The sequence below is a fragment of the Miscanthus floridulus genome, chromosome 16 (assembly GCF_019320115.1).
Source record: "Miscanthus floridulus cultivar M001 chromosome 16, ASM1932011v1, whole genome shotgun sequence".
Taxonomy (NCBI): Eukaryota; Viridiplantae; Streptophyta; class Magnoliopsida; order Poales; family Poaceae; genus Miscanthus; species Miscanthus floridulus.
The window spans coordinates 84,333,731-84,405,819 of NC_089595.1; the positions used below are offsets into that span (position 1 = coordinate 84,333,731).

Consider the following 72,089-nt stretch of genomic DNA (forward strand, 5'->3'; position numbering starts at 1 on the left):
TCTAGTTAGGTCATAGACTTATTATCCTGAGCACATACTTGTTTATGGGAGCAGGGAAGGCTCGTTGCTCTTTTGTCATGGGTTCTAGCTCTTTTCAGACCGACTGAATGGAGGCAGGGATGGTGGAGGTCTAAGCATCACACTGAGTCTGGACTCAAGTGTGGGGGCTTGGAGTCTAAGTTTGGATGGGGACCTGGATCCCTTGACGGGAGAGTGATGGGTTGGTCCTACTTATGCCTGGGGTACAAGCGGGGCGTGTGTTTCGGGGTACCTAGCTGGACACATTGATTCGTGAATCATCGGGTAATCTGGTACGACTTGTCTATAATCTAGCATCATAGTAAGAACTGAAAGATGAAAGATGGTGAAATAGATCTGATTGCTCAGCTCTTGCTAGAAAGTAGAACAGGTGCTTACTTAGAATGGCTAGATAATGAACTAATCGTGACTGCTATAAGAAACATACATAAGGATTCACTACTAGTAATGTTTTTTTATGAAAAAGAAAATCCAGCAACCCAAAGAGCTTATCATCTCCTTTGGAGTAAGGAAATTATTCCCACTAGTCGAATAAGTCTTGCGAGTACATTGTGTACTCAGAGTTTATTTACCCTATTGGAGGTGCATGCTTGAAGAGTAGCTGTTTGTGTGGAGGATTCTTCTGGTGGGCACAGACAGATCCTTGTATTCTACCGTTAGATGTTTATTGTAATTTCACTGTTTAAATTCCACACTCTAAACTTGGTACTATAATAATGTATTTTTAAGAACTCTGGTTGTATGAAAAGGACTAAGTATTTTAAACTCATTCTCATTATTGGATCCTGGAGGAAAAACATGGATTATTCTAGTTCTTTCTTGGGGTGTGCTCGACAGAATCTGTCCGATGTAGCTTGCTTTCGGGGTGCTTAGTGTCTGGTGGAAGACGAGCGCCTCCGAAGGTGTGGTATTTTGGACGGTTCTGCCACAGTGTTAGCACTCACTAGAATCTAAATGCATATGCAATGATTTAGAGCATCTAGTGGCACTTTAATAACCGCATTTCGATATGAGTTTCACCCCTCTTAATAGTACGGCTATCGATCCTAAATGTGATCACACTCGCTAAGTGTCTCGATCACCAAACCAAAAAGCTTCTATCAAGTTTCACCTTTGCCTTGAGCTTTTTCTTTTTCTCTTTCTTCTTTTCCAAGTCCAAGCACTTGATCATCACTATGGTCACACCATCATCATGATCTTCACCATTTGCTCCATACTTAGAATAGTGCTACATATCTCATGATCACTTTGATAAACTAGGTTAGCATTTAGGGCTTCATCAATTCACCAAAACCAAACTAGGGCTTTCAACTGCCTTCTCCACCGGAGCGCCGAGCTCTGCACTGGTGAACTCCCACGCCAATGAGCCTCCATTCTCCCAAGCAGTAAGGAGATGTTGCACTAAAAATGCATGATGCAAACGTATGTTTTAAGTGTTTCAGATGTATGTTGCAAGTGTTTCATATAGATGTTGCAAAAGTAGATCGGGATGTTGCACATGTTGCAATAGCTATACACATATGTTGCAAGTATTTGTTCAAAATGTTTCATCTGTTTCAGACGTATGTTGCAAGTGCTTTTATCTAGATATTGCAAAAGTAGATCTAGATGATGCATATACATGCATGTTGCAAGCGTATGTTTCAAGTGTTTTAGGTGTTTTTATATATATGTTGCAAATGTTTTATTTGGATTGTTTTCAATGCTACACACGTGTTTTCAAGTTTTTTTTGGTGTTTTATAAGTATTTCAGATGAATGTTGCAAGTGTTTCATCTGTTTTGGACGTATGTTGCAAGTGTTTCATATGGATGTTGCAAAACTAGATCTGGTGTTGCACATGTTATAATAGGACCCACATGGTGTTCCCGCGTGCAGGCGCGGGCATGCGGTGGTCAGATAAGCAGAGCGAGCGCGATATTAGGGCAAGAAGCAGCGTGGGGTCCACACCGTGGGGTGCACGAAAAGAGGCAGCGCGGGCTCCACTTCCTACATGCGCAACACCGTCCGACACTAGCGTTCTAGAACGGATGTCCGAGTGCTAACAAGTCTGTGCTTGCAATGAGATCTATGGTACAAGATACATGATAACATATTTTGAGACATATTTTATATAGTAAGAACTTATGTTTATGTATTAAATATAGCATATTGTGTTGATGGTGCAATTACACTTATAAGTTGACAAATTGCTTGTTTGAGGATGAGGACGGGGAATACCTAGCCCCGACACGGGGGTCGGGACGGGGAATAGGGGAATTTCTTGTGTCAGGACTCACGCGCAGATTGTTTTGCCAATACCCGTCATGGATAACACCGTTGCCATCCAATTTTCATCATGTTGACCATGTTTGCAGGGTTCTAGCTATTTATCCCCTTTTTGTTGCTTGCTGTGATTTAGGATCATTGCAGTGGGTGTGATTATAGTTCCCACTACTTTTACATATAGTTGTGATTATAAGGGTTATGATTATGGTTCTCTCCACTTTGCAACCTGTTGTGGTTAAAGGCCGCAACATACTAATGACCAAGTATCACGATAAGTAGAATCAAATCACTGGTGTTGGTTTTTTGTTTCATCATCGCCTCGCACAGCGTGTAAATCCATGCCTGGTCAAGAGAGATGTTTGAGCATCGATTAGAAGGACACACCGGGTAATGGCTCTGTTCGTTTTGCTGAAAAGCCATGGCTGAAAGTACTATTCGCTAATTTATTATGAAAGAAAAATATTGTTCGTTCGCTGAAATAGTACAGCCGAGAGGATAAATGAACAGGGCCAATGTTCTCGCACACTGTGTAAATCGATGCCCGGTGAGGAGAGAGAATGATCACTGATATTTTGCCACTCCAAATAAAACCCACTGTAGTATCCACCACTCCACACAGAAAGTGACGAAACCAAACCGTGTCGCGTGCAAGACTTCCAAAGCGGCCGCGTCCCGAGTCGGTTAATGCAATGCGCTCCGGTGCCGGGAATCACACGGAAATTTCCCCAAAACAGCCAAAATCGCACGGAATTTTCCCCGTGCTCAGAACCAGCCCCTCCTACTCCAGCTGGTTGAGCGCGACCAATACTTGACTCCACCTCCTCACTCTTAGTCTCCTTGGTTCCCCACCAGCTGCGCGCAGCCTCGATCTCCGACCGGCGGCGGCGATCGAGATGGCGGAGGCGGTGGTCGGCTGGCTGGTGTGCCCGATCATCAAGATCGTCGTCCAAAAGGCCGCCTCCGACAGGATCAAGTGGATGGGCGACGGCGTCTCCAAGGCGCTAGAGCGCCTCCGGAACACGCTGCTCCATCTCCAGACCGTGGCGAGCGCCGTCCACCTGCGGGGCTCCACGGACAGGTGCCGGAACCTCCGTGCGTGGCTGCAGCAGCTCATGGACGCCGTGTACGAAGCCCAAGACGTCCTCGACGACTTCGACGACTCGGTCCCACACCCTGAATCCTCCGTCGTCAGGTTTGGCAAGCGGATCTTGGGCGCCGACGAGCGCGTCAACAGGCTCAAGGACGTCGTCGAGAAGCTGGAGGCCATCCACGCTGGCTCTTCGATGCTGCTGTCAGCCACGGAGACCATCGCGTCGGCGTCAGTGTCGCGCCAACCGAGCGGCAGCAACCACACGGGCCCTATGCGCCCGGACGAGGACGCCGTGGTCGGGCGCGAGAAGGAGCTGCAAGAGATGGTGTCCTGGCTCGTCGACACGCCCGACGCCGACGCCAAACCCGTGTCCGTCCCCATCGCCGCGATCTGGGGCCATGGCGGGATGGGGAAGACCACGCTGGCGCAGCTCCTGTTCAAGGATCAGAAGGTAACCTCCGCCTTCGACCTCATGATCTGGGTCCGGCCTGACGCCAAGGACAACGAGTTTGAGCTCGCCAGGCAAATCCTGCAGTCCGCCAATGTCGACGTGCCAGACAGTATGAAGAGCTTCCACAGGCTACAAACTGACCTCCAGGAGAAAGTCTCGTCGCGCAAGTTCCTGCTGGTGATCGACGATGTCTGGAACAGGGAGGACATGGACATGAAGGGGATTGACTACCGTGAGATGTGGGCTAAGGTGCTGGCACCCCTCAGGCACGGGGAGTCAACGGGGAGCAAGATTGTGGTCACCACAAGGCAAAAGATAGTGGTGACAGCGCTTGAAGCACGCGAGTTCTACTTGGGCGACTTGCCGGACAATGATATCTGGTCTCTGTTCACAAGGTATGCCTTTGGTGACGACAACATTGATAAGTGGTCTCCCGAGCTGCAAGGCATTGGGAGGAAAATCGCTGAAAAGCTCAGGGGCTCACCATTGTTGGCGAAGGCCGTCGGACAGATGCTGGGAAGCAACCGCAGGGAAGACTATTGGAGGAACGTGCTTGGGAAGGATGGCTTCGATGATATTTCCAAAACATTAGAGTTGTGCTACCAGAATTTACCAGAGCACCTGCAACCATGCTTTGCAATCTGTAGCTTGTTCCCGAGGAACTGGAGGTTCAAGCGCGACAAGCTGGTGAAGATTTGGATGGCCCTTGATTTCATCCAGCCAACTAGTGGGAAGGCCCAATTGGAGGATGTGGGAAGCGAGTACTTTGATCAGCTTGTGGAGAGGTCATTTTTCCATAGGCAAAAGCTGGGGCGTCGGAGGTACTATTACATCCACGACCTGATGCATGATTTGGCCGAGAAGATTTCTCGATTCAATTGCGAGAGAGTTGAAGATGCAAAGAAAGAGATCCCCAAGACAATCCGGCACTTATCTGTGTCCGGTGATAGTGATACGGTGGCGCAGCTCAAGAGCCGATGTGACCTGAAAAGATTGCGCACACTACTGATTCTCAAGAACCCTTCCTCTTCGTTGGATCAACTGCCAGGAGATTTTTTCACAGAGCTGAAAGGCCTTCGAGTTCTTAGTTTGGAAGGCTGCAATATCATTCGTCTATCGGAGAGGATTGGAAACCTTAAATACCTCAGATACCTGGCACTTTGCAAATCAACCACCAAGCTTCCACAAGCACTGACAAAGCTCTATCATCTTCAAACCTTTAGTAGTCCTAAGGGGTCTGGCCTTGAGGTCCCGGAAGATATTGTAAACCTGACACGTCTGCGACATTTGGACATGGATACATCCAAAATCACTGGCATTGGGAAACTGGTTCACCTGCAGGGATCAGTTAAGTTCCATGTTAAAAATGAAAAGGGCCATACTTTAGGAGACTTGGATGGTATGAGCAGTCTGCGTAAAGAGCTTCATATAAAGAACCTTGATGTTGTAACAAAGCAAGAAGAAGCCTGCAAGGCTGGATTAAACAGGAAGGAGAATGTTAAGGTACTGGAATTAGAATGGAACTCGACTGGTAAGAGTGTTCCCTCTGTTGAGGCTGAAGTTTTGGATGGTCTTGTGCCACACCAATATGTTAAAAGGCTTATAATTAGAAGATATCATGGTAATAGATCACCAAACTGGCTGAGCACAAGCTTGAAGGAGAGCAACTTCTACTTCAAATACCTGCATTTGATCAACTGTAGAAAATGGGAGGTCCTGCCTCCTCTCGGGGAGCTTCCATGTCTCAAGGTTTTGCATTTGAAAGAAATGTGCTCAGTGAAAAAAATCGGCCGTGAATTTTATGGAACCAATCCAATTGCATTTCCATATTTGGAGGAACTTGAATTTGATGATATGCCTCAGTGGGTTGAGTGGACCCAAGCAGAGAAGAGCACTGATATGTTTCCTAAACTCCGCAAGTTGAAGCTTTTGAGCTGTCCTGAGTTGATTAAGGTGCCTCAGCTCCCTCTATTTGTGCGGAAGGTCTCAGTAAAAAATACAGGATTTGTTTCACAACTAAAACTATCCTCCTCTTCCTCGCCATCAAAAGCGCGCAAGTTTGCATTAGACACATGCTCTGCCACTGTCCTTACAAATGGCTTAATGCACAAGCAACAACTGGAATCAATTGCTATTTTGACTCTGAGGAACTGTCAAGATGTAAAGTTTGAAGAGCTTCATGTGTTGACTTCCTTAAAGAGGTTGCAAATATCTCATTCAAGCATAAATGATGAGCAGCTATGCACTTGTCTGAGGGGTTTACAAGCGCTTACCTTGCTGGAGATATCTAATTGCAACAACATCACATGCCTTCCACAGATGGAAAGTTCAGACTGCTTAACAAAACTTCATGAGCTACACATTCAGCAGTGCTCTGAATTTTCCTCTCTACACTCTATGCCAAGTTTTGCGGCACTAGAAAGTGTATTGATCGAAAATTGCTCCAAGATCACTGTGAAATCTTTCCCTACCAACTTCAACAGCAACACCACTCTGAGAAAACTGAGGATAATGAATTGTGCTGAGTTGGAGTCTTTGCCAAGTGGTTTCCCATCTTCTCTGCAAGTTCTTCATTTAATTGGGTGCAAACCAAATTTGATGAACCAACTACAACTCAAGGATGGACCAGAATGGGATAAAGTAGCTAGTATTCCCATAAAACAAATCCGTTGATTAGAAGCTTTTATGCAGATCAACAGGTATATCCTGTACCATTAGGAAGTTGTAGTTATTTGTCTCATCATTATTGAGAATGCCATCTTTCTTATGAAATAATATTTGTAATCAGTGAGAATGTGAGATGTAGAACTTCGCCCTCTGCAGTCATGAGTTGAGAATGCCATCTTTCTTATAAAATGATAATTGATACTCTCTCCTACCTGTAATATAGCGCACTCAAGCATTCAAAATTTGTACTCAAATATAGGGGGTTGTAGCCTTCTAGAGGATAAAAACCAGTTTTGCATTAAATTCTTTCCACTTATCAACCAATCACCATTAATCATGTTGATGATAGCATTTAATTAAGAAACAAAGTGACAACACATGCATCTTTTGTGTTCTCGCTTAATCTCTTCTATTATAATTTTTAGAATGCACTATATTAGAGGACAGATGGAGTAAATCAATGAGACATAGCATTGTGCCCTCTGGACTGACAATATGCACCTTCGGTTAACAAAAATTAGATAAGAAGCTGACGGTGCCTTCTGGATATATGCTGACAATATGCACCTTCCGTTCAAAAGGTTTTCAGAGAAGAAGCTGACTTCCGTCACAGTGATGCTAACAATTTGTGTCTGAATGAAATCCTATCGTGCAGGACAAAGGATGAAAGGATACCGAACGAAGCATAGTCCGACAGCTTGTTCTCAGATTGGAACTGTTGTTTAGTGTTTTGAAACTGTACTGTAATGCACTCGTGTCTGCGTACCCATATTGGCTCAAGTATCATTTCATTTATATTTCTGTCAAATATGGTGTTGTCACCTTCAGATTTGTAAAATCTCATATCATGAGATGACATTTTGCGTACAACTCGTACAAAACCGTGCATTTAAAACAGTCCCATCACCCGTGTATCGATGAACTTCCACATGTCAAACCAGCAGCATGTTCGCTTGCTCGTATACGATCGTGGATTATAAGCTGAAACAGTATTTTTTTCACACACCAAACCAACCAGTAGTAAATAATCCACGATCGTTTACGATGAAACGAACAGACTGCATAAGTTGGACTCTGATGCAGTTTCCTGAGCTGTGAAGACATTATATATCCCTCAGCAAAATCAAATTTGTTCTTTTACAACAAACAACAATATGGATTGTTCTTAACATTGTAAAAAAAAGCTACCTTCTAATCTCCTTTGCAAAACAAAAATGCATATACTGCTGCCTTGTTCGCTTCGCTGAAATTTGGCTTATGCTGTTGCTTAAGCTGATTTGCTGTGAGAGAAAAACAATGTACGTTCGCTGAAAAGTACTGCTTTAGTAGTGCTGTAGAACAGTCGCTAAAAATTTCATGTTTAATAACTACTACTAACCCCTGACTACAACACTGAAATGGACATATTCCCTCCGTCCTAAAATAGACGACACTTTAACTATGAATCTGAATTTATAGCTAAAGTGTCATCTATTTTAGGACAGAGGGAGTACCCCTAATTCTACACCCCTGACGACTCAAAAAAGGGACCCAACTATTACTCGGTATATATATTCCAAGCCCCATCTAAGGTTTGTTATAGAACCAAAAAAAAAAATTTAATTTCTTTAAAAGCAAGTTGCATTTGTTTCGGTTCATACTACCATTTCTACTGTATTCTACAGGGCAGTGAGTGCTATTAAACAGGAAATTTTTTAGGGCTCAATAGCTCCTTTGTAGCTCTTTTTTTTTTCCTAAACAGGCCTTATCTTTGCTATCAGACATTCAGACCCCTCACATTAAGGAGGCACTTGCTATCCACATTCCACAATGACCTATGGAAAACTGAATCCTATGCATAGGATCACAGAATAGAATCCACACGCCATCAAAGCGAAACTGCATCCGGAATGTAACCCAAAGTATCATATCTTTACTTCTTTTCTTGTGAGAAAGGAACAATAGTGAATGCGATCAGTTTACTAGTGAAAAATAAAAATGGTATACCTTACAAATGGGAAATAAAAAGGAAAAAAAACAAAAAACAAAAAATAACAGACTATACATGTTTGTCAGGATACAAAAACCGGCAAAACTGGAATATAGAGGGCTTAAAAGACTGCCAAGTGCCCAACATGGGATCAGCAAACAAACCAACAGGTAACAGTTTAAAGTTCTGAAGGATCAAGGATGTGAACAGCCAGATTCTTGATCCACCAAATTGGAGTTATTCTGACACAGACACCAAATCACAGAGACAGGTTGAGTTCAAACAAATTCTAGAGATTGAAGTTGTTGAGTTGCTCTTTCCTTGGAAAAAAAAATCTGCACTTCATGTCTGCTCCTGGAATTTGTTTGTAACGTTTGATTCTGAAAGCACACCAGAATGCTGGTTGTTAAATTAACCAAATAACCTTGCAGGTTAGTCCTTTATCCCATGACGCTGTCTCCTAAGAGGAATAGAGTTCAACTCTTATGTGTAGCCTTACACATCAACCAAGGCCTTAATTGACCTTACTCCACAGCATGTTTTGGATGTTTTATTGTAACAAGTTTACTAACACGGCCAAGATGATTATCATGGAACAACAATATAGGTATACCACGCACCTCAAGTTGTTTAAGCCTGTATATACTCTTGGGAAGTTTGTTCGTTATACCACTGAAAGCTAGGTAATGGAGATGAACCAACTGACTAATAGTTTCAGGTAATTCTGCAATATCAGATTCACTAAGATCCAGGACCCGCAAGTTCTTAAATTTGGCCAAAAGTTTCCTAGGAAAATGACTTGAGGATAATGATGGGCTTCTGAGAACTAACAATGTCCGCAGCCTTCCCAGCCTGTATTTGCTCTTCAGCTGTGGTAAATAATCAGTTGAGATAGACAGGTGACGAACTGTTGGTGGAATCACAACAGGAACATCCTCATTAATTTTCATGCAATCATGAGCAGAAAAATGCTGCGCCAAAGTGCGCATTAGGTCATCCAGTAAGTAATACGTTTGCTGGTCTTTATTTGCAGTCCCAAAGAAGGACCGTGATAGGAGATCATCGAAGTACCTTTGCCCTAAATCTTCCATCCCTTTCCCTTCATCTGTTGGTGGTTGAATGAAACCGAGAGCCATCCACATCTTGACCAAATCATAGCGATTAAACCTCCAGGTCGTTGGAAATATGCTGCAATACGCAAAGCAGCGTTGGAGGTGACTCGGCAAGTGTTGGTAACTGAGTTGGAGGGAGGAGATAATGATATTATCACTAATTTCTGTGTTCATCAGTGCTCTCCATTTCCTTGTGCTCCTGGTGCTACTTATCATTTGCCCAATAGCTTTAGCAGCTAAAGGTGATCCCTTAACATTTGCAACAATAGCTCCTATAATCTCTTGCAACTCAGGTGGAAAATCCATGGGTTGCCCACCCAAAGCAACTTCCTTCAACAGCAACCAACAATCACTGCTTCTTAACCTGTCAAGAGAAACCATATGACCCGCATTCAGAACCTCAGCTACTAGCTTCATCCGAGTGGTCACCAAGACCTTGCTCCCGATTGCCGCAGATCTAAGTGGCGCTAACACTTTCTTCCACATGCTCCTATTCTCTTTCTCGGTTTTACCCTCATCAATCCAAACATCATCAAGTACCAGGAGGAACCTCTTAGATGCAACCAATTTCTCAAGCTCCTCCTGCAAACTATCCAAACTGGCCAGACCATCATCACACAGTGTATCATCTGCACAACCAATGGACTGTAATATCTCCCTGGTGAGCTGGGCCTCATCTGATCTATCCCAGACGCAGACCCAAGCTCTCATATCGAACCGCGCTTCGATTCTCGCATCGTTGTACACGCACTGAGCAACCGTGGTCTTGCCGATGCCTCCATGGCCAACCACCGCAACAACCGGAGCAACCGAACGGCATGGTTCCTCGCAATCATCGACGAGCCTGGCGATTATGGAGTCGCACTCCTCCCCACGCCCGAATACCTTCCGCTCCGCGAGCACGGAGCCGGTTACCCGGTTCGGCGACCGCACACCGCATCCCGCCGCGGCGCTGGCCCTGCCGGGTCGCAGCCGCTCCGAATCGTCGCGGGCGCGGTCGAGCCTCTCCGCCAGTCGCCTCAGCTTCCATCCGGGGCCACGGAACGTGGCGTATACGCAGGCCAAGAGCGCGGGGCCGACCTGGCGCCGGCTGTGGAGCTCGTCTAGGATGTCATCGGCGTCGGCCACCGCGTCCCTGAGCTCGAAGAGCCAGGCGTGCAGGTCGGGCAGCTCGGGATCGCCGGGCGTGAGCCACCTCCAGCGCTCGAGCTCGCAGGCTACGGGCTGGATCCGGAGGAGCGCCGCCGCTAGGGCCCCCAGGGGGTTCCGGGGCCCGGCGGCGGCGCGGGAGAGGGCGCTGGCGCGATCGGCGAGCGCGGCGACGTCCTGCGACACGGGCCACGGCGCGGGGGCTGGCATCGGCGCGAATTGGAGTCTGGGCTGCGACGGATCCCGTGGGTTTGCGCCGGTGAGGCCGTCTCAGGGGTGAGGATCGGGGGATTGGGGGGAATTGGCGGATTCTCCCTTGGTCAGTCGTCGCTTTCGTGTGTCTTTGGTTGACCACGCGCTAGTCGGCTCAACAACGACTCAACGAGGTTTGCGAAGCCGCGGTGGGCCGAGTCGAGCGCGTTGGCCGTTGCGCCAAGCCACCGTGTGAGCGAGAACATACTCTTTAGATTTTGATAGGAACCTTAGCTAGTCATGCTTCATGCTTGACAACCTTGCTCGTAACTAAACGAGCTGTAGAGACAAAAAAAACAGGCCATCAACTTTGTCAGCCTAACGACTCTACGGTGGGTGTGCTTGTTTACTCAGATAAGATTTCGTAGAGTTGCATGTAAGCCTATCTCCAACAAGAAAGACCCATACCAAAGACCCATACCGGGATTTAGGTGACGCACAGTGAATGAGTCCCGCAACCACAACCTCTCTTCTCCAACAGCAAACGCAAAAATCCTCCCCTGCTCCCTCTCCTCCGGCACCGTAGTCCGACCGAGCGTCTCGACTCTCGAGCAATCCGCCAGCCATGGCATCCCCCTCTCCTCCGGCGCCGCAGTCCGACCGCGCCGCGCTCCTCAAGGTCTTCGACGAGGCGCGCACGGGTGTCCGCGGCCTCGTCGAGTCCGGCGTCTCCTCCGTCCCCGCGCTCTTCGTCCATCCGGACCCCTACGCCTCCACGCCCCTCGCGCCGCCGGGCGTCTCAATCCCCGTCATCGACCTCTCCCTCCCCGCCGCCGCCGTAGCCGAGGCCGCCCGCAGCTGGGGCTTCTTCCACCTCGTCAACCACCACCAGGCCCTCGGCAGCGTCCCCGAGGACTACCCCGCGCGGTCCCGACGGCGACCTGAGGACGACGGCACGCGCGGCCCCGGCCGCGCTCCTCCGCAGACCCGCCTCGCTACGCCGGCTGCACCTCGCCGCGGCCGCTCCTCTCCGCGCCGGCGGCTCCCCGCCGCGGTCCCACCTGGCCGTGCAGGCCGCGCCCGCCGCAGACCCGCCTCGCCCCGCTCCCTGCCTTGCCGTGGATCCGTCTGGAAGCGCCGGCGGCTCCCCGCCACAGGCTCGCCTCGCCGAGCCGGCCGCGTCTCGGCACGGGCCCACCACTTCAGGCATCAGAGATTTGCGTCGTCTCGGTCGAAGATGCTTTTTTGCGCTTCGCCTCGGATGGTAGCCAAAATTCCGTTGGACCGCGTTTCTTGCGACGCTAAACACTATGTAGGACGCATTTTGCGTTTGGGTTACGTTATTGGAGACCGTCTAAGTGGAGAGCTGGAGATCGATTGAGTGGACGAAGTGACCTAAAAAGAAAAGTGTTTAGTTAATTGTATGTATAGATGTAGTAACCTATATCTACAGATGTGGTAGCTCTGTAAAAATATTTATTAGTTATATGAGCTTATACATATACTATTCATTTTAGACTGGCATGTGGGCCAATGTCTTATCGACTGTATTCACCCCGCCATGTTCACGAGTGAAGCTCAAAATGGTCGCCCCGGCAGAGAGATGGAGCTGTATATTTGCATGCCAAGCTTCTTTTTAAGTTTATACGCATGAATGAAACCAAGATAGAGCAGAAATAGACAACCAGCACATGCCCAATTTGAATCTTAGTTTTTGGCATGACCGTACACTTTGAGAAACTACAATATGATTGAGACTTGTAACTAGAGTTAAAACTTGCTCTCTTATGTATCCTTGCAATGGTTGTCATAGCGTGTAAGCAGGGGCGAAGCGAGGGAGGGTCTCAGAGGGGCTGGACACCTAGAATTAAAAATGTTGCGTTCGTGCTTAAAAAAATATAGCAAAATTAAATAAAATTTGTTGGATGATTCAATATAGCAATTGGTACTTTTGTGCAGATTACTACAATAAGATCAATATGTGAGTCCCACATTAGAAATGCAAAACTCAAACAGGGCTAATGGCTGATAAGCTAGGCTGATAAGTTTAAGATAAAAAGTATTCGCCCTGTTTGATTGGCTTATAAGTCGTATTTTTTCAGCCAACGAACAGTATTTTTCTCTCACAATAAATCAGCCAACAGTACTTTCAGCCATGGCTTATTAGCCAAGCGAACAGGGCTTCTGACCCACCTATTTTTATCTGACCCACCTATTTTTACTAATAAATGATTAATTAAGCTAAGATTTGTATTATCTGACCCATTTCTATTGGATAAAAACAACTTTACCTATATCTTACTTAAATGAAATGGTTAAGAGTTTGAATATGGATAACGAGTACCCACCAATAAATATAGACGTAGATGTTGGTGCGCGTGTGCCGAGTCAATGACACGGCCGGCTAGTATGAACCTTTACCTAGGAAATAAATATGCTGCCGGCAATATATATTCTGTGCTAGAGGAACGTCGTAGCAATATCAGCAGCAGCAAGTGCATCAGTATTTTCAGTTCTGTTGATTCCTTTATTTTTCGCACTGTCACGTTTGCCCGACTCATTCAGTACGTATATATATTTGATTTACTGCGAGTGTGATTTCTACCGCACGTCATAGAAAAGTTTTTGTTTTATAAGTTAAAGAGTACTACCATGTTGAGCTAGTATGATTATTTGTACAGTACAATTCAAGTATAACCATATATCTAAACCATTTAATGTATGAGCTTCCATTCAAATAACGTTATTGGATCTTGAGCAATACTTAAGCAAGCTGTACTCAAAGTGTGCTCATACGAATGCCACGTATAATAACAAAAAAATGCCCTTAACAATCATGTCACTGTCATTTTTTCTTCTGAACACACTACTGGTACTATGATACTACCTGATAAATCAATGGTCAGAGTCAAATCGTTTGACTGCCTGCCGTGCACGCAGGACCAGGCTTTTTGGACCAGAGAATAGTTTCCAACTGGCAAAGTGCTCCTTCATAAAACACTGACCTCTGCATACGAGATGGTGAAAGTTGCTCTCAAGAGCGCGTGCCCTCACGCATGCAGCCGTTAGATCCTTCATCTTGTGATACGTGACACTTTCAACCGTCGCATGCTTGGGAGCGTGTGCTCTAGAGGGCATAATTTCCACGTCCATGGTAAAGTTATTTTAGGGCATGTTTGGTTTCAAATAAATCATCTACTTACAAGTTAAAAAGTAAAATAAGTGATTGATTTTGTCAAACACCACCAATTTATAAGTCACTCCTGCTTATAAGAAATAAGCTGGTTCACCCCTACTTAAAACTTATAAGCCACATTTTTCCACATGGGGTCCACACCTTTCACTTAATAGGCATGAGCTTATAAGTCATCTATAACCAAACATGCATAACTTATAAGTCATTGATTTCAGTCACCTAACTTAATAAGTCATCTGAGTTATGGAAACAAAACAGGGCCCTACATTACACCTGTACGTCGTCGTCGTGGGTAGTCCTGCACCTGGCTGCATAGGCATCTCGCAGGGAGGCGGAAATTCTGCCCTCAAGGCCTCAAGGGCACGTGCTCCGAGGCATGCGACCGTTGGATTTCGTTTTCACTTCACCGTCTCTCACATGACTCGCTCGTCTTCCACTTTTGCTTCACTCTTTTCTCTCTCCCAAACATGCCTCTCTCTCTCTCTCCCAATTCCGATCCAGTTCGACGCGCTGCCACTCAACCGAGCCTACACCGGCGCGCTGCCGTGTCCTAGAAGCGACCAAAACAAGCGCTGCGCCGCATCGGCGATAGGAGAGGCAAGTACGACGGAGCAAACATGCAGCTAGGCTCTTGCTTTTGGCTATAACAGACCAGGTTTTCTCTGGGTCACAATCCGCTGCTCCCTACGTCCTGTCTTTCTCATTTCCTGAGAAATAACTTTAACAAAATATATATTAAAAAATATTATTATTTATGATACATAATTAGTATCATTAGAAAGATCTTTGAATCTAGTTTTTTAACAAATTTATTTAGAGATACAAATGTTGCACATATTTTGTACAAATTGAGTCAAAATCGTGGCACGGACACCGAAAACGATAGATAAATTGGGACGGAGGGAGTAGCTCTTAATTTTAATTTTCTTGGAGCGTTGGTATTTTTGAACTTTTTATGTGAAATGCTAGATCTGGTTCGTGAGAAAGCAAAATGTGTGCTTTTCTTTACAGTGGCCAAGACATCAATCTGGTTTTGAGTAGGTTTAGTACTCAAATATTGTTCCATAACTTGTCCCTCCAATAATATATGGTTTTCCTACAGTTTTAGGTTCTATGGAACCCTCTGGTGTTCCATATCTGTATATTAGCCTTTTTTTTTCTTTCCTTTTTATCTTTCTGATATATTTTTTGTTTACAGATATCCCCGATATGCTTAAGCATTTAATCTACTTTCGTTTATTTTCATAGACCTCGGATCTACTGGTTATACATTTAATTAAAGAACAGGTCAACTAGTACTTCGTCTTTAAAGCACATCATATTTATAGGAGTCATTTAATCGTGTTTTTTTCCAAATAAACTTTTATAAAAATGTTAATGGACGGCTTTATTTTGTGATATACAACTGGTCCACTTTCAATATTCCTGATATGCATACTTAGTTAGCATTTGGCTGGTACACTTCATCTTTTTTGCTTTTATTTACATACTGCTTTTAGCTTCTTGATGTGCAGCACCTTGTAGTCATGTTCGCTGGTTAGTTTCTGGACTGGTTTGGGCTGGCTGGTGCTGGTTTGCTGTGAGAGAAAAACACTATTGGCTGGCTGGTTTGGACCGACTGAAACCAACAAGCGAACAGGCTCATTCTTTTTACTAGTAGGTGTTTCATCATGTTTCACCTTGTTATTTGTTAGTTTCTTCCTGAAGGTTTTTATCTGCAGTACCTTGTTTCACCTTGTTTCTTGTTAGCTACTTGTTAGTTGCTTTCTAAATTAATTTGAAAACCTTAACTGACGTTTTAAAATTTTCTTGTATGACTTTTTCACTTCGCAGTACCGATTATGTTTCTTTAGTAGTGTTTTTAGTACTTCACTTTTAATATCACTGCACTTCTTCACGAACCTGTTGCTTGTCGTAAACGATCGTAAATTTTTAGCCGGAATAGTATTTTTTTCTCACACAAACCAGTCAGCAGTACTTCTTCACGAACCAGCAACGATATGAACCAGCCAACCGAACAGGCTGTAGGTTTTTTCCGTCGATGACACTGAAATGAATTTGGATCCATTTCATAAGCCTTTATGAGTGCAATGTACCTGTTAGTTTAAAATTGTCCTAACTAAAATTCAGTTTGATATTGTCTAGTATTCCGCAGCTAGCTTAGTACTAACTATACAAAAATTGTCCTAAAACAAGTAACAATGTTTTCCTGGTGTTGGAGAGACAGAGGTCTAATTAAAATTCAGTTTGATATTGTCTGTAATTTAGTTTGATATTGTCCAATCCACAACCATGACAGGCGATAGAGAAGGCTTGCACCAATCTGCCCAACATCTGTTCCAATGTGGAGACAACTGGCCAGGCAAGCTAATAGGCAAACGTTCCTTGTGAATTTGAATTGAACTAGACCATGACAGACAAGGCAAAGAGCTGCCAGCTATGCATTTAAAAAAATTGAATGCAATTAGGGGGAGAAAATCCCCACCTGAGGTTGAGATGTTTCATTCAAAAGGGATAGTAAAAGCTATCCGGCCAATGGTTTCCCAACATGCAAATTAGGCACTACTTATTTAATGAAACTCGATTGTGTTAATAATATATTTTCAACAGTAAATTTATGAGCAGTATATATGTATGCTCACCAGTTTTGGCGAGGACTACTCTGGTGATGAATCTGATGCTGTTCCTGAGAACCAGTCATTTGAGCATCAAATAGCTGGCGAATACTCTTCGTGGGAAGATGATACATGTCCAAGGTTAGTGTTTTAAGAATATTTCATGGAATACTTGGTCCTGCAACTTTGATTTTGCCATTGATTAGTTTACTTTATTGCACAATATCATGTGAAAATATTTTGGATTTATGCTTCCTGAGGCTTAGATTTTTCATTTTCAGTTCTTTGGATTAAATTGTTGAAAAATGAGGTGGCAAACATTGTGTTATCTCACTGTCAGTGCCTCAGTGCCATTGTGTTCCATATCTCAAATAAATCTCAAATAAATGTATTCAAGCCTATTGGGCAGTGTTAGTAACTTAATCGCTCCACAAATAAAAAGTACTAATATTTAAAACAAAGCTTCACACAATGCATGAGGATATGTTAGTTGCTGGTTTGGAAGAGGACAACAACAATCAATATTATGGCAATAAATCGGATACTGTGGGTGTGAACCAACCAATACAGAACAATGAACCAACCAATACAACAATCAATACGCCAAGCACATCTTGTGCTAGTGCTCTGTTGCATTATGCCTCTAGAAGTGTAAGGTGCCTCTGCTTACCTTACTATGTGGATAGATTTATGTTTGTGCTCCATTGTTCGTTGGTTATAACTGTTTTTGCATCAACTGGCAATGATGTATGGCTTTTTATCTTTTCCCCAAAATGTTCGATTTTTATTTTGGGTACCATAATGGCATTTTTCGTTTGCAAAAGCTGATGGCAGCTTGTACATCTTTTGTCACGTGTTTGTCAAAATTGCTTTAGAGTTTTTGTTTTTCACTAAGTATATTGAATGTATTCTCGGCCTTGCAGGTTCAGAGGGCATCAGATTAATATAATATTAAAAGAAAGAGAAGTCACATGTAATGGACAAACTGTGTGCGATGGTATCCTCATAACTTCTGAGAGTTGACAGCAACATAGTCTCAGTTTATTTAGCTTATTGGCATCGGCAAGCGATGATGGCACAGTGAAATTGTGGGAGCTAAGAGGGAATGTGATTGAGTTTTCTTCTATTAACTGTAATACAACAACAACAACATAGCCTTTCAGTCATGGTTGCTACTCGTGTTATTTGCACTGAAAAGTTCGTAGTAGGAGATATAAACTGGCGAGAGAGGGACAGGTCCCAAGTCTCTGATGGAAAGGTTGAAAGAACGCTGAGAGCTTGCTTGCTGCTTAGCTATGTGTGATGAGATGCGTGGTGTCTTGAATCGATCAGTCCCTTTAGAGGGGTGCCCTCCCTTCTCTTTTATAGACCAAGGGAAAGCAGGGATTATAAATGGGAGAAATAAGAAAAACCAGAGGCGAAGGTCCTTCGAAGGTGTCAGGTCTTCTTTTTCCTATGAGCAAGCCCTCCTGACACGGTAGACGGTGCCAGGGACAGCTCTATGCTGGGTGCATGTCCACTGATCCTGATAGGATCGTGCTCTGGCTTTGTCAGCAAGTGGTCACGTCCCATCCCTCCCCGGCGGGCGGCGCGACGGACCAGGGCGCTGAACCGTGACCCTACGGGGAGCAGACGGCATAGTGACCCCACGCCCGTTACTATAGATGATGTGAGTTTTCTCCTGGACCGTAGTGGTTGTCGTATACTTCCGTCAGGATCCATGCCCGAGGGCAAATGCCAGCGCCTATAACACTGTAAGATAAATGTCGGTGCCCACAACACTATTCGGGCTTCTGACATGCCCGGAAGGGCTTAAAGCGTATGTCCTGTCATATCCTGACGGTACTTTCCTGCAGTCCTGCAGGGTATGTGTAGGGTTATGAGGATGCTACGCTAGCCGAAAACAAAAAAATTCGACCTCATAAACCAGGATCTACTGCTAGTTATAGATCACGGGATTACCACTAGATGCGCAGGTGCAGCGGAAGCGACTCGATGTAGTCGTACACGTCGTAGCAGTGTCGTGCAGTTGCAAGGTCGTCCGTACGTCCGTCCCCTTCGTGCGGTTCGTCCTTGTGCTCCAGATGCAGCACCTCCGAGGTATCCACACGTACAGGGAGGAAGCGTCGCGCCTCCGGACTGCTAGGTCCACGAGGAGCAGCAGGCGCGGGCGTAGGATGGGCGGCGGCGGCTGCCAAAAAGGCGTGGATACCTAGCCCCGTTGCCCACCCCACTTATTTATAGGCGTCCCTAATGAGCTCCCGAGTTGGAGGCCCATTAGTAACCCTAAGCCTTGTCTAACTCGGATCCAATCCGAATTAGGCTTCCAGCCCCTTAAGCGTGCGACCCTATGGGTTCACGCACACATAGACATGGCCCGAGTACTCCTACTCAGCCATTAATTGATAGCGGCCTCTAGCAAGGCATGTCAACTCCTATGCGTACGTAAAGATCATATCAGACGAACCACCACAAAACCACATACTTGTTATTCCCTTGCCTCATGATATTTGGTCCAACTCATAGGTTAACACTTAACCCAAGCACGGCCATGCATTTCTTGATCTAATCATTAGAGTGATCCAGTGATATCTCTCTCATATAGAGAGGGGGAAATTCCATCTTGATTGTCTATGTCTCATATCATGTTTCCCGACAAACCCGAAAAACCACCTTTATAACTACCCTGTTACGGAGTAGCATTTGATAGTCCCTGAGTAGGTCGTTTCACATCTTGAATACATACAACAATCTCAGGTCTAAGGACATAATGTACATGATGTGAATAGAGATAATAACAACATCTCACGTTGGGTCAGTCCAGCCCCATGTCATACATGTGCCCACATTATTAGTTTGACATCTCCATATCTATGACTTGTGAAACATAGTCATCAACTAATAATGTGCTGATCCATTATTCATGTGTGTCCTCACACGAACTCTGACTAGGGACAACATTAGAATAACCATACAAGTAAAAGAGTTTCACAAACAATTTACATAATTGCTAATCGATACAGGTTGTCTTTAATGGAAATTCAATGAACTCATAATATATCATGGATACAAGGCAATATATTCATCTCTATGATTATCTCTAGGGCATACTCCCAACAATCTCCCACTTGCACTAGAGTTAATCTCGAAGATATCTAATACCCATAGCTCTCATGTTCGCCTCATGCTTAGGCTGTGGAAGAGCCTTTGTCAAAGGATCTGCAACATTCAAATATGTGTGTATCTTGCACATCTTGATCTCATCTCGTCTAATGAACTCTCGAATGAGGTGAAATTTTCGCAATACATGTTTGTTCTTTTGGTGATTCCTTGGCTCCTTAGCCTGCGCAATTGCCCCATTGTTGTCACAATGTAGATTCAATGGGCTGGACGCATTCGAAAACACACCAAGTTCAATGAGGAACCTCCTCATCCAAACACCTTCCTTCACAGCTCCAGAAGCTGCAATGTACTCGGCCTCTGCTGTAGAATCGGTCACCGTCTCCTGCTTGGAACTTTTCCAACTTACATCACCACCATTTATTGTGAACACAAAACCTGATTGAGACTGTGAATCATCCGTGTCAGTTTGGAAGCTAGCATCGGTGTAACCATTTACAACAAGCTCCTCCTCACCTCCATAGATTAGGAACACATCTTTAGTCCTTCTCAAGTACTTTAGAATGTTTTTAACAAGTGTCCAGTGACTCTCTCCTAGATCAGCTTGGTATCTGCTCGCAACACTTAGAGCATATGAGACATCTGGGCGAGTACATATCATGGCGTACATGATGGAACCAACTGCCGAGGCGTATGGAACCTTACTCATGCGCTTCCGCTCATCAGCTATCGAAGGACACTGTTTATCGCTAAAGCGCATACCATGTGACATAGGCAAGAACCCTTTCTTGGATTGTTCCATGTCGAATCGTTTCAACACCTTGTCAATGTACATATCTTGGCTTAATCCTATAAACCTCTTCGATCTATCTCTATAGATCTTGATGCCCAAAATGTATGCTGCTTCTCCTAAATCCTTCATAGAAAAAATATTGTTCAGTGAAGTCTTTACAGATTGCAACATAGGAATGTCATTCCCAATCAATAATATGTCATCCACATACAAGATCAGAAATACAACAGCGCTCCCACTTTCCTTCTTGTAAACACAAGGTTCTTCTTCATTCTGACGGAAACCAAACCCTTTGACCACTTCATCAAAACGAATGTTCCAACTCCGAGATGCTTGCTTTAACCCATAAATGGATTTCTAAAGCTTGCAAATTTTTCCAGCATTGTTTAGATCAACAAAACCTTCGGGCTGTATCATATACACGTCCTCATCCAAATTTCCATTTAGAAAGGCTGTTTTGAGATCCATCTGCCATATCTCATAATCGAAATAAGCAGCTATTGCTAGAATGATCTGGATAGATTTAAGCATCGCTACCGGCGAGAAAGTCTCGTCGTAGTCAATTCCTTGAACTTGCCGAAAACCCTTAGCAACAAGTTGAGCTTTATAGATGTGAACGTTTCCATCCATATCCTTTTTCTTTTTATAGATCCATTTGCACTCTATGGGTCTAACCCCATCAGGTGGGTCAACCAAGTTCCAAACTTGATTGTTTCCCATGGAATCTATCTCGGATCTCATGGCACTTTGCCATTTCTCGGAATCTGGGTCCATCATTGCTTCCGCATAAGTCGTAGGTTCGTCATCGTCTAACAATAACAAATCCCCACGCAACTCATGGATTCTTGCTGACCTTCATGGTTGTGGCGGTGTTTCTATTGCCACGGGTATCTCAACTTGTTCTGCTACATTAGCATCACTCGTAGAGTCCTTCCCAACTGGCTCATCTTGAACTTCTTCAAGATACACCTTCTGTCCACTTTTCTCTCTTTTGAGAAACTCTTTCTCTAAGAAAACACCGTTCCGAGCAACAAACACTTTGCCCTCTAATCGGTTGTAGAAGTAATACCCTAAAGTTTCCTTCGGATATCCCACAAAAAAGCATTTGTCTGACTTGGGTGTTAGTTTATCTATCATAAGTCGTTTGACATAAACTTCACAACCCCAAATTTTTAGAAAAGACAAATTGGGACTCTTACCAGTCCACATCTCATGTGGTGTCTTAACTACAGACTTAGACGGTACCCTATTCAATGTGAAAGCGGCTGTTTCTAGAGCGTATCCCCAAAATGATAACGGTAGGTCTGACTGGCTCATCATAGACCAAACCATGTCCAACAAAGTCCAATTACGTCGCTCGGACACGCCATTTCTCTGAGGCATTCCAGGTGGCGTAAGTTATGGAACAATTCCGCAACTCTTTAGATGATTGCTAAACTCGTGGCTCAAATATTCGCCTCCACGATCAGATCGCAAAGCCTTAATTTTCTTGTCACGTTGATTCTCTACTTCACTCTGAAACTCCTTGAACTTTTCAAATGTCTTAGACTTATGTCTCATTAAGTAGACATAGCCATATCTACTAAAGTCATCAGTGAAGGTTATGAAGTATTGGAATCCGCCTCTTGCTGTCGTACTCATTGGTCTGCACACATCAGTATGTATGAGTTCCAGCAAGTCTGCCGCCCTCTCAGGAAAACCTGTGAAAGGCGTCTTGGTCATCTTGCCCAGCAGGCAAGCCTCACATGTCTCGTATGATTCAAAATCAAACAAAGTTAAAAGCCCATCAGAATGGAGCCTCTTCATGCGATTCTCACTTATATGACCTAAACGATAATGCCACATATAGGTAGGACTTAACTCATTAAGCCAAGGCCTTTTAGCACTTATATTATAGACAGGAGCATCTTCAAGATTTAAAATAAATAACCCAATCACAATGGATGCAGAAGCCACAAACATGCCATTTTTAGAGATCACACAAACATTGTCTTTACTCGCAAATGAATAATCATCCTTCATCAAACATGAAGGTGACACAATGTTTCGACTTAAACTAGGAACAAAATAACAATTATTCAACTCCATAATAAATCCTAACGGGAGGTGGAGTTGCATCGTCCCGACGTTCAACGCAGCAACTCTTGCATTATTGGCCACATGAAAATCAACTTCTCCCTTTTCCATGCTTCTACTTCTTATCATTCCTTGCATCGTATTGCAAATATGAGCAACTGATCCAGTATCAAATACCCAAGAATTAATATAAGAATTAGCAAGGAAAATATCCATAACATAAACAACAAGTGTACAAGTTGCGGGAGTACCTTTACTGCCACGATCCTTTATGGATTCCAGGTACAGCTTGCAGTTCCTCTTCCAGTGACCTTTCCCATGACAATGAAAGCACTCAGCGTCAACAGGTGGTCCAGCCTTGGGCACAGGTGGGTTTGGCTTAGAGATCTCATCTTTAGCCTTGCCCTTTTTCTTCTTCCAAGAATTGCCCTTCTTCTTAAACTTAGGCTTGTTTTGGACCGCCATCACATGGCTACTGCCAGCACCTTTCTTGATATTAGCCTCTGCTATTTTAAGCATGCCACATAATTCATTCAAGCCCTTCTCTTCCCCATGCATATGGTAGTTCGCGATGAAATTTCCATAGCTGGGCAAAAGAGACGCGAGAATAAAATCAGTAGCTAATTCAGGGCCAATTGGGAAGCCCAACTTCTCCAACCTCTGAGTGTAACCAACAATTTTGATCACATGTGGCCCAACTGTTGTGCCCTCTGCTAGCTTGGTTTCAGCAAAAGCCTTTGAGACATTGAACCTTTCAGTCCTGGCTTGAGTCTGGAACATGTCATTGAGCGCCACGATCATATCGTGCGCTGCATGGTTATTGTCAAACTGCAACTGCAGATCTGGTTCCGTACAAGCAAACATAAGGCAACTCACTTCAAGATCAGCATCACATGCTCTCTTATAGGCATTTTTCTCTACAGCAGGTGCATTATCAGCAGGCTCTCCTGGTAATGGGGTGTCTAGAATTTCTTCCTTTTTCTCAGCCCTGAGAACAATTCTCAAGTTGCGGATCCAATCCGCATAGTTTGTTCCATTCAACTTATCTTTCTTAAGAATTGAACGCAAAGTAAATGGTTGATTGGTAGGCGCCATTTATCTACAACAAAAGTAATGCAAAATACTAAGACAATGTATCAAAGACAGAGTAAACAATATTAAACCTTTAATAGAATCTACTCCCACTAAAATCAATATCCCTCTCTTGAAACTTAGTGATTCAAGACCCACAACTAACAAGTCTACTAGTGAGCTTTAGCATCACCGCTAGAAGACATGGTAGATTGGTAAGCAACTCTTTGCTAATCATATCACATATGACTCTTGTTGTTGGGTAGCATCTCTATGCTTTGGTGCCCAACTACTCATGCTCCAAGGTCCCTAACCGTTAGGATGATCTTGTCCAAGTAACCAACCCTTATGCTGTAAGTATCTGATACGAACCTGTCGAGTCAAGGAAAACCAGTGGCACCCTAATTTCATAGACCCACCACTGATTGTACAAGACACATGATAGTGCAAGGTTTGGGGAAGCATTTTAACTTAAACATTGCCGAGGGATCGTTCTACTTCACCATCGCATGTAGACAAAAACATTATTGCACGTGAAAGTAGAACATAGTAAGAATGGCATTAACACAGATATGACATGGTATAGCCCATTGTTCCTTTGGGGATCTCCATCTCCATCGAACTGTTCCTCATGATGATCTCCATCTCCATGATCCATGTATGCCATCCTTCAGTGATGAGTCCACCAAGACTAGCTATCACTAACGCAAGGCAGTAAAGAAAATTACATAGTCACGGATAGGATCATCACAGTTTGGCACGCAGGCTATTACATCAAATTGACAATATCTTTGTGGCTCCAGCCATATTGTCATACTCACAACATGCAAGCCATGAATTAATTACTTACATGCATCACATACACATAAGGGCTATACAAGTCATAAATTCCTACAAAACAGAGTTAACCGATTCCGATGTCCAATCTTAAAACGCCGAAAACACTATCTTCCCGGCTGTTTTTAGCAAATCTAATTTCAGCAAAACCACCTTTTGCGGTGACAATTGGATGTAAAATTTTTTTCTCTACAATTTTCGTTTAGAGTTCGTCTCAATCTGAGGTCGTATGCAAAAGTTATGGCTGTTTTACCGAACAGTACTTTTTCTTGCACCCGGCGCCCGGCAGTAGATCCAATCTATCACCGTTGCGCATCACATGCGCTCGGTACTTTACCTAGGTTCGATTCGATCAATCTAATTGATCTCCATCTTGCCATGACTGGATTTACATGTATCACTTAACTCGAATGGCGAAATTCCGACCGGTACGAGTAGATCGTTACAAGACCAACACGGTAAAATCACGAACCATGATCAGAGACTCATCTACAACCGTGCATATCTCCATATGCACTCATCCGAACCTATAACAACATAGTAACCTGGCTCTGATACCACTATAGGGTTATGAGGATGCTACGCTAGCAGAAAACAAAAAAATTCGACCTCATAAACCAGGATCTACTGCTAGTTATAGATCACAGGATTACCACTAGACGTGCAGGTGCAACGGAAGCAACTCGATGTAGTCGTACACGTCATAGCAGTGCCATGTAGTTGCAAGGTCGTCCGTACGTCCGTCCCCTTCATGCGGTTCGTCCTTGTGCTCTAGATGCAGCACCTCCGAGGTATCCACACGTACAGGGAGGAAGCGTCGCGCCTCCGGACTGCTAGGTCCACGAGGAGCAGCAGGTGTGGGCGTAGGATGGGCGGCGGCGGCTGCCAAAAAGGCATGGATACCTAGCCCCGTTGCCCACCCCACTTATTTATAGGCGTCCCTAATGAGCTCCCAAGTTGGAGGCCCATTAGTAACCCTAAGCCTTATCTAACTCAGATCAAATCTGAATTAGGCTTCCAGCCCCTTAAGCGTGCGACCCTATGGGTTCACGCACACATAGACATGACCTGAGTACTCCTACTCGGCCATTAGTTGATAGCGGCCTCTAGCAAGGCATGTCAACTCCTATGCGTACGCAAAGATCATATCAGACGAACCACCACAAAACCACATACTTGTTATTCCCTTGCCTCATGATATTTGGTCCAACTCATAGGTTAACACTTAACCCAAGCACGGCCATGCATTTCTTGATCTAATCATTAGAGTGATCCAGTGATATCTCTCTCATATAGAGAGGGGCAAATTCCATCTTGAATGTCTATGTCTCATAGCATGTTTTCCGACAAACCCAAAAAACCACCTTTATAACTACCCTGTTACGGAGTAGCGTTTGATAGTCCCTGAGTAGGTCGTTTCATATCTTGAATACATACAACAATCTCAGGTATAAGGACATAACGTACATGATGTGAATAGAGATAATAACAACATCTCACGTTGGGTCAGTCCAGCCCCATGTCATACATGTGCCCACATTATTAGTTTGACATCTCCATGTCTATGACTTGTGAAACATAGTCATCAACTAATAATGTGTTGATCCATTATTCATGTGTGTCCTCACACGAACTCTGACCAGGGACAATATTAGAACAACCATACAAGTAAAAGAGTTTCACAAACAATTCACATAATTGCTAATCGATACAGGTTGTCTTAAATGGAAATTCAATGAACTCATAATATATCATGGATACAAGGCAATATAGCCATCTCTATGATTATCTCTAGGGCATACTCCCAACAGTATGGTCCTCGGTATTGCGGTTGACTTGAGTGCCCCGTCTTATCCGTGTGCGTAGTTCTAAAGGAGCAGCCCCCAGACGTCGAGCGAGGTGGAGCCTACCCTCGGACGTCGGGCGAGGCGGAGCCAGCCCCCAAACATCGGGCGAGGTGGAGCCACCCCCCAGACATCGAGCGAGGCGGAGCCAGCCCCCAGGGGTTGGGCGAGGCGAAGCTAGCCCCCAGACATTAGGCGAGGTGGAGCCAGTCCTGGGGGTTGGGTGAAGCAGAGTCCGCCCTCAGACGTCGGGCGAGGCGGAGTCTGCCCTCAGACGTTGGGTAAGGCAGAGCCAACCTTTGGGGGTCAGACGAGACGGAGTTAACCCTTGGTCGTTGGGCAAGAGGTGGAGCCTGCCCCTGGACATCGGGCGAGGCGGAACCAGCCCCTAGATGTCGGGCGAGGCAGAGCCAGTCTCAGGGGTTGGGCGAGGCAGAGTCCGCCCTTAGACATCGGGTGAGATAGAGTCAACCCTTAGACGTCGGGTGAGGCGGAGCCAACCTTTGGGGGTCGAACGAGACAGAGTTAACCCTCGGTCGTTGGGCAAGAGGTGTAGTCACGTTCTTGCCAGTTCGAAAGCATCAACATTTGATGGTTATTAGCTCCTCCTCCTTGGGTACCCCAGTATTTGGTCCCCAACAGTAGCCCCTGAGTCCCTAGGTGATCGGATAGAATACCTGGAGGGTGATTTAACTTGCCAGAGGGTGCGTGCGAGCACACCCGACGGGTGTAGCCCCCGAGCCCCCGGGTGATTCGGATCAAATCGCCTGGGGGTGATTCGATTTGCCAGAGTGTGTGCGCGAGCGCACCCATCGGGTGTAGCCCCTGAGTGATTCAGATAGAGTCGCCTAGGGGGTGATTTGGACCCTTTGCGGGTATGGCTGTGAGATTTAATGGTTTGTCAGCCGGATAGCTTAAATGGGACCCTGGTATCCCGTTCGTGGGGATCTATCCAGGGTCAGCCTAACTGAGACTCGATCATGGACCGAGACTCCTGTGAAGCTCATGCGTCAGAGTTTTGGCCACTTGCGGGCCCATCCTTTGTCATAAGGGTGCCTTGGGACGGTCGTAAAAACCGTTGATGGGCTAGCCCTTCGATCTCCTAGGCCCAGGCGGGCTGGAGAAAAATGCTTTTTGACCCGTATCACCTTTGCTGGCAAAGTGCCCTAGTCCGTTAGGTGAGGCGAAACATCCGATGTGTCTTTTGAGGGAAAGGATAGGGATTACGGGCGCATATCCCACGATGTGACGTGGTGGTCGATCATGGCAGGCGTAGAGATCTAGGCGAACGGTTGCCTTTCTTGCATCCATTGCCCCTATAAAACCAAAGGGTTCACCCCCAGGGTTTCATACTTTGCCTCCTTGCCTTCGCATCTACAACCTCCACCGCCAATCGCCCAAGCTCCCCGTATCCATATCTCTACCACCGTCAAGTTCACATCCACCCACCCCAATCATTCAATGGAGCCATGGTGCAAATCTGATATCACCCTCCAACGCCTGGAGGGCCTCGTCCGCCGTAGTGTTCTCTACGCGCGGACCGCCCCCGAGGAGTGGCGGTTGCCCGGCGATGAGGACGTGTCGTCGCCGCCCGATGGCTACATCGTGTCCTTTGCCCACTTCCACGAGCAGGGATTCACCACCCCCACCCACAAGTTCCTTCGAGGGTTGCTGCATTACTACAAGGTGGAGCTGCAGCACCTTAATCCTAATGGAGTCCAGCACATTGCGGTGTTCATCGCCCTTTGTGAGGGGTTCCTGGGGATTAGTCCCCACTTTGACCTATGGTGGTACTTCTTTGCCATCACCCTCCTGAAGAAGCAGGAGAAGAAGTAGGAGCTGAATGTGCTGACGGGATGTGCCAGCATCTAGCTTTGCAACAACCGCATCAACGAGTATCCGTCGATGCGTCTGTTGACCTCCAACAAGGGGTGGCATTCACATTGGTTCTACATCAAGAGCGACACAGCCGCCCCCTTGCTAGAGTTCACCAGGCGCCTCATCAAAGAGGTCCTAGAATCGTGGAGGAGGTGGGGTGTCCCAGAGAAAGATAAGAAGAAGATTAAGGACCATCTCGCTGCTGTCCAAATTTTGAAGGAGAGGGGCACAAAGGGGTCGGGGATCATCGACTCCTATCACGCGCGGAGGGTGGCGCTGCTGATGAGGTGCACGCTTCCTCTGCACATGATGGCACCCGGGGCGTCACTCGACGGGACGATGCTCACCGAGGGAGCACTCTCCCCCTCCAAAGGGGCGCAGCGCATCAAGGAGGCGATGGAGCCACCGCGGGATGATGCCGACGCTATCCTTGATTTTGTATATCCGGTGCTGGGGCATCCCCAATGCGGCCAGAACTGGGATACGTTGTTTTCATAAGTTTTCTTTCCTCATGCCTCTTTTTTAATCGAACTCCTGACCTCTTAACGCTGATATTGAGATTGGGGGACCAACCGAAGAAGCTTGTCCTTATGGATCTTCTGGCTCCGCTGCCGAAGGATCCGGCCATGATGGTGGCCAATCGTGCCATGGCTGAGCGGTAGCAGAAGGTGAAGGAGGACGAGAGGAGGAAGAAGCAGTAGAAGCTGTGTGTGCGGGAGCATAGAGAGGAAACCGATAGTGATGAAGATGACGATGAGGAAGAAGAAGAAGAAGAAGAGATAGTTGCCGACACCGAGTGGGGTGACCTGGAGAGCAAGGATACACTAATAGGTGTCCCCTCATCCATGCAGGGACCATTCCTGTTTCATGCGGGAGGAAGTGAGTCCGTGAGGATGGCGGAGGCAGGCCAAATTGTCAGCCCGTCCTCAAAACAAGTAGGGGCGGGCGGACCAGCCACCGCGCTCGAGGTGTCAGTGGAGGGGAGCGGCCCTGCCACCATGCCTCAAGAGTCAGCTAGGGCAGGTGGGTCTACCACCGTGCCTGAGGTGCTAGTGGGGGTGGGTGGATCTATCGCCGCACCCGAGGTGCCGAGGTAGGGGGATGGCTCTATCGCTGCACCCCCGAGTGCAAGGGAGGTGAGCCCCTCGGCCCAGGAGCAGGGGGCGTGCTCCAAATGGCACCGTCCTAAGGAGGCGGAGCAAGGACCTGGGGGTTCATCCCCCAAACGTATCCTGCGCCCAACGACGCTGATGTAAGTCATTGACTTCTCTGTTTTTCTCTATTTTCAGCGTGACTCACGCCTTCTGTTTCTTGTAGCATCCTAAGATGGGGCCACTCTTTGGCGCTGGTGCCCAAGAAGAGTGTCGCCCTCCAGGCGAGACATCGACCGTCGCCCAACGTCGCTCTTGCTTTGGGCAGGAGCAGAGCCAGTGTCACAGCCTCATCAGCCGGTCAGGCGCCACCAGCGGTGGTGCCCGTGCCCTTGGTGGGACAAATGGTCATCGGGGCTAAGGGAATGCCCTCGGAGGTCGCCGAGCAAACAGCGACGGAAGCAATTCCACTACCGATGTCAAAGCGGACGGAGCTGTTGCTCGCACTCATGGCGCCGACTGCTTGGGCATGCCGCTAGTCGAGGGCCCTCCAACATAGATGGAGGTGGCAGTGATTGTGACGAGCCAGGCGTAGCCGGACGCAACCATTGTGGTGCCTGAGGAAGCGGCGTGATCCGTGCTGGCGGCAGCCCTGGTGATGGCGCTCGGCGTGGGCCGAATGGAGGGGGACATGGTCGAAGGGTCCCCAAGCGTCGTGCGGTGGTAGAGAGGACCAGCGGGGGGTCACCCTTGGCCCTGACATTGGGGGGCAGCCGCTCACCCACGCGGGGTGATTCGCTGCTCCAGTGGATGGATCCGCAAGACCCAATGTCGATACTCTTCTCACTCGACGATGCTACTGAGAACATAGAGCGGGAGAGTCTCAACAAAGGGATCTCGGCCATGCTGGAAGTCCTGAACTAGGCCAGGGGAATCCTGCACGATGTCGTCATTCCTACTGGCCGGGTATACACGTAACCTTTCCTCTCGCTTTCTTCTTTCTTCATGTATTTTTGTGTTTTGACATTGATCTTCTTTTCAGTCCCTTATCACTTGTAGCCGGGAGAAATCATGGTTCCTCCATGAGCAGAAGGAGAAATGGGACCACCTCGCTGAAGAGGCCTGGCTACGTGGGGATGTGAGCACCCAGCTTGCTATCGCCCAACATCGGGTGGCCGAGCTGACTCCCCTAGCCAAGAAGGCGGCCGGGCTTCGACAATGGGAGGCCAAGGCCTGTCAGGACACAGAGGATGCCAAGAAGGCATTCAAGGATCTGTCGGTGAGGGCACAACAGGATGAGGAGGAGGGCGCCGGAGTCCAAAAGGAGCAGGATGAGCTACTCTAGAGGGACGCCGAGGCCCGCCAGCGGGTCCTCGACCTCCTGGCCGAGGTGGAGAAGGAGCGAGAGCTTAAGCTAGGAGCCAAGGAGAGGTCCATGGCTTTGCAGCAGAGGATGAGCCTAGACACTGAGGTGATGGCCTAGCTGCACATGGAGCGAGATGAGCTACGCTAGATTGCGGTGAGACTCCACTCAGAGCGCAGCACGGCCCACGGGGAGTGCGACTAGGCCATCCAAGAGCGCGATGAGGTGCAGTAAGGGGCCAGCTCCCTCCATGCCAATCTTGGAACCACGGTAGCCCGAAGGCTGGAGGCCAAGAGCGTCTCTGCCGGGCTGGTCACGGAGCTTGTCGAGGCATGGAGGATCCTTCAGGCAGAGAGCGATGAGCATGATCTCCTGCGCGCTGCCGTTGGGGTGGTCTTTGATGACCTAGGGGTGGCGCGCCAGGGGGAACTAGCTCTCTTGCGGTCTATGCTACCATGGATATCATGGCGCGGGTGCGCCATCTCAAGAGGGAAGGTCTTCGCTCTGGGATTACCCAAGCCTTCACCATCACACGCTCCCACTACGCCGACAGTATCGACTTGGAGACAATGAGCCTTGGCTTCGTGCCTGGCTACGAAGCCTCCAAGCTAGATGAAATAGAGAAGGAAGTGGCTCCTATCGTGTGGAACCTAGCAGACAAAGTTGAAGAGATAGTTCTGCCTCAGAGGGGATAGTTAGTTGATTAGGTTGGATAAGCATTCTTGTAACCTATGAACAAGTGCCGATCCTTATATATCATGAAAACAATTTCATAACTTTGTTTTATTTGATTGAACTTGCTTTTCTTCCCTTTTTATGTGCGAAAGAAAGGCTCACGTATTCCGACCCCTCCGTTTGTTAAGACTGTAAGGCTCGAGGCATAAGAGGAAAAAAACTTCGAATCATGCTGGTCAGCAAAGATACCATAGCCACCGAGGCGTAGGTTTTTTTGCAATTCAACCAGGCATGCTTAGTTTATTCATTTCCACAAACTTTGCTGCTAGGCTTAACGTGAGGAAGAGGTATGACACAACGACTGTTTTTAGAAAAGGTGTATTTCTACCCTTATCAGCCCCTGAATGAGATCCGGCCCTTTGTCGTTGCTAGGGTCGGATGCCACTGAAAATCGAGGGGAGGATGGCGAGACTTAGGAGAATGCATCTCTTGTATTCGCTCATACCCTCTCCCTAGGGTCTTAGCTATCTTTCCATGACCGTACGTTCAGTCTCCTTGCAAGTCCGATCTTCCTCGAGCCCCTGCGAGTGGTGGGGATTCGGTCAAGGGTCAGCTCGTTTTTGTGACTGTCTTCCCATCCACAGTTTTTGCAACCGGAGGGGATGAGTTAATGCCACTTACCTTGATGGCGCGAGTGACGTGCTCGGTGAGCTCGCTAGCGGACATGTTCGAATAAAAATCATGTTCCATCACTTGTGACGGGATCAGCAAAACCCTCGGGGGGCATTCCGTTGCTCCTTAACCTGCCTTCCAATAGATTCCCCCTCAATGGGGATTCTATGGCCTCGGCTAGAGGCTAGGATCGAACAGGAAGGTTTAGATGGCCTTGTCCACTTCTTAGCGGGACAGGCATAGGCCACTAGGGCTCATCTATGTTTTCCCCCCTGGCTCTTTGTTCAACATGAGGTGACCTTGGGTCTTCCATGAGCTGGCCTTTGAACCTTGGTCTTTTGATCTAGGATCAGGCGGCTTGAGCCCCCGAGCCCCGTGGGGTTTGGTAGGGGTGGGCCGTGATTCGTGTGTCACCCTGTCCTCAGTTTCCGCAACTAGAGGGGCCGAGCTAATGACACTTGCCTCGATGGCTCAAGTGTCACGCTTAGTGAGCGCATGGACGGGCATGTTTGAGTGGAATCCGGGTCCGTTATTCGCTGATGGGGTCAGTAGAGCCCTCATGTGGCATTCCACTACTTCTTAACCCGCCCTCGGCAGATGCCCAAGCCATTCGATAGGCTCGAATGGGCCGTTGTCCTCTCCTCAATGGAGATTCTATGGGTTTGGCTCGAGGTTAGAATCAAATGAGAAAGGTCGAGATGCCCCTGTCCGCTTCTGAGCGGGGCCGGACAAGGCCGCTGGGGCTCATCTCGGTTTTTCTCCCCTGGCTCTATTTGACGCGAGGTGGCCTCAAGCCCTTCGTGGGCCAGCCTTCGAACCTCGGTTGATCACCGTTCATATTGAATGAGATGACTACCACTTCGTGATGTGATGCGAAGCATTGTGATGCGGTAATTGCATGTGCGATGCTTTAATGTATGAATGATCATAGTTTAAGAAAAAATGGGTGTCGGTAATGTTACCTCGATGGCACGAGTGATGGGTTCTAGGAGCTACTTACCAGATATATTCGTGTGGGGTTCGGGTCTGACATTTGGCATAACCTACATGAGCCTCCTGTTCTTCCATATCTGCATGTAGGTAGCGGCCCAAGCCATTAGATCGATTTGGGCAACCTAACAGCCTCTCCTTGATAGAGATTATGTAGGTAGGCCCCTCCAAATCCTTCACATGAATGTGGAGGTTAAGGTTTGGAGTGCGAAGACAAAGACTTCGATCATGCTGGTGAACAAAAACACCGTAGCCACCGAGGCGTAGGGTCCTAATGGTTTGACCAGTTTTACTCAAAGTTTATGCCCGCACACCGCGCCTCCAATTTGTAAACGTAAGGAGGGGTTGGGCAAAGAGAAATGTCTAGCGAGTAGAAGCTCTTGTCATCCCTCGAGCGATGTCTGACCCCCTACTATTGCTGGGTTTGAGGCTCAGCAGTGAATTTAATATGTAATGCAAGTAAGTAAGGGTGCTTATCTCTCGATGGTGGTTTTGAGCCGTTCGATTGACTAATTTCTCGACAGTAGCCAAGCTATCCGGTCGACTTGTGTTTCCTATTGAGACAAGATTTTCCTGCGGGAGTAGAGGACGAGAGTATCCCGCACAAGAATTTAGTTGGGTAGATAAGCCAAGCGGCTAACTTGTGCAAAAATGTACAAGTTCTCAAATTTCGTTACAACAAACAACTTTTCCGCTCTTCTCCCCCTTTTTTCTATAGAAGGGTTTAGCATGTTCCGACCCTTTCCGTTGTTAAGGCCATAAAAGCTTAGAGTGTGGGCGAGCCAGTTCTGATCATGCTGGTGAGCAAAGGTGCCATAGCTGCTGGGGTGTAGGTTTCTCGTAGTCCAACCAGTTATACTCAGAGTTTATTCCCAAAAACCTAGCTCCTAGGCATTAGCGTGAGAAAGGGAGGCTGGCATAGAGAATGTTTGCAGGATAAATACACCCATATCAGCCCCCAGGTGAGACCCAACCCCCTGCCCTTGTAGGGGTTGGATGTCACAAAAAAGATCAGGGATTTCAATAACAAAACTCATAAGAGAAAGTATGCGTTTATTTAGGGGTAAAAGCGATGTAGCTGCTCGATGCCAGGCATTGGTGAAGACCTCGCCGTTGATGTTTTTTAGCTTGTAGATGCCTGGCTGGAGCACCTCTGTGATGACGTACGGTCCCTCCCACGGTGGGGAGAGCTTGTGGCAGTCCTTATTGCTCTGGATGAGGCGAAGGACTAGGTCCCTGACATTGAAGGCCTTGCCTCATACTCATCGGTTGTGGTACCACTGCAACACCTGCTAGTACTTGGCTGAGCGAGGAGGGTGATGTCATGAGCTTCGTCTAGCTGGTCCATGGCGTCCTTGTGGGATACCTCGGCTTCTTATTCATCGTATGCCCTGATCCTTGGCCCTCCATAGTCGAGGTTGGTTGGGAGGATGGCCTCGGAACCGTAGACCATGAAGAAGGGTGTGTAGCCAGTGGCTCAACTAGGGGTTGTCCTCAAGCTCTAGAGTACTGAAGGAAGTTCGGCGACCCAGCGTGCACCAAATTTGTTCAACCGGTTGAAGATCCTAGGTTTGAGGCCTTGCAGGACCATGCCGTTCATGCGTTCCAACTGCCTGTTCGTTCGGGGGTGTGCTACGGAGGCCTAGTCAACGCGGATGTGATGTTCATCGCAAAATCAGAGGAACTTCTTCCTAGTGAACTATGTGCCATTATTCATTATGATGGAGTTTAGGACTCCAAAGCGATGGACGATGTCGAGGAAGAACAACACGACCTGCTCGGATTTGATCGCGAAGATCGGCTGAGCTTCTATCCATTTGGTAAACTTGTCAATGGTTACAAGCAAGTGGGTGTAGCCCCCGGACACCTTTTTGAGTGGTCCAACTAGATCAAGTCCCTAGACTACGAACGGCCAGGTGATGGGGATCGTCTGGAGTGCTTGGGCCAGTAGGTGAGTCTACCGAGCGTAGTACTGGCACCCTTTGTAGGTGCGTATGATTTGCTCGGCATCGGCTACCACGGTAGGCCTATAGAAGCCCTGGTGGAACACATTTCTGACTAGGGTTCTGGGTGCAGCATGGTGATCGCAGACCCCACCATGGATATCGCTCAACAAATGCTTCCCCTATTCGAAGGGGATGCAGCGCTGTAGGATCCCGATGTGGCCTCGCTTGTAGAGTTTGCCCTCCACAAGAACAAAGGACTTAGCACGACATGGGAGCCATTGGGCCTCCATCCTATCCGTCAGTAGTGTGTCACGGAGGAGGTAGTCAAGGTAGATCGTTCTCCAGTCGACCAGAGGGTCAAGCTTTGTCGCTGGTTCCTCTTCGAGCTCCATGACTTTAGAGTCGGATGTAGCCGATGGTTGTCCAGCCCTCGAGCCAGGATTGGATGGACCATCATTGCCATATTCTGACTCCTCATAGTGAACTAAGGGCTTGTGATGGTCACTAGAGGAGACGCCCGTTGGTACCAGCTCATGGCCAGACACAGCTTTCGCAAGCGCGTCAGCCGCTTCATTGAGGCACCTTGGGATGTGATTGAGTTCTTGGCCATCGAACTTGTCCTCCAACCGGTGGACTTGTCAGTAGTACATGACCATCTTGGCATCATGGCAACTTGACTCCTTCATGACTTGGTCGACGACTAGCTAGGAATCCCCTCAAATGTCAAGGCGTCGGACGCCCAGCTCGATGGCAATGCGCAGGCCTTTGACGAGCACCTCATATTCGGCCACATTGTTGGATGAGGGGAAATGGAGATGGACCATGTACCTTAGGTGTACCCTGAGGGATGACACGAAGACCAGACCTGCGCCGGTGCCCCTCTTCATTAGTGATCCATCGAAGTACATCGTCTAGTACTCTTGATCGACGACTGCTGGTGGAATTTGGACCTCGGTCCATTCCACGATGAAATCAGCCAACACCTAGGACTTGATGGCTGTCTAGGAGGCATACGCATTGCCCTGACCCATCAGCTCGAGTGCCCATTTCATGGTTCTTCCCATGGCATCCTGGTTTTGGATGACCTCGCCGAGGGGAAGGACGTCATGACCATCACTGGATGTGACTCGAAGTAGTGGCGTAGCTTCCTCCTGGTGATGAGGATAGTGTACAGAAGTTTTTGGATTTGGGGGTAGCGGGTCTTTGAGTCGGATAGGACCTTGCTGATGAAGTACATAGGGCACTATACTTTGAGGGCGTGCCCCTCTTCTTCCAGCTCCACCACTAGGGTGGCGCTGACCACTTGTGTGGTGGTTGCGATGTAGAGCAGAAGTGGTTCTCCCTCGATAGGAGGAACCAACATAGGGGCCTTCGTTTAGAGCTGCTTAACCATGTCAAGTGCTTCCTGGGCCTCAGATGTCCATTCAAAGTGATCGGCCTTCTTTAGAAGTCGATAAAGGGGGAGACCTCATTTGCTGTGGCGTGAGATGAAATGGCTAAGCGTGGTGAGGCATCCCATAACTCACTATACCCCCTTTACATTCTGAATCGGGCCCATCCTTGTGATAGCCAGGATCTTCTCTGTGTTGGCTTCGATGCCACGCTTAGAGATGATGAAACCAAGCAGCATGTCCCTCGGGACCCCGAAAATGCACTGCTTGGGATTGAGTTTGATGTCGTTTGCTCAGAGTTTTACAAAGGTCTGCTCAAGATTGGCTATGAGGTGGTCAGCCTATCTAGATTTGACCACGATGTCATCCATGTAGGCCTCAATGGTTCGCCCGATGAGGTCCCCGAAGCACTTGAGCATGCAGTGCTGGTATGTGGCCCCCGCGTTCTTTAGACCGAATGGCATTGTGACGTAGCAGAATGATCCGAAGGGGGTGATGAAAGATGTCATGAGCTGGCCAGACTCTTTCATCGCAATTTGATGGTACCCAAAGTATGCATCAAGGAAGCAGAGGGTTTCACACCCCGAGGTAGAGTCAACTATCTAGTCTATGCGTGGCAAAGGAAATAGATCCTTTGGGCATGCCTTGTTGAGACCCATATAGTCAACACACATCCTCCATTTCCCACTCTTCTTTCATACAAGAACAGGATTAGCTAACCACTCTAGGTGGTACACTTCCTTGATGAATCCAGCCGCCAAAAGCTTTGCGATCTCCTCGATGATGATCCTGTGTTTCCCCTCATTGAAGCGATGCATGCGTTGTTTCACTAGCTTGGAGCCTAGGTGGATCTTCAAGGTGTGCTCAGTGACTTCCCTCGGAATGCCTGGCATGTCTGAGGGTTTCCATGCGTAGATGTCTCTGTTGGCGCAGAGGAGGCCGATGAACATGCTTTCCTATTCAGAGGAGAGCATGGTACCAATGTGCACCGTTTTTCCCTTGGTGCTCCCGAGGTCTATGATGACTTCTTTAGAGCCCTCCATAGGCTCGAAAGACCTAGTCGACTTCTTGGGGTCGGGCACTTCTTCGGTGTCCTCCTTCTTGATGGCGGTGAGCTCTCCGAAGGCGACGATTGCTGTGGCATGATCGCAACACTCGACCTCGCACTCATAGGCACGCTGGAAGGAGGTGCCGACGGTGATGACCCCGCCAGGGCCCGGTATCTTTAGCTTTAGGTAGGTATAGTTGGGGACGGCCATGAACTTCATGTAGCATGGACGTCCCAGGATGGCGTGGTAGGTTTCGGGGAACCCGACCACCTCGAAGGTAACAGGGAGATCGATCTGCCCATGTGGCATGGCCTACTTTTTGGGCATAATGCCGTGTAATAGAGCTCTGATTGGGCGAATGTGTGTCCAGTCGACGCCCATTTCATCGAGTGTCTTGGCATACATGATGTTGAGGCCGCTGCCTCTATCCATCAGTACTTTGGTGAGCCACTTTGTTCCGACAATCGAGTTGACCACGAGCAGATATCTCCCTAGATATGGGACGCTCTCTGGGTGGTCGGTCCAATTGAAGGTTATGGCGGACTTTGACCATCGGAGGAAGGCGGGTGTGGCCGGTTTGATCATATAGACCTCATGGCGTGTGACCTTCTGATGGCGTTTCGAGTCATAGGCCGCCGATCCTCCGAAGATCATGAGGCAACCGTCTGGTGTCTTAAAGCCACCGTCCTTCCCCTCGATGTCATTCGTGGTGGGGTCAAGGTCCTTCCCATGCTCCCTTTTGTTGGAGCCTCCGGACAAGAACCGCCTCATTAGGCTATAGTCCTTGTACAGATGCTTTACCGAGAAGGCATGGTTCGGGTATGGCCCTTTGAGTAATTTTTTGAAATGGTTTGGAGTGCCCCCCGCGGGCTTCCGACCACCCTTATGGTCAACAGTGGCCACGAGCGAGCCCTCGAGCCATTGCTTCTTGTTCTTCCTTTTGGCAGAACGATTGGAGGTGCCTTCGCCAGCGCCCTCGTCCTGTCTTGCCTTGCCATCGAGATGATCGAAGATCATTCCAACCACTTCTTCTCCTGAGGCGTGGCTGGTGGTGATGTCCAAGAGTTCCTTGGTGGTTCATGGGCCCTTACATCCTAGCTTATGAACCAAAGACTTGTAGGTAGTCCCAGACAGGAAAGCTCCTATAACGTCGGCGTCGGCGATGTTAGGTAGTTTGTTGCGCTATCGGGAGAAGTGCCAGATGTACCCATGGAGGGTTTCACTGGCCTTCTATTGGTAGTTTTTGAGGTCCCATGGGTTCCCATGGCGCTTATATGTGCCCTGGAAGTTCCCCACAAAGATCTCTTTCAGGTCCGCCCAACTCTAGATTCTGTTGGATGGTAGGTGTTCCAACCACACTTGTGCCGAATCGGACAAGAATAGTGGAAGGTTGCGGATAATGAAGTCATCATTATCCACACCATCGGCTTGGTAGGCAAGCCGGGTTTGTTTCCCCAGAGTACTTTGAGATGTTGGTTGGTGGCCAGTACCTTGGCGAGAAGGCAGCGTTGAGGATGTGTCCGCCGAAGGCCTGAGGGCCCGGTAGGCTAGGGCTCAGGCTTCGGTCCTCGCCGCTGTCGTAGCGTCTGCCATGATGAGGATGATAGCCACGGCTGGCTCCCTCTCTTGGATCATCGTGGGTATGCCTACTAGCATCGAGAGTGCTATGTGCATCGTGGTTATAGCCGAGACGCTGATGTACCGGGACCACGGCGCACCGCCTACTGCCCTGTGTTGCCTGGTGGACCGATGCATCCCTGTCGGGACGCCCGAAGAGCATGTGTTGGCTAGCATCGATCTCACGTCGTCAAGACAACGAGCTCTCTACCTGCTGCACCACCACATGCTCGAGCAGCGTGTGAATCTCGTGGTGGGCCTGACGATCCTCGGGCATCGTGGCCTCTAGAAGGCCATGGAGCAAGGCTACCATGGCGGTGATGTTCTGGCTTGCCTAGGTGAAGCGATGGAGGGCTTCATCATCTACGATGATCCTCTGGTTCACGTCGTGGGCCATGGCACATGAGCGCCCACAGTCTCCGTGGCACTCTATCTCCTAGTGGAGCTCCGCGCATTCCTGCTCGAGCTGGAGTCGCGCTTCCTCGATCTCTTGATATTGGGCTTTCAGCTGCTCCACTGGCATCCATGGCGAGGCCGCTCGCTCCCTCTCGACCTCATTGCTGAGGTCATTTGTTGGAGTAGCCTCCCCCTCATGGATGCTTCCAACATGCCCCTCGAGGGTACCCGCCATGAAGCATTCACGAGAGGGGTGATGGCTTCCCCTACTAGAGTCAGAGCCAGAGGGTGACCCTGGCTCCTTTACTAGGAGGTTGTGGAAGGATTCCACGATGTGTTCGATCACCCCTATGAACTCATTGTTCATGGGGGATGGGATCATGTGTTGTGCCACAAGTTGGCTAACGGTTGCCACGGCGTTGTGGAGTCCAGACGGAAGCACTATCGGGGCGCTCCGTGTGGGGTGTTCCAGAGAGAGGGTGAGGCAGTGTAGGTCCTCCATGGATGGCTAGGGTCCTAGGGAGACGCCGAGCTGGTGCTCAAGCCTCCTGTAGTTGAGGCCGATGGAGGGGAAAGGTTGGAGGCGGCGTGAGCCAATGCAAATTCTCCTCCCACCATGACGATGAAGTCCAGGTCATCGAAGCGCACGTGTGCACCCGGGACCCAGCTGATTCCATAGCTAGCCATCCATGGCCTAATGTTAATGTCGGAACATGCAAAGGTCCCCTACCTGGTGCGCCAAATGTTGGTGTTTCGAGTAAACACCAACGAGTAAATTTGTATTATTGCGCGTTTGGCCTGGATGATGTGCTAAAAAGACACAAGGTTTATACTAGTTTGGGCAAAATGTCCCTATATCCAGTTCATGGTTGCTCCTCATGTTATTTGCACTAAAAACTTCATAGTGGGGGGGGGGGGGTACAAACTAGCAAGAGAGGGACATGTCCCAAGTCTCTGATGGAAAGGTTGAAAGGGCGCTGAGAGCTTGGTTGCTGCTCAGCTATGTGTGATGAGATGCGTGTTGTCTTAAATCAATCGGTCCCTTTAGAGGGGTGCCCTTCCTTCCCTTTTATAGACCAAGGGGGAGCAAGGATTACAGATGGGAGAAATAAGAAAAACCAGAGGCGAAGGTCCTTCGAAGGTGCCGTGTCTTCTTTTTCCTCTGAGTGAGCCCTCCTGACATGGTAGACGATGCCAGGGACAGCTCCATGCTGGGTGCATGTCCATTGATCCTGATAGGGCCGTGCTCTGGCTTTGTCAGCAAGTGGTCACATCCCATGCCTCCCTAGCGGGTGGCGCGACGGACTAGGGCGCTGAACCGCAACCCTACGGGGAGTAGATGGCTCAGTGACCCCACGCCCGTTACTATAGATAATGTGAGTTTCCTCTAGGACTGTAGTGGTTGTCGTATACTTCTGTCGAGATCCATGCTCGAGGGCAAATGCCGGCACCCATAACACTGTAAGACAAATGTTGGCACCCACAACACTGTTCGAGCTTCTAACATGCTCGGAAGGGCTTAAAGCGCCTATCCTATCATATCCTGATGGTACTTTCCAACAGGCCTGTAGGGTATGGTGCTCGGTATTGCGGTTGACTTGAGTGCCATGTCTTATCTACATGTGTAGTTATGAAGGAGCAGCCCCCAGATGTCGGGCGAGGTGGAGCCAGCCCCTGGGTGTCGAGCGAGGTGGAGCCAGCCCTCGGACATCGGGCGAGGCAGAGCCAGCCCCCGGACGTCGGACGAGTTGGAGCCTGCCCCCGAGGGTCGGGCGAGGCGGAGCCAGTCATGGGGGTTGGGCGAAGCGGAGTTCACCCCTGGACGCCGGGCGAGGCATGTAACACCCTAGGTGTTTGTCACCAGTTAAGCAATGGGTTTAAACTCAACCATGACATGTTAAGTGGTGATGGAGATGTTAGGTCAAACATATGAAAATGAGCCACCACTTAAACTTGGACCATGCACCATTGCTTACATGCTGCCCTTTCTAAAAAGTATGCTTGGGTAATGCTGGATGTACTTGTTTCATGTGTCTCGCATCAATATCCATCTATATTGATCCATGGAAAAGTTTTGTGAAGTTTGGAATCAAGAAGTCACATGAAATGACAAGTTATGTCCTTGCCTGAATTGTTTTATAAAGTCAATGGAATTCTAGATCATCAACCAAACCTTGAAAACTTGCCCAAATGACTCTAATTGAACTCTATAACAAAAGTCATGAAGGGTTCATGTTGAGCGGAGGACAAGAAAATACCTCAATCGGTCTAAAACTCGGATTTAAGCTTTACCGTGATGCTACTTTGACATATGTTGACCAATCACTTACAGTGCTTGCATGGAGTTGCACCTTAAATAAAAGTTGAAGTTTAAGTAGAGTAGAACAAACTTTGTTTTTGGACCAAGAGCCAGATCAATTTGGAACTAAGGCGAATAGAGGCTCAAACGTTGAATCAGCAACTGTTTTCGGTACTTAGAATTTTTCTAAGTCTGGAATTCATCGTCGACTCGTTGTCGACATTGGCATTCCGTGTTCTCCAAATTTCGTTAAGCAACTTGACTTGACCCCAAAATAAAAGTTGGAGCTAAGTTCATGGAAAAGAGCATGTAAAAAGATGGCACAAGTTTGACCTCGTTTTTACCCTCAATTTGAATTCTTACTCATCGCTGTCAATACGCCGACACCATCAAGTTAGGGCTTAATTTACTTCTAATCCATTGCTCAAATGGCCATGGCCCGTTAATGAAATTCGTAGGTCATCATGTGGGCAACAAACTTGCTTAAGGGCCCATGACTCAGTTCGGACCAGAACAAGCCCAATAACGTGATCCAACCGGTCCGCTCTAGCACCTGCCAGCCGCTCGGTAGAATGCCCCAAAGGGGGAGCGCATGGCAGCCATGCAGAGCTCATGCCCCACCATTGCCGATGCGTGCCCAAGCCTCCGTGTGCTCGTGTTTCTCCTCTTTCGGATGCAGCAGACCGTTGCGGTCACTCTCTCACTCGCCTCTCCCTCCACATCCCTTTCCTCGCTCCCCGGTGGTTGCACGCGCGCGCTGAGCACGACCGCGTCCGCCATGGCCAGCTGGCTGAGCTCGCCACATCATGTCTCCACCACCCCGAGCTTCCTCGTGTCCATCCGCGTGCACCACCGGGTCCACCGCCCTCTCCTTGGCCTCTCGAGTCCCTTCCCGGCCCTTCTTCGCCGCCGTAGCGCACTACCACCGGTGCCGTGGCCGCTGCGGACGCCTGTGCACACGGCTAGGCCAACCTGGCCCGCCTCCAGCCAAACTGAGCGGTCACACGCTGGTGCGCAGGCCCATGGGCGCTCCCCCGCAACTTCTCCGACGCCGGCGACGACCACAGCTGCCGGAAGCGCGAGCGCCGGCGAGTTGCCCTGTTCCGGCCAGGTGAAGAAGAAGGGGAACCACGCGCGCGAATATGATGTTCCCCAGGGGGTTAAGTGAAGGACATGTGACTCGTTTGAATAGTGCTTAAAAGGACCGGTCCGCAAGTGTTTAATTTGTGTTTTCCGCAGGGACCCTGATGCAAGATTTACATTCCTTTTCTTTTGATTTTGGCAGATTTGGATGATCATCTTTGAAAATTCGTAGTAAATTGTAGAAAATTCAAAATAGCAAATGAGGACTTTTTGGAATCCTTGTGAAGTTATCTATGCAGTAGATCTATAATATGGCATGCTTTAGTTTAAATATTTTGCTATAAAAATAGATTTATGCAGTTAGGTTTTTTATACTAGTTGTGTCTTGTCTTTTTCATAACTGCAGTTGTTGTGCTCAAATAATTGTGAAATTTTTGTGGAGTTCTACTAAGATTATTCTTGATGTCTGGTAAAAAGTTCAATATTTTAGGCTTGATAGTTTAAGATCTATAAAAATAACAAATTACCTGTATTGCTTTGCTCCTATTCTGAATAGTCATGTATGTTTGAATTAATTGGCTCAGTTAAGTTATGAATCATGGCTTGATGAAAATACATGAGTTTTAGTACTTTTCTTAAGCTTTTTAAAAAGCTAAATATCATGATTTTTGGTTAAGTAGATCTTGAGTTATAGTTGCTTAAATCTCAGTGGCTGTTTCTGCCCAAACTCAGAGAGGGTTTCCTTGTTCGCACTGTGGGACCTTCTTAATAGTAGAATTAGCTTTAGGTGTTTACAACAAAGTTGTTTAGAATTTGCTAATATTTCTAAAAAGTCTAGAACCACATTTATTGGACATATATAACTTCATTTATAGCTGTTTAAAGTGGCATGTCAGTTTCTGTCCATGTTTTAGACAGAGATGCATTTATTGGATTAATTGGCCTTGTTATCTGTAGAATAATCTTAAGATGATAATAAGAAAGTTGTAGATAACGAACTTAAACATCTTGTGTTAAATTTTCATGGCATTTGGCCAAATGTTTTGTGAGTTATTACTGTTCTAAGTTGGTCTTCAGAAATTGTAGTTCTCTGAAATTTCTGGACCAGACTTGATAAGTGTGACTGTTTGACCCTTTTAACTTGGGAATAATGCTGGGATGATTAAATATGAATTGTAGACAATTTCATAAGATTTCCATATTGTCATGTTGCATATCTTTTGGATTAGTACAACTCTAGTTATAAGCTTGTGAAGTTGCATGGCAGAATCTGTCCAAGTCTGGACAGAGGTGCTCAATTGTGCTTGATTGACCTTGTTAATGGTGGAATCACCTTGTGATGATAATAAACATGTTTTAGATAATTTAATAAGCTTTCTATAAAGCTAAGGTTCATGCTTGTTTGATGTCTGTAACTCCAGTTATGCCATTTTAAAACTACTACTACTTTTCTGTCCTAGTTCTATGCAGATCTAAAACATTGGCATGTTTGACCTAGTTAGCTGTGGAATAAGCTTTTGGTGATAATAACAATGTTCTAGGAAATTTCATTATGTTTCCAGAAAGTCTAGGATCACCTTCTTTGGATGTTTGGATCTCCAGTTATGGGTGAAACAGGTGTTATTTGTGCTGCTGTCCAAATTCTGTGTTGTGCTTTATAAGTTGATTGCTTTCATCTTGCATTGCCTTATGTGTTGCTAAGTGTAACTCATGCCTTTCATGGTGTTAAATTAAGTTACCTGAGATCTTAAATTGTGATAGATGTTTTCAATGGAATAGATTAACTCAAGTTATCTGGTGTACCATGCTTGATATGCTCACTATCTTTCTATAATAGATTATGTGATGCGTCTCGTATTGTCGTTCTTTTATTCATGCACTTGCATCTTGCATCTCATCTAGGTACGCTAGATGAACCACAGGAAGGACGTGATGTTGGAGCCGAACCCGAAGATAGTGTATGGTGGACCTATCCCAAAGATGGAAGGACTAGACAAGTGTTAGGATGAGAGATGCTCACCAAGCGAGTGTCGTCTAACAAACACTAATCTAGTGTTGGATCCCAGGCAAGCCCCGGAGCATTCTAAGTCTCCCATGTTTTTACAAATATCTTGAGTATCTTTTATTGTTGATGATGCATTAAGTATAGGAATTGGTTGGAACCAATTGTTGCATTATATCCTTACCTTGTCCAGATAAAATCCTATGAATCCTAATTAAGTGTAGGATCAAATGATGCTTAGCTATGCTTAGACTGGTAGAAGTCAGATGATTTCCTGTCACCTGCGAGATGTAGGATGAGCTCTGGTCACGGTTGGCTATATTTGCTATCATGGAAAAAAACCATGTGTTAATAATGAAAAGAGACCGGACGAGATGACAGTAGTGTAGCAACAAGGCATCGAGGGCTTGGGTGTGAATCTATCCCCGTCTGTGTCGTTTAAGGACCGATTCGCTGTACGTCCTTATGTCATGTTGAACGCAGCCTAACACTTAGCTGGCCAGATAAGTCGTTCCAACCGCGAAGCCTAGTAGCTCAACTCAGGCTGGGATCACGAGCAGTTGGTCACAATCTGGATGGCAGTAAGGATGTGCGGAGAGCCATTGGCGTAAGCCCAAGGGCGGGTTAAGTCACCGAGCACTCATGGCAGAGTGGTTCTCTGATTTTGCGACACTGATCATGCCCACGACTCCTGAATTGTGCCAAAGGTGACTTGATTGCGACCCTGATGGGGGAAGTAGGGTTTGTGTTAGGAATACCCCTCCAGCTGGATAGGAATCGATTCGAATCGGCGTCTCTCTCGGATAGTGAGAACTTGACTGAGCAGCGGCAACGTAGATTCACTTAATTTAATGATATGGTTAAATGGATGATGATGATGATAATGTTGCCACGATCTATACCTACTATGGTTATTAATGTTTGCATCTTAATCAAGTGATTGCTTAGTACAAGTGCTAATATAGATGACAGGTTAATGGCTTAAAGTCACTGCTAGCTCAGGTTAAAAGTTAATCATTATTACCTATGCTTTTCTGCCAAAAAGGAAGTGTCAGCCAGATCCACTAAATTAAGCTATGCATGATCCTTGGTGTCATTTGTTTTGGTTTCCGACGGGTAAGTCTAGCTGAGTACGTTTGAGTACTTTGGGTTTATCCCACCATGTTGCAGGTGGAGTTCTTGGCCTGTTGAAGATTGTGGCTAACCACCGGTGGGCTCGGTGATTCTATATTTACTTCTCATCTATATGCTTTTGTCTGATGATGTCACTTATGCTAGCAATGTATTTAGAACTTATATTAATGTAATCATTTGAAAGCTATGTTGTTTTCAATAATTGGTTTTGAAACCCAAACTTTTACTATTATTTATGAATCCATTTGTAATATTATTTTTGCTGCAACTCTGCGTATGTGATGCGTATTTGCTTAATCACGTGATCTTGGTTGTGATGTTGATTTACCAAGGTCCTTCGTGACACTCGGTGGACTACCGGGTTTATATAAGTGAAAGTATGTGCGTGTCAACGTGTTAGTGGGGATAGCCGTACTTGATCTTGTATAAATTGGGCGGTTCTGTCACAAGGCGAAGCCATCCCTAGACATCGGGCGAGGCGGAACCAACCCCTAGACATCAGGCGAGGCGGAGCCAGTCCTGGTGGTTGGGCGAAGCGGAGTCCGCTCTTAGAAGTTGGGCGAGGCGGAGTCTGCCCTTAGACGTTGGGCGAGGCAGAGCCAACCTTTTGGGGTCAGACGAGACGGAGTTAACCCTCGGTCATTGGGAAAGAGGTGGAGCCTACCCCCACACATCGGGTGAGGTGGAGCCATCCCCTAGATGTCGGGCGAGGTGGAGCCAGTCCCGAGGGTTGGGCGAAGCGGAGTCCACCCTTAGATGTCAGGTGAGGCGGAGTCTACCCTCAGACGTCGGGTGAGGCAGAGCCAACCTTTGGGGGTTAGACAAGACAGAGTTAACCCTCAGTTGTTGGACAAGAGGTGTAGTCACGTTCTTGCCAGTTCGGAAGCATCAACGTTTGATGGTTATTAGCTCCTCCTCCTTGGGTACCCCAGTATTTGGTCCTCGACACAAGTACTCCTATTCAAACATAGATCTCTAGGTATATTCCAAGCTTTCAAATCTCTTTTTATTGTCTCCCCCATGTCAATTTTGGTCTTTCTCTACCTCTCCTCATATTATTAGCTTGGCTTAGGACTCCACAACGCACTAGTGCCTCTAGAGGTCTCCTTTGGATCAGTGTTTTCCTAAACGCTAAACGGTAAATAGTCAGTCACCTACCGTTTAGCCATTATTCGGGCAAAACGTCCCATTAAACGGGCTATACGACCAATTAAACGGGGTAAATGGGTGATTAAACGGAAACGGCGCACCACCGTGTAGCGTTTACACGGTGTTTAAACGGGCTAAACGACCGTTTAGGCGAACAGTGCTTTGGATATGGCTCAACCACCTCAACCAATGTTAGACAAGCTTTTCTACAATTGGTGCTACCTCTAGGCGATCACGTATATCATCATTCCGAACTTGGTCCATTCTTGTGTGACCACAAATCCATCGCAACATACACATTTCTGCAACACTCAGTTGTTGAACATGTCGAATCTTTGTAGGCCAACACTCTATTCCATACAACATAGCCGGTCTAATCGTCATTCTATGGAATTTGCCTTTTAGCTTTTGTGGTACCCTCTTGTCATAGAGAATGCTAGAAGCTTGTCGCCACTTGATCCACCCTACTTTGATTCTATGGCTAACGTCCGCATCAATATTTCCATCCCTCTGTAGCATCGATCCCAGATACCGAAAGGTATCCTTCTTAAGCACTACTTGACCTTCCAAACTCACATCTCCCTCCTCCTGCACAACTCCACCAAAGTCGCTTATCTTGTATCCGGTTTTAGTTCTACTCAATCTAAAACATTTAGACTCAAGGGTCTGCTGCCATAACTCTAGTTTCCTATTTACTCTCGCCTGGCTTTCATCCACTAACACTACATCATCAGCGAACAACATACACTAAGGGGATATCCCCTTGTACGTTTTTGGTATCCATTACCAAGGCAAAGAGATACGGACTTAAGGCTGACCCTTGATGAAGTCCAATTTTAATCGGGAAGTAATCTGTGTTACCATTGTTTGTTCGAACACTAGTCATAACATTGTTGTACATGTCCTTGATGAGGGTCATGTACTTTTATGGGACTTTATGTTTGTCCAAAGACCACCACATAACATTTCTTGGTATCTTGTCATAAGCCTTCTCCAAGTCAATGAAAACTAAGTGGAGGTCCTTCTTCAACTCTCTAAACTGCTCCATAACCTGTCTTATTAAGAAGATTGCTTCTGTGGTTGATCTTCCGGGCATGAAACCAAATTGGTTTGTTGATATCTATATCATTCCTTGCAGGCGCCGCTCGATGACTCTCCCATAACTTCATAGTATGGCTCATCAACTTAATTCCCCAATAATTAGTACAACTTTGGATATCTCCCTTGTTCTTGTAGATTGGTACCAATATGCTTCTTCTCCACTCCTCAGGCATCTTGTTCGATCGAAAGATATTGTTGAACATCTTGGTTAGCCATACTATAGCTATATCCCTGAGACATCTCCACACCTTGATTGGGATACCATCAGGGCCCATCGCTTTGCCCCCTTTCATCTTTTTCAAGGCTTCTCTGACCACTGATTCTTGAATCCTCTGCTCAAAGCATCTGTTAGTGTCATCAATCGAGTCATCCAGCTGAACGGTGGTGTTCTCGTTCTCACCATTGAACAATTTATCAAAGTACTCTTGCCATCTATGTCTGATCTCATCCTCCTTCACCAAGAGCTGCTCCCTCTCATCCTTTATGCACTTGACTTGGTTGAAGTCCCTTGTCTTCCTATCATGAGCCCTAGCCATCCTATAAATGTCCTTTTCTCCTTCCTTCATACTCAAACGTCATAAAGGTACTCATAGGCCCGCCCCTTTGCCTCACTCACCACTCGTTTTGTAGTCTTCTTTGCCATCTTGTACTTCTCTATGTTGTTTGCACACCTGTCATGATACAAGCGCTTATATCACTCCTTCTTTTCCTTAATAGCCTTTTGCACATCTTCATTCCACCACCAAGTGTCTTTTGAGTCACATCAGCTCCCTTTGGTCACTCTAAGCACCTCTAAAGCAACCTTTCAAACGCATGTTGCCATCTTCTCCCACATGCTATTTGCATCGCCTTCATCATTCCAAGGGCCCTCTTTAATGAACTTTTCCTTAAAGACCTTTGATGCCTCCCCTTCTAATTTCCACCACTTCAATCTAGCAATCCAAGCTAGTTTGTTCCCACGAGCTTGGACCACAAAGCGGAAGTCAGCCACCACCAGCTTGTGTTGAGCGACCACACATTCTCCAAGTATCACCTTATAGTCAACGCATGTTCGTTTATCCCTCCTTCTTGTAAGGACAAAGTCGATTTGACTAGAGTACTGGCCGCTACTAAAGGTCACTAAATGGGATTGTCTCTTACAGAAGAAAGTGTTAGCTATCATCATATCAAAAGCTATGGCAAAGTCTAAGACTTCCTCTCCCTCCTAATTCCTACTACCATATCTAAAACCCTCATGAACCACGTCGAAACCTGCACTTGATGTACCTACATGGCCATTAAGATCACCTCCTATAAAGAGCTTCTCGCTACTAGGGACAGCTCTAACCAAGCGATCTAAGTCTTCCCAGAAAAGCCACTAGCACTCTCACCATGGCCTACTTGGGGGGCATACGCACTAATTATGTTTAAGACCATATCACTAATGACAAGTTTAACTAAGATGATCCTATCCTCTTGCCTTCTCACCTCCACCACACCATCCTTGAGGCTCTTATCAATCAAAACTTCTACTCCATTTTTATTTGAAGTTGTCCCTGTGTACCAAAGCTTGAAGCCGGTATTGTCCATCTCCTTTGTCTTCTGCCCCTTCCATTTAGTCTCTTGGATTCATAAGATATTTACATGCCTCCTAACCGCTGTGTCCACTAACTCTCTTAACTTACCTATAAGGGACCCTACATTCTAGCTACCTAAATGGATCCTAGTTGGCTCGACTAGCTTTCTTACCCTTCACACCCACCGAGGTAGGTGTGAAGACCCTTGCTCATTTTGCACCACACCCGGGCGCCGATGTGGCACGCCACTAAGGATGCAACGACTCGATCCTTGCTCACTTGACACCGTGTCCAAATCACGACACGGCGCATCATGGGGGTGATGACCTAGCCCTTGCTCATGTAACACCATACTCGGGTTCCGACATGGCGCGTCGCTAAGAGGGTTACGCTCCAACAGGATTCTTTTGGGTTTCATCTCTATTAAAGTGGCTAAGTTTTTATATTGGCTTGCCGCGCTTAACACAACCCTCCCCCTTTACCAGGGCTTGGGACCTGCTATGCTAGGACACCAAAGGCGCCCACCATGTTCTATTTACTATAATAGTTCTAGTCAAATAGGCAAAAATTTTGTAGGTTGCCATGTAAAAGCCATAACAGGGTCAGAGTGATCGAATAGGTCACTCAAAATGAACTGTCCGCCTCTGTCTGTGCCTGAATTGGGATCTTACACGCTTCTAGTCCGTGGAAAGAAGGTTAGACTTGAATTTGATGAACATAGAACATAATATAAAGGAAATTAATTTCTTTTCTTCTAAGATATGCCAGCATTAGTTATACTAGAAGACAAACCATAAAGAAGTGCTAGAGTTCATAACTTGCAAACATGGTCGTAGAATACCTAAGATTTGTGTTTATATATTTGGATCTTATACACTCCCAGGTCATGAAAAAAGGGCTTCAACTTTCATAAACAAAATCCAAATATACTGAATCTCAACATTTTTGTCTAACATCTGCTAGCATTTTGATCCTATCATACAGTACGCTTGAAGACAATGGCTCTGTTCGCTTTTACTGAAAAGCCATGGCTGAAAGTATTGTTCGCTGATTTATTGTGAGAGGAAAACACTGTTTGTTCGCTGAAATTATATGGCTCATAAGACAATAAGTGCTTGAACGACAACCCGATGTGATAATGTGCTAGTCTTCATGTGCATATAACACCTTACTAAATTTCATGCATACTCCTGGCCTAGAGAATCTCTGAAATATTTGGTACAAATCCTTGGCATTGTGAATAAAAGAAACCCTAAAATATTTTGATGCTCATTCCTATTATACAGTTGATTTTGACCGTCTCTTGGGTGTCTCTTGGTGTGTAGGAAAGTTAGACGATGAAATGTTCACAAATAACATTCTTTAGTTTTGTAGAGGTACCAGAAAGAAGTTTTGCTGAAAGTTTATATTGGTATATGGAAGAGTGTATCTCTATTGCTAATGGCTACAAGTATTGAATTAAGAATTTTGACATCAATTGACTAATTAAGTTTGCATATGTGAAGGGTTTTTATGGGATTAATTAAGCACTATATATCTAGAAACATATAATATCTTTTTCATGCCGGTCAAACTTTTTAAGTTCAACTAGGTTTATAAAAAATATTACAACATTTGTATCTACAATTAAGTTTATTATGAATATAGATCCAATGATCTATCTAATGATACTTATTATAAATATTTTCTTATATATCTTTGGTAAAAGTTAAAAAATATTTGATTCCTCGAAAAGCGAGAACATCAAAACGACACTTATTTAGGGATGGAGGAAGTACATGTGGCAGAACCGCCTAATCTAATGCCTCCTAAGAGTACTTGTCTTCCATTAGACACTAAGTACTCAAGGGAGGGCACTAAATTATGCAGTTCCGTCGAGCACACCCCAAGGGAGAACCCGAAAATCCATATTTTTCCATTAGGATCACAAATAAGAGAATAAAACTTACATCATTATTAACCATTTCTTACATCACTTTTAATACAACATTAGGGTATAATATTTATTATTTATAATAGCGGATTATGATCATGTTATCAGAGTTATGAACAATTTAATTTAACAGCAGAATATAAACATGTGATCAGAGTTACAGCAGAAATAAATACATATTCATGACATGAGGAAGAATTGATATATAAACTATGACAATAGATTATAAAACTTCTATTTATAAAAACATTTAGTGAGAATTATAAATAAAACTATGATCGCAGCATAAAGAAATCATCTCTGAACCCATCAGGAGGGATCCACACACAAGAGTCAGCTCTAGCATTCGCCTATCACCTACAACAGGGGGAAATAAAACCCTGAGTACTCAATTGTACTCAGCAAGACTTACCTGACAGGAGGAAAGAAAAAACTCCAAAGATATGCAAGGCCATCTGGCTTGTGGGTTTACTGCATCTGCAGGAGCATTAATAAATGTGTGTCCTTATATTCAATTTTATTAGCAGTCATTATTAGTTCATTAACTAACCGTTCTATGTTAGCACTTGTACTACTTTTAAGTAGGTGGTAAGCAATCAGAACCACTTTTACATCTTTCATATTCCAGTTCTTACTACGGTGCTAGATTGTAGACAAGTCATACCGGATCGCCCGGCGATTCATGAACCAATGTATCCTAGCTGGGTACCCTAAAACACACGCCCCACTTGTACCCCAGGCACAAGCAAGACCAACTCACTACCCTCCTATCATGGGGTCCAGGTCTCCGTCCAAACTTGGACTCCAAACCCCCGCTCCTGAGTCCCGGACTAAGTGCGGTGCTTAGAACTCCACCATCCCCGCCTCCAATCAGTCGGTCCGAAAAGAGCCAGAACCCAAGACAAGAGAGCAATAAGCCTTTCTGCGCCCATATACAAGTATGTGTTCAGGATAATAAGTCTGTGACCTACCTAGAACCCAATGCAACAACCGGTCCTTAACCGACACAGGCGGAACAAATGCAATCCGAGCCTCGCTCGAATGCCAAACCAAGTCCAGATCCAAAGTACCATTCCGCCAGGTCTCCAATTATCATTCATATATATTTTCTAGGTGATAATAATATAATAGCAATAATAATATCTTTTCTATCTCTCGCGAGTGACAGGCAATCACTCAACTTCTACCGGAGTCCTGTAGCATAGCAATCTACACGATCATATCATACTAGTAAAACTCATAGGATAAGGATATATATATATATGTGTATATATATATATATATGTATATATATATATATGCAAGTGGGTTTCATTCAACTCCTTAAAACTTAATGCACAAACATAATATAAAGTGCAGAAAAGTAGGGGTTATGCACCGTGGCTTGTCTGGGTAACATATAACCAAAAGTTAGTATTCTATCTTGGTGACATGATCTCCAAAAGTACCATCTCACCGGCAACTCCCGATGACTCCGCGATCCATCATCGTTCCTATTATGGTATGCAATGCGATGTAGAGGTGATGCAACAGTTAATTAACAAGGCAACAATAACTCTTAAAATAGAGTACATACTACAAACTAACAAACTAGCTCTAATGACTAACGTACTAATCTATGTATCAATATCGTCGAGAAAGGTGTCATTTCCCAACAAGTGTTTTAGTTATACAATTCCAAGGTGTTTCTTTATTTCATTTATTTGATTTACTATATATTTGAACTAAGGCTCATTTGCTATCTTAGCAATTTAATTACTCTACAGCTATAAAAATTATCAAGAATACCTGATAACACTTCTAACCTACTGCGAAATTTTGAGAGCTAACAATATCACCGATTTATCACGGAAATTCCTACAAGTTTATGTCTTAACAATATGAAGCATGTTAAAATAATTAGAGCAACCCTAAAAACATACAGAACCTATGTGAACGAAATACCATATCAAATAGATCAGGATTTTAGAAACTTAACAAAATTGGTTTGGCATTTTGTGATTTTTTTATATTTTATTATCAATTCCCAAGCATTCAACTTATTACTGAAATTAACAAAACACCGAAAAAAGGAAAAAGGGTCCTTGGGCCCGAAATGGCCTAGCTCGCCCTAGTCCAGCGGGCAAGGCAACCCAGGTAGGGGCGGGGTGTGGGCACGGTGGCGGCAGACTGGCCCAACGCGGATGAGCCTAGGCGCGACGGCAGTCTTGCATGAAGACCCCTAAACTTTTACTTAATCAGCCCGCAGGACATTACACACTATGCAACACTATTTACATGACTCACGGATTTACATTGGGATCCTTGGAAAAGATTTTATTTTATTTTCTCACCTTCTCTCCCTCCTCACAAGCAGAGCATGAGCAGGGGGCGGCCAGCAGTCCGAATTCGACCATGAGGTCACCGACGGCGGTGGGGAGGCGGCAGCACAGCTTGCCCGCTGTCGGGCGCACCCGCTGGTGGACGCGGCTTGGCCAGAGCTAGAGCGTGGAGCCTCGGCCATGTGCGTCGGCGCTCGGGACCGAGCGGCTTTGCGATGGGGGCACGCCGACGGCAAGGTGGTGGTGCGGGGGCAGGCCAGGGCCCACATGGACCCGAGGGAGCGCTCAGTCTCGCTAGGGAGGGCCCGCTAAAGCCTGTCCATGGGCGCCCACAGTTGCTGCTACAGCGGGGCCGGGGGAAGAGCATGGTAGGGCGACGTTGAGGGGCGTGGCCATAGAGATGGAGCGGCCCGGGGCAACACGCGGCTCGGGCGCTGGTCTACAGCCGACCGCAGCATGGCTGGAGGTCGCCTAGAGCAGCAGGTCGTGGGCGCGGCCGGACAGGAGGCGCGGCGCGACGACGGCGCGCTAGCACGGCAACAGCGTGGACGGCGGAGGAGACGCTCGGGAGCTCGGCAACAAAGGTGGAGCGGAGTGGGGCAACGCGGGGCTCAGGCGCGCTCGCGTGCATGGTGGCCGCAGGTGCTTGCAGCGGCCGTGGCTCCAGCAGGGCAGGCCGAGCGGCGGCGGGGAAGGCGAGAGCAGTAGCTCGCTGCGGCGGCCATGGCGTGTGCTCGACTCGATAGAGGCAAGCAGAGAGAGAGAGGCCGAGAGAGTAAGAGAGCGAGCAGAGGCGAGGATAGCAGCTCGGTCTTAGCTTAATGGCGCATGAGGCAGCAGACAGGCAACATGGCAAGGACGCAAGCAGGAGCAGAGCCATGTGCTCCCCTCGGCAGTGGACGCAAGGACTGAGCAGGCCATGGTAGGTGAAATGAATGGCTGTGAATGATGCTAAACGCTGGTTCGTGAATGAGAACCAGATTGAATTCGCAGCGCGTTCTAACAAAGTTAGGCAATTTCTACGAGAGTGCCGTGACACCCATTGCCAACCCGACCAACACCGTTCTCAAGTACTCATTTTGACGCAACTGACAGTGCAAAAACATGAAATTAGTGCTTAGGAAATTTTGTGGATAATTAAATGTCGAAGTAACATTGTCTATCATCTTTTCAAACTTAAAGGAATTCAAGATTCTAGTTAGAACTAACACTTTTGGTTGAATTTTTAAACAGACAAAACTTTACCAAACTTCACCGACAACCATTTCACAGCATAGCACACACTTTATACCAAACCATAGAACCAAACCATCATGGCGTTATTTTACTATTTTGCATTTTATAAAGCGCCAAAAAGTATACTTTCAACACAACTTCAATTTTTTGTCGATTCAACGAAAAGGGCTAATTTTAATTTCCAATTAAATTTTTGAGCTTCCAAGAACACTAATTAACAACCTTTACTTCCCAAACGTTAAAGTTGTATTTCCATCTACAAAACTTGTACTTCAATTTTTATTTAAGTACTAAATACAAGTTATGTTTAATTCTAGTTTATAGAAATCGCTTTTCGTGCCAAACAATTAAAACTACTTTTCTTATTTTCTTGTTAGGATTTTCATTATCGTATTTGATTAAACTAACTCGCTATACTTATAGATCTATTTCTCAGGCCATAATCTTAGTGCTTAGCGAGCTCGTAACATCAGAGATGTTACAATACACCCACAATACCAAAATAAATGCATATCTCATACTTCTAGGAGTCAAACAAACTTAAGTTTGACTAAATCTACAAAAAAATACTACTAAGATTTATAATATCAAATAATTATCATTAGATTAATTATATCATATATTTTTTATACTAATCCTATTTAGAAGGTACAAATGTTAATATTATTTTCTATAAATCTAGTTAAACTTAAAATTTGTTTGACTTCTCAAAGTGCGTGATTTGTACTTATGTTAGAAAAGAGGGAGTAAATAAGCTTATGGATGGTACTGATGTGATGTTCTAAAATAAGTACACCCACTGTACCAAAATAAATACATATCTCATACATCTAGGAGTCAAACAAACTTATGTTTGACCAAATCTACAAAAAATACTAAGATTTATAATTCCAAATAATTATAATTAGATTAATCTTATCATATATTTTTATACTAATCCTATTTATTTTAGTACTAGTACCTCTGTCCTAAAATAACTGTCGCTATTATTTTCATGCCAGTCAAACTTTTTATAAGTTTGGTTGTGTTTATAAAAAATATTACATTTATATCTCCAATTAAGTTTATTATGAAAATAGATTCGATGATCTATCTAATGATACTAATTATGTACTATGATTATTATTATTTCTTATGTATAGTTGGCCATATTTAAAAATGTTTGACTTCTCGAAAAGTGAGAATGACACTTATTTTGGTACGGAGGTAATACACTCATATTACTAAAATAAATGCATATCTCATACTTATAGGAGTCAATAAACTTAAGCTTGACCAAATCTACACAAAATACTAACATTTATAATATCAAATAATTATCATTAGATTAATCATATCGTATATTTTTATACTAATACTATTTAGAGGTACAAATTTTAATATTATTTTCTATAAATCGGTTAAATCTAAGATTTGTTTGACTTCTTGAAGTGCGTGATATGTACTTATTTTGGAGCAGATGGTGTACAGTGAGCTCATGGATGGTACTGATGTGATGTTCTAAAATACTCTCTCGTCCCAAAATAAGTGGCGCTATGGTTTTCTTGTCTGTCAAACTTTTTTAAGTTCGACTGGGTTTATAAAAAGTATTACAACATTTGTATCTCTAATTAAGTCTATTATGAAAATAAAACCAATAAAGTATCTAATTATACTAATTATGTACTATAATTATTAATATTTTCTTAAATATATTTGGTCCAAGTTAAAAACGTCTAGCTCCTCGAGAAGCGAGAACGACACTTAATTTGGGACGGATAACATGTATACTTGTTTTAGAAACAATGAAAGTACATTGAATCAAAATACTATGTATAAAGTATTTTAGGAGGGGCGTACCGCCGCACCTGTTGCTGTTGCTATCAGCACTGTTGGGACTTCCATTCTATTTTTTCTAAAGTAATAACTTACCTGATTTGTTTTTTAAAACTATTAATATAACTTATGATGAATTAGGTCATTAGTACATGATTTATTAAGGATCCATCATACTTTCATATGTTAGATGGGTACAAATTTAAGAAAAAAATTATTTATATATTTTTATATAAAATATATTTTTAATTAGAATGTAGTCTAACAGCCAAATGGTTTCATGGAGTTATTCTAATTCATGAACTAAAACGTTTTTAAGAGAATCTCTGGCTGAGCACACCAATTCGCAATGTCTCTTTGACAATGAATCCGACATACTCCATCTGTCGTCAAAGAATCTTAAGTTTGACTAAATTTATAGAAGATATTACATATATTTGAATCTCTAATTGGTTTATTATGAAAATATATTCCATGATTATACTTATTAAGATTCTTTGACTCCTCAGCGAAACAAGATTTTGAGATGAAGGGAGTAGTAGGCAAAAACGATTGGATTGGACTGGTGCCTGTTTTCGTAAGAAAACTAGTGCACATGATACAAGAAGCTTGGTTTGACAAAGATAAACATCTTCCAGCCTGCTCAGACTACAAAATCATTGCGGCCACAGTCATCTATCTATATATAGTAACTCAAGGTGCTCATTCTAGATGGAATAGAATAAGTGACTTTATGAATGGAAGACCAAAAGCTCTAAGCAGCGAAGGAAATGTACAAACTGGATCAACAGAGCTGCATACCAACCACTTTATTGTTTTTCACTTATTACAAGACCAGATGAACAAAATAATGCACTTCAGATGCCAGCCATACAAAGATCTCTTTTAGGAGATAAATAATAGTCACAACATATTTTACTAGTACAAATAATGAATAGTACTTAATTTATTCCTGGTCTTAGAGATGTTCCAGTGCATCCTTCCTGCTCCTCGATGCCATCAAAACCAGAAGGCTCCATAGAACCAAAACCTAGCATAATAAAAGAAACACCCGAATTAAAAAATGACTAACAGAACTGTAAGGCGCTCTATCTAATGAGTAAAAAGCTAATGTTACAATATAAAAATTAGTGCATGACAGTACTTAATTTTTAATGATACAGACTGGACTTGCATAACACCGTACCCCTTGTTCCCATTGACTCAGATAAATATAACAATTTATTCTGATCAATATAACAATAATGATTGTTTTTTAGATAAGAAAATTAGACCAACAACTTTCTATAAGAGCTGGCTGTAGCAGGAAAACTATCTTCATTATCCGCCACAAGACTTTTTGGGAGCATAAACCAGAATGACGAATGAAATACTGATACTAGTACTAACCCAGAATTATCTGGTACCTAGTGTTAGATAGACTGGGCTTGCATAACTATCTTCATAAGAGCTTTCTTTAGACTCTGAGCTGAATTTAACAAAACTACACCAGAATAAAATGTTCATGGTTTATGCTCTGAAATTAAATTAAATTGGATCAAATACTTCCTCGAACATGCATGTTTGCAAATAGCTAGACCAAATACAGACAAGTTGAAGGTAGCAGTCAATTCAGTTTGCAAATAGCAAGAACAAATAAACAAATTCAAAATGTAGCAGTCAATTCCACCTTGATATGTCTGCAAATAGCAAGACAAAATACACACATGTCGTTCAAATACTACTAAGAGCTAGTGAACCAAGTCCTGCAAGATATTCATAGTACATCAAGTAATCAATACTAGGCTTACTTTGGTTCAAAAATAATAGGAGGGCAAATCACATAAAAAATTGTACCGCATTTGATGGTGTAGAGGCTCCAATATATCAATATGACAATAAAAAAAAGAAAGAGCTAAAGTACAACAATATAAAAGCACAAAATGTAACAGCTACAAGATACTCCATCCATCCCAAATTGTAAGTCATTCCAAGAATCTTGGAGAGTCAAAGTTTTTTAAGTTTGACCAAATTTATATAACAAAATAATAATATTTATCATACCAAGTAAGTATCATTAGATTCTTCATTAGTTATATTTTCATATTATACCTATTTGATGTCATCAATCTTTGTGTTTCTCTTTATAATTTTAGTCAAACTTGAAAAAGTTTGACTCTCCAAGATTTTTGGAATGACTTACAATTTGGGATGGAGGGAGTACAATTTAGGGTGTATAGGCTCTAATATAACAAGAGAACTTAAATGTTCATGGATTGAAGCAACAAAACAGATAAAATATTAAAATTCAAGCAAAAATCTATGAGATAATGAGGTGGGATGTAAAAATGTACTACTAAGAACAAAAGAATCCCTAACATGTGGTACTATAAACGGGCAAGTACTAAGAAAACTAATACAAGGGACAATTACGGGTGTACATGCTCCAATCTATGTAGAGAAACTTAAATGATCAGCAAAACGTGCAAGAGTACTACAAGGAAAAGTATACCATAATGTTAATAAGTATGATTAAACAATATTTTAATTAGGATAAGACATGGATAAACTACAAGTTCAAAAACATTGTGCATTCCTATGAGAGGTACAACATAAACTGATATCTTATAAGAAATAAAGGCAGTGGATCAGACATGAAAACAAAAAAAACCGCATCGGTTAGCACAATTAAGAAATACATGAATTTAACTAAAGTAAATCTGCTTTTCATTTTTATTGTTACATTGATTAAATTTAATACACTATTAGACTCACCAAGGAAAAAACAAAAGCAGCAGACCATGCATTGGTATGCCTCGTTAACAGTGGCACATCTAAATATTAAAAAATTTCTGTCTAGCACAGCGCTATTTGTAGCCAGAGAAGTAGAAATCGTGGAAATCCCCAAATCGGAAATTCCTCAGCACTATCCGTTGTAGATGGTCGGTTGACCTGAGGGGTTTGCAGCCCTATATCTATAGCACCCATCATTTATACCTGTAGGGTGAACTATATATTATATATTAAAAGGCAAGAATCTGAGTGATAGATGGTCTGCACATCTAAATGGCAAAGGACAAAAAGCTATTTTACTCATGTAAAGCAAAGAAATTGCCCAACCCAAAAGTATAACAGTTGCAAGTAATATATAAACATGATTCCACAACAACTTAACATGTATGAGCATTCCAATGCTTGCAAGGAAGAGTGCTGCAAATAAATTGTGAATGGCTTAGAAAAGTTCAGTTACCCAAGCTAGCAGCAAGACAGAGGCCAATTGGTAGAGTTCATTTATCTGCATATATTAAAAGAACATTAGTGAGGGAGAAAAAGGGCAGGTACATCTGAAAATGTTCAGCAGGATATCATGTGGAGAAAATATAGTTTAGAGAAAAGGTATCCCCCATTTTATTTCATTTGTGAAATAATGAAATTAATGAAAACAAGTATAGTTTCAGTTTTCGCTATGCATACCCAAGACGTGCTTGCCAAACAGTAAAGAGCATATATGACAAGGGAGCACAAGCTAGCAGAGTTTGTGGACTATATATAACTCCAGTAAAACTATATTTTTTTGGCTTGCTAAAATTAATTTCTAAGGAAAGAAACATTTTGAAATTAAGGTAACTTTCAGCATAAACAAATTAGATAAATAGAAGTGTACCTAGGACCTGCTGCAAGGTATAATTTAAACTAACAGGTACATTGCACTTAGAAAGGCTTATGAAACGTATATGAATTAATTTCAGTGTCATCAACAGAAAAACCCTAATAAAGTACAGTGATATTAAAAGTGAAGTACTAAAGACACTACTACAAACAAAATAATAGAAGTATAAAGCATGACTGCTACCTAAAGAAACATAATCGGTACTGCAAAAGTGGAAAAGTCATACAAGACAAAGTTAAAACGTCGGCTAAGATTTTCAACACCAACAACAACAACAACAAAGTCTTTAAGTCCCAAATAAATTAGGGTAGGCTAGAGTTGAAACCCAACAGAAACAATCAAGGTTCAGGCACGTGGATAGCTATCTTCCAAGCACTCCTATCTAAGGCTAAGTCTTTGGGTATATTTCATCCTTTCAAGTCTCCTTTTATTGCCTCTACCCAAGTCAACTTCGGTCTTCCTCTGCCTCTCTTCACATTACTATCCTGGCTTAGGATTCCACTATGCACCAGTGCCTCTGGAGGTCTCCGTTGGACATGTCCAAACCATCTCAACCGGTGTTGGACAAACTTTTCTTCAATTGATATATCATCGTTCCGAACTCGATCCCTTCTTATATGACCGCAAATCCAACGCAACATACATATTTCCACGACACTTATCTGTTGAACATGTCGCCTTTTCGTAGGACAATATTCTGCACCATACAACATAGCAGGTCTAATCGCCGTCCTATAAAACTTGCATTTTAGCTTCTGTGGTACCCTTTTGTCACATAGGACACCAGATGCTTGCCGCTACTTCATCCACCCTGCTTTGATTCTATGGCTAACATCTTCATCAATATCCCTGTCTCTCTGTAGCATTGATCCTAAATATCGAAAGGTATCCTTCCTAGGCACTACTTGACCTTCCAAACTAATATCTTCCTCCTTCCGAGTAGTATTGCCGAAGTCACATCTCATATACTCAGTTTTAGTTCTACTGAGTCTAAAACCTTTGGACTCTAAAGTCTCCCGCCATAACTCCAGTTTCTGATTCACTCCTGTCCGGCTTTCATCAACTAGCACTACATCGTCCGCGAAATACATACACCAAGGGATGTCCCCTTGTATGTCCCTTGTGACCTCATCCATCACTAAGGCAAACAAATATGGGCTCAAAGCTAACCCTTGATGTAGTCCTATCCTAATCGTGAAGTCATCCGTGTCTCCATCACTTGTTCGAACTCTAGTCACAACATTTTTGTACATGTCCTTAATGAGCCCGACGTACTTCGTTGGGACTTTATGTTTGTCCAAAGCCCACCACATAACATCCCTTGATATTTTATCATAAGCCTTCTCCAAGTCAATAAAAACCATATGTAGGTCCTTCTTCTTCTCCCTATACCGCTCCATAACTTGTCTTATTAAGAAAATGGCTTCCATGATTGACCTTCCGGGCATGAAACCAAATTAGTTTATAGAGACCCGTGTTATTGCTCTCAAACGATGCTCGATAACTCTCTCCCATAGCTTCATAGTATGGCTCATCAACTTAATTCCTCGGTAATTAGTACAACTTTGAATATCCCCTTTATTCTTGTAGATCGGTACCAATATACTTCTCCTCTACTCATCAGGCATCTTATTCGATCGAAAAATATGGTTGAACAGCTTGGTTAGCCATACTATAGCTATGTCCCCGAGGCATCTCCACACCTCGATTGGGAAACCATCCGGTCCCATCGCCTTACCTCCTTTCATCATTTTCAACACCTCTCTGACCTCAGATTCTTGGATTCTCCGCACAAAGCGCCTATTGGTGTCATCAAAAGAGTCATCCAACTGAAAGGTTGTGTCTGTATTCTCACCATTGAACAATTTGTCAAAATACTCTTGCCATCGATGTCGGATCTCATCCTCCTTCACCAAGAGATGCTCTCTTTTATCCTTAATGCACTTAACTTGGTTGAAATCCCTTGTCTTTCTCTCATGAACCCTAGCCATCCTATAAATGTCCTTCTCTTCTTCCTTCGTACCCAAATGTTGGTAAAGATCCTCGTACACTCTACCCTTTGCCACACTTACAGCTCGCTTTGCAGTCTTCTTTGCCACCTTGTACTTCTCTATGTTGTCCACACTCATGTTATGGTACAAGCGTCTATAGCACTCTTTCTTCTCCTTAATAGCCCTTTGGACTTCCTCGTTCTACCACCAAGTATCTTTAGCCTCGCCTTCACTTTCTTTGGTTACTCCACACACCTCTGAGGCTACCTTCCAAATGTTGGTTGCCATCTTCTCCCACATATTGTTTATGTCCTCTTCTTCCTTCTAAGAGCCCTCTTTGATAACTCTTTCCCTGAATACCTCTGACGTCTTCCCTTTCAGTTTCCACCACTTTGTTCTTTCAATCTTAGCTTGTTTATCCCTATGGGCACGCACCTGAAAACGAAAGTCTACCACCAAAAGCTTATATTGAGAAACAACACACTCCCCTGGTATCACCTTGCAACCCAAGTATGCTTGTTTGTCCTTTCTTCTTGTGAGGACAAAGTCAATCTGGCTAGAGTGTTGTCCGCTACTGAATGTTACTAGATGAGATTCTCTCTTTCTAAAGAAAGTGTTGGCTATCATCAGGTCAAAAGCTACCGTGAAGTCCAGAACTTCCTCTCCCTCCTGATTCCTACTACCATACCCAAAACCTCCATGAACTGCTTCAAAACCTGCGCTTGTAGTTCCTACATGTCCATTAAGATCTCCTCCTATAAAAAGCTTCTCACTACTAGGTACAGCTCTAATCAGGACATCTAAGTCTTTCCAGAAATGTCTCTTAGCACTCTCGTCGAGGCCTACTTAGGGGGCATACTCACTAATTACGTTCAAGACCATATCACCAATGACAAGCTTGACTAAGATAATCCTATCTCCTTGCCTTCTCACTCCCACCACACTATTCTTGAGGCTCTTATCAATAAAAACTCCTACTCTATTTCTATTCGCAACTGTCCCTGTGTACCAAAGCTTGAAACCTGTATTGTCCACCTCCTTCGCATTCTGTCCCTTCCATTTAGTCTCTTGAACGCATAATATATTTACACGTCTCCTAGTCGCGGTATCAACTAATTCTCTTAACTTACCTGTAAGCGACCCTACATTCCAACTACCTAAATAGATCCTAGTTGGTTCGACTAGCTTTCTTACCCTTCGCACCCATCGACTCAGATGTAAAGACCCTTGCTCATTTTTCACTACACCCGGGCGCCGATGTAGCGCGTCACTAAGGATGCGATGACCCGATCCTTGCACACTTGACACCATGCCCAGATCGCGACACGGTGCGTCACGGAGGTGACGACCCAACCCTTGCTCATTTAACACCATACCTGGGTTCCGATATGACGCGTCGCTAAGAGGGTTACGCCCCAACGGTTTTCTTTCGGGTTTCATCTCCATTAGAATAGCTAGATTTAACGTTGGCTCGCCACGCCTATCACAACCTTCCTCCTTTACCAGGGCTTGGGACCTGCTACGTTAAGACAACATAGGCGAAGTTTCAGCTAAGATTTTCAAATTAATTTAATTGGACCACAGCATAGTTCAAGTACTACTGAAAGTACATAATCGGTACTGCATAAGTGGAAAAGTCACACAAGCCATTGTTAAAACATCAGTTAACGTTTTTCAAATTAATTCAATTGGACCCCAACATGTTTCTAAAGGGTGGTAGTACCTTACCGGTGCTTAGAACTACTCTAAATGGAGAAGATACAACAATACTGAGAGCAGATCCAAGTGTAGTAGATGGAGAACAAAGAAGTGAAGCGGAGAACCAAATGAAAATTAGCAAAATATATGAGCAGGGTGAAGAAAAAACATTGAAGCGCGAATAAACAAGGAAACTAAGATTTGTGCTAGAGAGTTACATGGAAGATAAAAATATTGAATTTTTATTTCTCAATTACTAAAATTTTAATATTCATGCAAATAAAAACCTTCAAGAAGCAACTAATGAGTAACAAGGTGAAACATGATGAAACACCTACTAGTAAAAAGAACGATTACAAGGTGCTGCACAACAAGAAGCTAAAAGCAATATGTAAATAAAAGCAAAAAAGATGAAGTGTACCAGCCAAATGCTAACTAAGTATGCATATCGGGAATATTGAAAGTGGACCAGTTGTATATCACAAAATAAAGCCGTCCATTAACATTTTTATAAAAGTTATTTGGAAAAAAAACACGATTAAATGACTCCTATAAATATAATGTGCTTTAAAGACGAAGTACTAGTTGACCTGTTCTTTAATTAAATGTATAACTAGTAGATCCGAGGTCTATGAAAATAAACGAAAGTAGATTAAATGCTTAAGCATATCGGGGATATCTGTAAACAAAAAATATATCAGAAAGATAAAAAGGAAAGAAAAAAAAAAGGCTAATATACAGATATGGAACACCAGAGGGTTCCATAGAACCTAAAACTGTGGGAAAACCATATATTATTGGAGGGACAAGATATGGAACAATATTTGAGTACTAAACCTACTCAAAACCAGATTGATGTCTTGGTCACTGTAAAGAAAAGCACGCATTTTGCTTTCTCACGAACCAGATCTAGCATTTCACATAAAAAGTTCAAAAATACCAACGCTCCAAGAAAATTAAAAATTAAGAGCTAGGGGATTGTGACCCAGAGAAAACCTGGTCTGTTATAGCCAAAAGCAAGAGCCTAGCTGCATGTTTGCTCCGTCGTACTTGCCTCTCCTGTCGCCGATGCAGCGCAGCGCTTGTCTTGGTCGCTTCTAGGACACGGCAGCGCGCCGGTGTAGGCGCGGTTGAGTGGCGGCGCGTCGAGCTGGAGCCTCGGCGCGGCGAGCTGGATCGGAAATGGGAGAGAGAGAGGCATGTTTGGGAGAGAGAATCACTACTACAAAAATGACGTGTGGCAACGTCTCTATTTCTGTATAGCCACACCTATAAATAATTAGCAAATGAGCTACCCTTATAAATAGATTTGTAGGGGCGTTCGGTATTATCAGCCGCCCCTACAAATCATATTTGTAGGGACGACTCAATATTGAACAGTCCCTACAAATAGACACCGAGTATTAAAAATTAAGCACTAAAATTCATATTTTGTAAACCACCTCGGATGGAGAAACAACCAAAATGAAAGTTATATATCTCGAAAAGTTATAAAACTTTGTAGTGGACAACTTTTTGATTTGAAATCATCTAGTCAAGGAAAACTACGTTTGAATTTCCAAAAATTTATTTTTTTTAAACGACTTTTGTCGACAGAATATCGTCGGCAGTCCTCCGAGGAGTATCCCACGAAGGTAGATTGATCGGCAGAGGAGCATGAGATCAAGAACAAGAAGACAACAGAGACACACGAGTTAGACAGGTTCATGCCGTCAGTATGACGTAATACCCTACTCCTATGGTCTGTTGGTTTGTATTAGCTATCGTCTGATATTGCGTGTGTTTGAAGGGGGTCCATGTCCGCCTTATATGGTCCGGGGAGCAGGGCTACAAGTCGGTTAGATCTGAGAGATAACCGGAAAGTAATAACTGATTATAGGAATCTTGGGATCATACATATCCAAACAGATCTCGTAGTATCTTTGGGATATCTTTCAGATGTCTTGCGGAAGGCGCCGACCAGAGTCGTGCCTCACAAGACTTCGTCTTGTGGGCTGGGCCGCCCCTAAGGGCGGAGCCCATGTGGTCTGCCATAGATATCCGGGGTCATACCCCCCACAGCTAGTCCCCAAGCACCTTGTACCTGTTGTGCAACACCATCTTAAACTTGTCCGAGCAGGTGCGAACAAAGCCAAGCAGTCGAACTCATGGTCCGACCACCGTGATAAGTTGCCGAGCAGTTGTGAGCAGTTGGCGAGCAGCGTGTGCTGTTTCCGAGCAGCACGAACCATAACCGAGCAGCATAACCCAAGCACGGCTTGTCATAAGGGTGTAAGGAGCTCAAGTTCAGAATCAAAAATTTCTTCGTAGTGGATCAAGTGTGCCCACTTAGAGTCTGACCACGAGAAAAGGAGATAATCTTCCTCAGCTTCGAGAGGTGTGGAGTCTTCCAGAATAAAGCAAGCACATTCACCGCGAGGTGAAGTGTGTCCACTTAGTCCCCAAGCCTAACAGTAGATGACGTAGTCATATGGTGCCAGGATCTAAAGTAGAAGAATAGTAAAAGACCAGCCGAGCAGACAGTCAGTCCTCAAGCGCAGCGCTGAAATGAGAAAGAGCACATTCACCGCAAGGTGAAGTGTGCCCACTTAGTCCCCGAGCCTGACAATAGGTAACGCAGTCACGTGGTGCCAGGGTCAGAAACAGAAAAATATTAAAAAGACCTGCCGAGCAGGCAACCAGTTCCCGAGTCGTTTACGGAGATATCTGAAAAACTCCACCATGGAGAAAAAACTAGAGTAATGGTTGTACAGTAACCGTTACTGAGTCTCAATAAATGGCGGAGAAGTCGACGATTATTCGGCGAGTAATAACCAACGGCGGAGATAAATTAGCGACATGGGCTACAATTACGCGAAAGCCCAAGCTACGGCCCATTAATCCGCGTCGGAGAATTCGGAGGGGCGCAAATTGCGGGCACGATTTCCCAAAAACCCTCAAATGCGAGAGGGTGGGGAAAGTGCTTTATAACTGCGCCGTCGCATCCCGCGTTCATACCTTTGCCACTCTGCCATTCCGTCTTCATCCTCAATCCTCACGTTTTTAGATTTGCTTCCACATTTGCTTCCACCGCCAAACCCCAATCACATCGGAGAGATAGTGCCGAAGAAAGGAGCTGCTAAATCGAAGAAAACAAGCCCCAAGAAGGCGAGCACCGGTGCCCGGCGGGACGAAGAGTGGGTGCCGTCGCGAACGGGAGAGGCGGAGCTTAACAGATTGGTGGAGGCTAGCGTTCTTTCGGACCGTGCTACCGCTAGATGGCGGTCGGCCCTCGGTGAGTCCTTCCCAAGACCTCATACCGATGAAGTGGTGGTATTCGAGGATTATTTCTAGCACGGGTTGGGATTTCCTGTTCATCCGTTCCTGAGGGATCTGTTGGAGCTTTGGGTGGTTAGTCTGTGCAACCTCCATCCTAATACCATTATGCACATCTCAATCTTTATCCATTTCTATGAAGCATATCTCGGAATCCTCACCTATTTCAACATCTTCCATTACCTGTTCTGGCTAAAAAAGAGAGGCGGTGGTGGTTCCAAAGTGGTCGGCGGGGTGTACCTTCAGCTGCGTGATGGGATGGCGGGCGAGTACCATACTGTGCTGCTGAACACATCATTGAAGGGGTGGAATGCTAGGTGGTTCTACATGAAACAGAGCCACCCATCCGTCTGTTGCGACGCCGACCACATCCTGGAGAGTCGAAGGAGCTGGTCGGAGACGCCGAACAACGCTGACATGGAGCAAGTGAGGGATCTTCTTGCCTTAATAAGGGGTGTGAGAACCAACGGTGGATTGGTAGTGGCAAGCTTTATAGTACGCCGCATGCAGCCCTATAAAGAGAGGGCGCATCTAGCCTTCGAGTTCAAGGGGAGACCGACAGTACTCGGGAGAGGCCGGAGATGCTATCGAGGAACGTTTGTGAAGAGCGGGCTGTAGAGCTATTCGCTCCATTTTCCTCTTTCAACATGTCAGGGTATATGAAGCCCTTCAACTGCAAAAATCTGCCTCTTCAGGTAAATATCTCAGTTGTGTATTCCTGATGCTTTTTATCCTTCTTCATTGTCGAGCAGTGGACTGATTTACCTATACGAAGATCCACTCATAGGATAGGGCAGTGTACTTTTCAAGTGTGTTGAAGAGCAATTGGCCACCAGCTGTGGATGCACGACCACCAACTCAACCTGAAGAAAGTGTCATCGGCGTCTCGTCGAACTCCGGAGGCACGGATGTTGGTTGGACGGAGAGTTCTCCTCCGGTGTTAGAGAAAGCCCGGGGGAAGAGGGCAGCGGCAGATGAGCCGGCCTAGAAGAAGAGGAAGATGGCGGGTGCTGCTCCCATCAAACTGGGCAGCATCTCGCTTCGTGATGATCAGACTAGTCAAACATGAAGGACCGCTGTGTTCGACTGGTCTGATGACGATGAAGTTCCGACGGATCCTCCACTGAGCATGAAGGAGCCTCTACGTAGCACTCCCATGGGGAATCAATCAAGGGGAGGCGAAGAAGTCCCTGAGCCACAGACAAGGGAAGTCCTCGAGCAGCGGACGAGGGAAGTTCCCGCACAACAGACGATGGGAGTCCCTACGGGGCAAACGACGGGAGTCGTCGGGCAGCAGGCGGAGGCAAACCCAGAGCAGTAGGCGGAGAGGACCCTAGAGCGTCAGGTAGAATAGAGGTCAACTATGGAGGAGCCAATACCTCCTCCGTATTGTATGGGAGTTGACCCCACGGCTGCATCTGGGGGCTCGGGCAGGCACCACCAGTTCAAGAAATTGAACCGGCAGACCAAACCGTAAGTATCCTTGTCTTAGAGTTAATTTGTTGTAGTTTCTTAACTTTTGTGATGACTGATGAGCTAACTTGATGCAGAGCAAGGCGTACGACGAATCCAGTCCTGCCCATCCAGACTGATGAGCAGCCAAAGGCTGGCTCCGAGACAGAGGGAATGCCGGTGGACCCCATCCTGGAGTCCCCGGGTGCTCGTCAGCACGTGGGGGAGCCAATTGCCGCCGTTGGTGGACTTGGCGGCGGCGAACAGCTGTCATCGACGGTGAATGAGTCGGCGACTACACCCTCAGCGATGGGAGGTGCCGCCGGGTCCTCTGGAGTAGAAACTGTAGTTACCAGCGTCGCGCCGGAATCTAAAGCGGAGAATCTTGCAATGCCGAAGGAGCAGACAACGCTCCCGAAGGCTTCGAAGGGCATGGTCGGACCCGCTATCCGTCCACCGAGCCCCCAGGTGATGCCTTCGGCTGTAGCAGAGGAGGACGAGGTGGGTGGAGGAGATCAAGCATGAGGAACCTTGACCCAAGCTATCCAAATCCTCCGAAAGCGCGACGATGACATAGTAATTGTCGAAGAAGAGGACACCACCAGGGAGTTTAGAAGACTAGAAACCGCCCTTGCTGGGGTGACGAACTAGATCAAGGTTAGTATTGCGTCTAGAATGCTCCTCTTTGACATTGGGAATTGGATTTTGACATTGTCATTGTGCATTTGCAGGAGATAACTCGGACTGCCGAGCAGCGCCGCCAGCTGATAAAGAGGATTTAGCCCCTCGCCGAGGAGAACGAAAAACTCAAAGAGGCGGTGAACATATCGGAGAGAAACATCCAGAGGGCTCGGTGCGAACGAGACCTTGCAGAGTCCAACACGCGGGACCTAGAATACTAGAGGGGGTCTTGTCCGAGCAGCTGTGGACCCAATCCGAGCAGCGGGCTATTGTCTTCGGACAACTGAGGAGTGCCTCCGAGCAGTTGGAATAGAAATTTGAAGAGCTCAGAAGTGTATCCGAGCAGAAAGCAGGTACAATATATCGGCGAATGCACTTGGTATTGCTGAACAGCCATATTTTTGGTGGTAACTATTGCGCTTGTAGTGCAAGATGCGGAGCTCGGCCAACTGCGCCAGGCCATCGAACAACTTTGACAGGAGAAGGCGAAGGAGTCTGAGCAAGCAGACAAACTGGTCGAGGAGCTAAAAGGTGAATACCTCCTGGTTGGAATTACTGTCGAAGTAGTTTCCTTGTATGATGGAATATTGTAACACTTGCAGGCTACCGTCATAAAGCCAAGGCACAGTTTGATGTGCTAGTGCAGGAGGCCAGGACCCAAAGGGATAACTTCGACGTTGTAGTCGCCGCAATTAAACCGGTGCTTGACTGCGTCGACCTGGAATCGGGTATTCAGCTCGACGGCAGGCGACAATGTTCGGACACCATCATCTAGAGGTGCAAGGCAGCGTGGGAGAACTTCAAGAGCTTCAATAGTGATGTCGTTGTGTCCGTCGCTACTCACGCCCTTGCGGTGGTTCAGTCCCATTACCCAACCATCGACCTTTAGGCGATAGGGGGTGGGTTCCCCGAAGGACTGAGCGATGCGAAGACCCAGTAGCTGGAGGATCAAGTGGAGGACGTAGCGAAGAAGTTGGCCGACGATATAGACCTGTTCGGTGAGACGGATGGTGATGGTGGAGCTCGGTGATCTATTCAGAGATTGTCATCTGTAATATCTTGACAGTGTAGTTAGAATGCGCGAAAGCGCAAAAAACAATTATGTATGTGAGGAATGTTACAAGGTGCATGTGTATGCAGTTTGCTTGTATTTTCGGTGAAAAAAATCCTCATAGTGTTGACCATGACGTATTTGTATGGAGTATAAGTGATTCTGAGCAGTTAGTTCGATACTGACCCCTATGGCCTTAGCTAGCCCATAGTCCATAACGTCGAGCGCGGAGCCTGTGCATGTGTAGGAGGAACAAGCGTGACCAAGGAACCGCAGCTGACCACCCATAACGCAGAGCGCGGAGCCCGTAGCACGTGTAGGGAGAGATCGGAGACTGGGTCTTCTCCATAGAGAACAGAGCGAAACATGTGCTGCTCGGCGATTGTTGAAATAACTTGGAGATATAGGTAGTATAAGCGGCGTTCGAGCAATTAGTTCTATGCTGAGCTCTCGGCCTTGGCTAGCCCAAAGTTCATAACGTCGAGCGCGGAGCTCGTGGACGTGTAGGATGAACAGGCGTGACCAAGAAACCACAGCCGACCACCCATAACGCAGAGCGTGGAGCCCGTGGCACGTGTAGGGAGAGATCGGAATCTAGGTCTTCTCCGAAGAGAACAGAAAAGAAAGTTTGTTGCTCGCTAATCGGCGAAATATCTTGGAGATTTGGAGCAAAGTGTTCGGTGATTTGGAGAAGACTTATTTGATGATTTTTGGAAAAAATGTGTCAGTGATTTGGAGAAATCGTTCGGCGACATTGGAGAGAACCGTTCGGCGATATTGGAGAGAACCGTTCGGTGATAACGTTGGAGATTTGGAGAAACGTGGTTGGCGCAGTTATGTCTATTTCGTATTGGAGTTCATTATGGAGTAGCATAGAGCTCAGCGACCGTAAGTGGGGGTTAAACCATAATGCAGAAAAAATGGAGACAGGTTATGGAGACCAAAACTTTATTCAACATAAAGTGGAGAGTACATATCTAGAGCGTTTCAAGGATAGAAATGTATAAGGTGCTCGATGTGCCATGAGTTGGGAACATCAATTTCGTCTAAGTCACATAGGTGATAAG

The 72,089-nt window shown here is 45.4% G+C and overlaps 3 protein-coding genes and 1 long non-coding RNA gene across 8 annotated transcripts; 1 reads left to right on the plus strand and 3 right to left on the minus strand.

Moving 5' to 3' along the window:
• The first annotated feature begins 3,036 nt into the window (after nt 1-3,036).
• LOC136511631 (putative disease resistance RPP13-like protein 1) lies at nt 3,037-7,393 on the plus strand. Of its 5 annotated transcripts, none has more exons than XM_066505677.1 (2): nt 3,037-6,546; nt 6,940-7,393. In XM_066505677.1, exon 1 carries the CDS (start codon nt 3,200-3,202, stop codon nt 6,518-6,520), a length of 3,321 nt encoding a protein of 1,106 aa, XP_066361774.1. In that variant the 5' UTR covers nt 3,037-3,199; the 3' UTR covers nt 6,521-6,546; nt 6,940-7,393. The 5 variants fall into 5 exon arrangements, with proteins under 5 accessions (XP_066361774.1, XP_066361772.1, XP_066361773.1 ...); XM_066505675.1 differs by having other exon boundaries at nt 6,957-7,393; XM_066505676.1 differs by having other exon boundaries at nt 6,962-7,393.
• A 1,022-nt stretch (nt 7,394-8,415) lies between these two features.
• LOC136512236 (putative disease resistance protein RGA3) lies at nt 8,416-11,084 on the minus strand. Its single transcript, XM_066506218.1, has one exon. It carries the CDS (start codon nt 10,952-10,954, stop codon nt 9,008-9,010), a length of 1,947 nt encoding a protein of 648 aa, XP_066362315.1. The 5' UTR covers nt 10,955-11,084; the 3' UTR covers nt 8,416-9,007.
• Nucleotides 11,085-37,450: 26,366 nt separating this feature from the next.
• LOC136510941 (uncharacterized) lies at nt 37,451-37,762 on the minus strand. Its single transcript, XM_066505217.1, has one exon. It carries the CDS (start codon nt 37,760-37,762, stop codon nt 37,451-37,453), a length of 312 nt encoding a protein of 103 aa, XP_066361314.1.
• Nucleotides 37,763-57,971: 20,209 nt separating this feature from the next.
• Nucleotides 57,972-65,737, minus strand: LOC136514182 (uncharacterized). The gene is made up of 3 exons (XR_010773558.1): nt 65,520-65,737; nt 60,415-60,459; nt 57,972-58,215 (listed from the first exon to the last, which is right to left on the minus strand). It is a non-coding gene; the product is annotated as an uncharacterized lncRNA (long non-coding RNA).
• Nucleotides 65,738-72,089: the final 6,352 nt, after the last annotated feature.

Coding starts and splice junctions, on each gene's coding strand:
- LOC136511631 (XM_066505677.1), top strand. CDS start 3,200: ATGGCGGAGGCGGTGGTCGGCTGGCTGGTGTGCCCGATCATCAAGATC.
- LOC136512236 (XM_066506218.1), bottom strand. CDS start 10,954: ATGCCAGCCCCCGCGCCGTGGCCCGTGTCGCAGGACGTCGCCGCGCTC.
- LOC136510941 (XM_066505217.1), bottom strand. CDS start 37,762: ATGAAGTTCATGGCCGTCCCCAACTATACCTACCTAAAGCTAAAGATA.